Here is a 61,231-nt window from a genome sequence, read left to right on the forward strand (position 1 = left end):
ACTGCACTGTGGGAGCCCCTTTCTGGGCTGGCCAAGGCCAGAGCCGGCTCCCTCAGCTTGCAGGGAGGTGTGGAGGGAGAGGCGCGAGGGGGAACCGGGGCTGCGCGCGGCGCTTGTGGGCCAGTTGGAGTTCCGGGTGGGCATGGGCTTGGCGGGCCCCCCACTCCGTGCAGCCGGCCAGCCCTGCCGGCCCCGGACAATGAGGGGCTTAGCACCCAGGCCAGCGGCTGCAGAGGGTGTACTGGGTCCCCCAGCAGTGCCAGCCCACCAGCGCTGCGCTCGATTTCTCACCAGGCCTTAGCTGCCTTCCCATGGGGCAGGGATCGGGACCTGCAGCCAACCATGCCTGAGCCTCCCACCTGCCCCATGGGCTCCTGTGCGACCCAAGCCTCCCCGACGAGCGCCACCCCCTGCTCCACGGCGCCCAGTCCCATCGACCACCCAAGGGCTGAGGAGTGCGAGCACATGGCACGGGACTGTCAGGCAGCTCCACCTGCAGCCCTGGTGCGGGATCCACTGGGTGAAGCCAGCTGGGTTCCTGAGTCTGGTGGGGACTTGGAGAATCTTTATGTCTAGCTCAGGGATTGTAAATACACCAGTCGGCACTCTGTATCTAGCTCAAGGTTTGTAAACACACCAATCAGCACCCTGTGTCCAGCTCAGGGTTTGTAAGTGCACCAATCAACACTCTATATCTAGCTGCTCTGGCGGGGCCTTGGAGTACCTTTATGTCTAGCTCAGAGATTGTAAACACACCAATCAGCACCCTGTGTCTAGCTCAGGGTTTGTGAGTGCACCAATCGACACTCTGTATCTAGCTGCTCTGGTGGAGCCTTGGAGAACCTTTGTGTCGATACTTTGTATCTAACTGATCTGATGGGGATGTGGAGAACCTTTATGTCTAGCTCAGGGATTGTAAACGCACCAATCGGCACCCTGTCAAAACAGACCACTCGGCTCTACCAATCAGCAGGACGTGGGTGGGGCCAGATAAGAGAATAAAAGCAGGCTGCCCAAGCCAGCGGGGGCAACCCACTCTGGTCCCCTTCCACACTGTGGAAGCTTTGTTCTTTCACTCTTTGCAATAAATCTTGCTAATGCTTAATCTTTGGGTCCACACTGCTTTTATGAGCTGTAACACTCACCGCGAAGGTCTGCAGCTTCACTCCTGAAGCCAGTGAGACCACGAGCCCACTGGGAGGAATGAACAACTCCAGACGCGTCGCCTTAAGAACTGTAACACTCACCACGAAGGTCTGCGGCTTCACTCCTGAGCCAGCGAGACCACGAACCCACCAGAAGGAAGAAACTCCAAACACATCCGAACATCAGAAGGACAAACTCCAGACGCGCCACCTTAAGAGCTGTAACACTCACCGCGAGGGTCCACGACTTCATTCTTGAAGTCAGTGAGACCAAGAACCCACAAATTCCGGACACAGTGGGATTTATTTCTAAAATGCAGGGATGGTTCAACATAGAAAAAAAATGATCAATATAATACATCATATTAACAGAATAAAACAAAAAATGCATGATCATTTCAACTGGTGCAGAAAAAAGCAGTTGAGGAAATTCAACATATTTTCATGGTAGAAATATGCAACAAACTGAAAATAGAATAAGACTACTTCAACATAATAAAATTCAGTTAAGAAAAACCCACAGCAAACATCATAATCAATGGTGAAACACTGAAAGCTTTTCCTCTAAGATCAGGAACAAAATAAGGATGTTCAGTTTCAGCATTTCTGTTTGATATAGCACTGGAAAACCTAGCCAAAGCAATTAGGCCAGAAAAAAAAAATTATCCAATTGGGAAGGGAAGAAGTAAAATTTATCTCTGTTCACAGTTGATATCATATTACTATATGTAGATAATGCTAAGGATTCCACAAACAATTGTTAGAGCTAATATATAAGTTCAGCAAAGGAGCAGGATACAAATCAACATAAAAAAATTAACTACATTTTTTATATACTAACAATGAACTGAAAAAGAAACCATGAAAACAATCTCATTTACAACAAGACTAAAAAGAGTAAAACACTTACAAATTAACCAAAGAGCTGAAAGACCTAAACAATAAAATTACAAAATATTGCTAAAAGAAATTAAAGAAGCCATAAATAAATGGAAACACATTCCATGTCCACTGATTGGAAGACTTAATATTGTTGAGATTTTTATACCACACAAAGTGATCTTCAATGCAATCCCTATTAACTCCCAATAATATTTTTGGCAGAAATAGAATAATCTATCTTAAAATTCGTATGGCGTATCAAGGGACCTTGAACAGCTCTAACAATCTCCAAAAAGAAGAACAAAGCTGGACGACTCACCCTTCCTAATTTTAAAACTTACTGCAAAGATAGAGTAATAAAAACAGTGTGAAACAGGCACAAAGTAAAACATATAGACCAATAAAATAGAACAGAAGGTCCAGAAAAACCCTCACATATATGGTCAAATGATTTTTGACAGGGTGCCAAGGCCATTCAATGCAGAAAGGACAGTCTTTCAACAAATGGAGCTGGGAAATTGGATATCCATATGCAAGAGAAAAGCTGGACCCTTACCTGACACTAGCTACAAATTTAACTCAAAGTAGAAAGGTGGTTACCAGAGGCTGAAAGGGAGGGGAGGAAATAGAAAAAGGGGAGATGTTGATCAAAGGGTACAAACTTTCAGTTAGACTGGAGGAATAAGTTTTAATGATTCATAATTGTACTGCCTATAATGTGTTATATATTCCAAAGTTGCCAAAATAATATAATTTTAATGTCCTCACCACATAGATAAGTTGATAAGGTGACAAATATGTCAGTTAGATCCACTGAATCTTTCTACAACGTATAGATAAATCATCGCATTGTACCTAATTAATATACACAATAATTTGTCACTTAAAATAAATTAATTAAAAAAAAGTTAAAAAGAATCCTCAAAATAGATCAAAGACCTAAATGTAAGACCTAAACTATAACACACTTAGAAGAAAACATAGGGGGATAATGGCATGTCATTGGATTTGTCAATGATTTCTTAGATATTTTAGGTTGGTGCAAAAGTAATTGCAGTTTTTGCCATTAAAAGTAATGACAAAAACCTCAATTACTTTTTCACCAACCTAATAATACCAGAGGCACAAACACAAAAGAGAAAATTAGACTTCATAAAAATTCTTTAAAAATGTGCATCAAAAGGTATCAGTAGAGTAAAAAGGTAACACACAGAATGGAGAAAAAAATCTGCAAATCATACATCCAATATGAGATTAACAAATATATTGAGAATTCCTACAGCTCCAACAATGAAAACAACCCCATTCAAAAATGGGCAAAGGATTTGAATAGACATTTCTCCAAAGAGGATATACAAACAACTAACAGGTACATGAAAAGATGCTCGACATCACCAATCATTAAGGAAATGCAATTCAAAATTACCATGAGATACCACCACACACCCTTTAGGGTGGCGACTACCAAAAACAAACAAACTTCAGAAAATAAGAAGTGTTGGCAAAGATATATAGAAATTGGAAGCTTTGTGCCCTGTTGATGGGAATGTAAAATATTCCAGCCATGATAGAAAACAGTATAGTGGTTCCTCAAAAATTAAAAATAGAATTACCATCTGATCCAGCAATTCTACTTCTGGGTATATACTCAAAAGAACTGAAAGCAGCTGCAGCAATTAAAAAGAATAAGTTCATGTCCTTTGCAGGGACATGGATGAAGCTGGAAACCATCATTCTCAGCAAACTAACACAGGAACAGAAAACCAAACACCGCATGTTCTCAATCATAAGTGGAAGTTGAACAATGAGAACACATGGACACAGAGAGGGGAACATCAGACACCAGGGCCTGTTGGGGGGTGTAGGGCAAGGAGAGAGAGAGCATTAGGACAAATACCTAATGCATGCAGGGCTTACAACCTAGATGACTGGTTGATAGATGCAGCAAACTACCATGGCACATGTAAACCTATATAACAAACCTAGACATCCTGCACATGTATCCTATAACTTAAACTTAAAAAAAAAGAAAAGAAAAAAGAGGAAGAGTTGAAAGCAGTATCTTGAAGAGACATTTGTTATACCTATGTTCCTAGCAGTCTTATTCACAATAGTTAAAATGTGGAAGCAATCCAAGTGTCTGTCAATGGTATGAATGGATAACCAAACAGTGGTATATGCATACAATGAAATATTATTCAGCCTTAAAAAGCAAAGGAATTCTTACCCATGCTACAACACAGATGAAACTTGAGGACACTATGCTAAGTGAAATAAGCCAGTCACAAAAGACAAATACTGTATGATTCCACTTATATGAGCAACTTAGAATAGTCAAAATCATAGAGACAAAGTAGAAAAGTGGTTGTTAGGGAATGGGAATGTATCAATCCATTCTAACATTGCTGTAAAGAACTACTTGAGACTGGTTAATTTATAAAGAAAAGAGGTTTAATTAACTCACAGTTCTGCAGGCTGTACAGAAGGCATTGCTGGGGAGGCCTCAGGAAACTTATGATCATGGTAGAAGCTGAAGGGCAAGCAAGGCATGTCTTCACATGACCAGCAGGAGAGAGAGCAAACGGGGAAGTGCTACACACTTTTAAACAACCAGATCTCGTAAGAACTCACTCACTATCACAAGAACAGCAAGAGGGAAATCCACCTTCATGATCCAATCACCTCCCACCAGGTCCCTCCCCCAGTACTGGGGATTACAATTCCACATGAGATTTGAGTGGGTACACAGAGCCGAACCATATCAGGGAGAGAGGAGTATGGAAAGTTATTGCTAAATAAACAGAGAGTTTCAGTTTTATGTGATCAAAAGACTTATGGAGATAGATGATGGTGGTGGTTGCTCAACACAATGAATGCATTTAATACCACTGTACAGTGAGATTTCAAACTTTCTTCAGCTATGAGAAGATCTGGCAGCACTGGGACCTCCTGATAGCAAATGAAAAAACGCTCCCTTTAGATGGGGTCAGCACTCTCTGGATTAATATAATGCTTATGTCATTTGCGTTTCCACAGCAGTGGAAAATCAGTGCCCATTGTCTTCCATCCTCTTTCATTCAGCTCACTTCATTCATTTTCCTTCTCTGTCTTATCCCCATAACCACTTGATTTTTCAAGGTTCCTCTGCACTAAATTGTTTTTAACCACTGTTTAATCTTGTTTTGCTTTATTAAAATTTAATCACATCTTAAAACTTCCTCTTGTCTTCATTTTATTTATTTTTTATTTTTCTCTTGTCTTCACTTTAGGTGTCGAAATTCATCTACTTAGCTCACTGGTTGCTGAGGATCTTCAGGACTTTAAATGGCAACTTCATTTCAAAAGCTCTTAACTGTTTCATTAAAATAATCTATCATGTTAACACTCTTAATTATTCAAATACTTCTAATTCACTGTTCTCTCTCTAATCTTTTTTTTTTTTTTTGAAGAGAATCTGACTTCTGATTTATATTGCCTCCTTTATTCAGTTTAGCTTAAGTTAGAAAACCAAGATGGTAACAGCATCCCTGCCCAAGTTCCTAAACATTGGAGAGTTCATGATCTTTCAATTAAAACTAAGAGAAGTCTTCGGCAAGTTTGAGGGTCATGTTGGTGTTCCACATTATATAGTAAGTCAGCTCTAGGAAGCAAGAACTGATACCCCCATGTACCAGAAAATTGTCATGAACTTCTCCTTAAATGGGACCGAAGGAACTAACCTGGCACTCATGGAAAGCTAAACCTGGGAGACTAACTGTGCAGCTCAGCAAATTCTCTCTCTGATCCACACTGTAAATATGCAATCAAATCTCTTGACACTGTAAGCTAATGGAATTCAGCTAGTAGAAGGTCTTTGGAGGGCAATCAGGTGCTATTAAAAATATGCTAATGGCAGCTTATGATCTAGCAGCAGGACCCCAGGATTTGGGGTTGGCATGGTAACTGCTAGCAGAGAGTTCACACAGAATAGGAACAAGGGAAAGAATTAGAATGAGCTGCTTAAATGCAACTGTTAATGAAAAATGTGGAGCACAATCAGAAAGAATGTTTGGTGCCCTCAGTGGCAAAAACAAACAAACCAACAAAAACACATACATACAAAACACAAGACCAAAAAGTGAAGTGAATGCTTTCCATTTTGCTATGGCAATCAAAGGTCATAGGAGCCAGCCATTTGGCAAGAATTTAGAATTTAACCTGATGGTTTTATAGAGGACCTGTGACTTTGTTGAAATACGAGTGTTTCCTATGTGAATGACAGAAGTGTCATATGTGTATGTGTCTCCTCACCAAGGCTGAAAGAAAAGGTCTGACAGGGAACAGCTTTTAACAATCTACTCTATCAAAGGCAGTACAGATGGTTGTTTTTGCTTTTAGCTTAACTGAATGTCAAATGAAAAAAAAAAAAAAAGGGCTTCTTCACATACATATATCCAACACATAGAAAGAGGTTGAATTCGGGCTTGCACCCAAGTGCACATGCATTACTGGGCAAACATAATGCATGCTTAAGGGTGCGTGCACCCGTGTGCATTCCTGTATTTTAAGTGTGCCCTCCACTTTTTCCCTTCTCTGCCTGAAGCTGGAAATTTCATAGCAACTCAGCCTCTGCCAGTATGGGCTTGAGACCACAAAGAACGAGATTCTTTCCTGTTTTCCCATTGCAAAGCCTAAATGCCATTGTAAATGATTTTTCCTGGCGAGATGTATTAATACAAAAAGACAGGCTAAGTTCACTGTACCCATTAGCCTTGCTAACCCTTGTGGCTGAGGGCAATGATACAGAGTAAAATAATGTGGAGGGAGCTGCCGGAAACAGGCAGCAGTGGGATGACTCCAGGAAAACAAAGGTAATATATCTGCATCCAGCACAGAGGCTCTCACGTGCCAGAGATGGAAATGAAGCTGTGAAAACAGAAAGTAGGCATGCACATCTCTGGAGGCTAAGGAAAAAAGGAGACAGAGAGGCAGACAGACCATGAATTAAGTGAGCTTGGGAATGCAGAGAAGACAATGGTAAAACTAGTGAAAGCTCAAAGAACAATTTGTATGCAGAGGAGTAGGAGCACGGCAAAGAAGAAATTCAACTCCTTAAGGACGTGTGTTTCGATCCACACTGTCCTTAGCCTAGCCTGAAACTCCTGCTTGGGAAAAAGTTTTGTCGTTTGAAAAATGCCCTTTTAAAATGACTTAGGCATAATTTCCTTCTCTTAGTCACTTCCTTCCTTCGCTTTGATACAATAGTCGCTTAAAGAAAAACCAGGGGAGAAAAGGCGGTGGAAATGCGTATAATTGGAAACAATTGCTATTGTCCTAGACATGTTCAATCTAGCAGAGACTGACAGGTGCTCTGCTGCTCAGAGGATGCAGTTAGATATGCTGTCATAGAAATAACACCTGGTGAACTAAGGTTTTGTGGGAACAGCATGAAACATATATAATTTGGGACTCTATTTAAGAAAAACAATACAGAATTACAATACGAAATTGTGAGAACATTCTTAGGGAGTTGGAAAGAGCCTGGGGAGGTAAGGGCCCTATCAGTTAATATCCATTATTTATCACGTGTTACCATGACAACACCTGCAGGGAACGGGGAGCACCTTTCCAATAACGGACCTTTAGTCAAAGAAAAATACAGGTCCATTTGTTTTTTCAAGACACAGCCTGCACTTAAAACACCCACATTGTTGTCTGCTCATTAGACTAAATTCTGCATCCTGTACTGCTAATAGCAGTTCCTGAGGAAATGGGTGGGAATTCCAAGATAGTATCACTAAGAAACTAAGTGACTTTAAGGTACCAGGCATATTTATAAGGGATGCCTAAATGACTGTAGTATTTCACCTAAAATAATATCCAATCTCTTGGTCTTGCAGCAGATCTGATGTTGATGTGTATGGTGTGAAATGAAAGAAGACAAAAGGTTCACCTCGAATCTTTCTAGAGGCCAAAGACAGCAGCTCATTGCTTACTCGTTACGTACAAACTTAATGAGTACTGTTAGAAATAGTGGGAAGCTCCCACAGAATATGACTTACGAGAAAATAGAGCACTGCTGTTATTAGAGGAGTCTTTTGTTTGTGAAATCACAAGAACACCTGTGATTCAGCTCCCCAGGAACTTCAGTGGGCCAGTGTCCATTACTTTCATCATCAGGGATGTTTTCGTGTTGGGGCCTCTCTCTGAAGGTCCTGGTTTACCCCAAGGGAGCTAGTGAGTCAGAAGCACAGGATGTGAATGGATGAGCCAGGACTTTCTTCTACCAGGGCGCCCTCTTGTGGGGATGTTATTAATTATCTTGCAAGGAAAGGGACCTTATATACCCTGTCGCCTTCACAAGGCACAATTGTGAAGATTCACTTGTCCTATAAAGCCTCAGTCATCAGGCTTCAAATAGATATGCTCTCTCCTCTCTTCTCACTGTGGTTGAACTGGTCTACTTCTCTGTTTGCTTAGTTCCTTCTGTAGCTGTTTGCTTCTAAGCACAGGTAACCTAAAGTTCTCTGTCAGGCAAAATGAATGTCCTGAGCATACTGCTTGCACCCTACTTGGACATTATTCCAAATCTTCCTAAACGTGCAAGACCCAGGCTACCATGCAGTAGTAGCACGATCATAGCTCACTGTAATCTTGAACTCCTGGGCTCAAGCAGTCCTCCTGCCCTAGCCTCCCGAGTAGCCAGGACTGCAGGCACACACCACCATATCTAGCTAATTTTTTGTAGAGCCAAAGTCTTACTATGTAGCACAGGCTGGTCTCAAACCCCTGGCCTCAAGCAATCCTCCTGCCTCAGCCTCCCAAGGTGCCGAGATTACAAGTGTGAGCCACCATACCTGGCTTATGCTTCTTAATTTTCTCCAAATCTTAATCGCCCTTTAAGTCTCAACCTGAAAGTCTGGGTACAGTTGCTCTCATCCTCCAAGCAGGAAGTTGATAGATCTCTTTGATGTTTTCTCAGTCTTCCTTTTTTTTTTTTTTTTTTTTTGAGATGGAGTCTTGCTCTCGTCCCCCGGGCTGGAGTGCGATGGCGCTATCTCGGCTTACTGCAACCTCTGCCTCCCGGGTTCAAGCGATTCTTCTGCCTCAGCCCCCGAGTAGCTGGGATTACAGGCGCCTGCCACCACGCGTGGCTAGTTTTTGTATTTTTAGTAGAGACGGGGTTTCACCATGTTGGCCAGGCTGGTCTCGAACTCCTGTCATCAGGTGATCCACCCACCTCGGCCTCCCAAAGTACTGGGATTATAGGCGTGAGCCACTGCGCCTGGCCTCTGAGTCTTCTTTTTACTTATCAAAGTCTCCCAACAGACCAGGCTTACCAAGGAGAGAAATTATTTCTGTTTCTGACTATGTTGCTCCGGGTTATGATCCCAGTGCCAGCCTGTTATCTGTCACATAACAGGTGCTAAATAGGCATTGGATGACAAATGACCAGACTCCATTCACTCACATTGCACATGCTCTTCTTAACTGCTAATGCATACACATTTGGTGCAATTCCTTGGCAGTGCTGCACTGCTAACAACTTATTTAAAAAGTAAACGGCCGGGCGCGGTGGCTCACGCTTGTAATCCCAGCACTTTGGGAGGCCGAGGCGGGCGGATCACGAGGTCAGGAGATCGAGACCATGGTGAAACCCCGTCTCTACTAAAAATACAAAAAAATTAGCCGGGCGTGGTGGCGGGCGCCTGTAGTCCCAGCTACTCGGAGAGGCTGAGGCAGGAGAATGGCGTGAACCCGGGAGGCGGAGTTTGCAGTGAGCCGAGATTGCGCCACTGCACTCCAGCCTGGGCGACAGAGCAAGACTCCGTCTCAAAAAAAAAAAAAGTAAACAACTACCCACACTCCCTGTGTATCAAACACAGAACTCCCTGGAGCGGAAAAGGAATCGACAAAGAAGATAAAGAGAAGTAGGGTCATAACCAGGAAAGAATGGTGTCTACAATTCCAAAGGAGGAGAGAAATGATCAGACAAAGTTTCACCTGCCGAGAGGGCAAAATTCTTAAGGGATTTACCCCTTATGTGGCCATTGTTAGAAACACTATCATGAGCAATTTCAGTTAAGTGCTGAAAATGACTGGCTCTGTGGTCAGAGACATAAACAGTACAATTTTTAATCACTCTTCAAGGTTTCCATGAAGAGTAAGGAAAGAGTATTAGAGGCTGCTACTTTGTGTACACTACAAGAATGGTCTCTAACCAGGTGTTAGATTTTATTAAGTTGCAATCTTCATGTGGCCCCAGTGACAGGCTCTGATTTGGATGGCCTTCCAGTTGGGACCAATGGAGCTTCACATCCCCCCAAATCACTGGGCCTCCTTTAAACATGTCTCATTTAGCCTCTTTGGTTTCTTATCAGGCTCAAGAAACAATCTAAGATTGCAAGCCAGTGCACTCTGGAGAAGGATAATTGCTGTGAATGACTAAAGAAGGCCTCTCAGCATTAGTGTTATCACGAGCTTGAAAACCTGCAAATCATATGATAATTATTCCTGAAGTTCCTTGGCAGCCCTTAAGTATAATTATCATGTAATCTGCAAGGCACAGAATGTTTTCAAAACAAGCATGCATGGAAAAGAAATGGAACGAGCCCCTCCTTTTTTATTAGCATATCCCTGCTCCCAGGTCAAAGGTGATCAAGGTATGGGCAGCAATATGCCGCATGAAGAGTGCCCTCCTTCTGGTAGGGAGGCACATCACCAGTGACTTGCCCTTGTCCTCCGATCATGACAGCCTTGTTTGCCTGCTGGCATTGAACAGCGATCTGTTCCATGGTGATCTGTGCCTTTGTGCTTTGTTTCCTTTCTGACACTGCAGGTGGGTACTGTATTTCCTGGGTGAGACATTCAAGTGAGTCCTAAGGATTTTAAGATTAACCCAGAGAAAATTAATTTTGTCAGGCATGGTAGATGGGAGGCTTTTTGGTTAGCTTAGATTGCCAAGTAGAAAGGAGAAAACTGGATGAGTCCATAAAGCTTGTTGATTCTGCTCCTTATCCAAGGTGAGGTTGTCCCCCATCCTCCTGGAGAACACTGGTGATTACCTGCCTCCTCTGGAGCAGCACTGCACTGGTGTGAAATGCAACTCGATTTAAGAAAAAAGCAGGCTGGGTAGGGTGGCTCACGCCTGTAATCCCACCACTTGGGGAGGCTGAGGCGGGTGGATCACCTGAGGTCAGGAGCTCGAGACCAGCCTGACCAGTATGGTGAAACCCCGTCTCTACTAAAAATACAAAAATTAACCGGGCATGGTGGTATGTGCTTGTAGTCCCAGCTACTCGGGAGGCTGAGACAGGAGAATCACTTGAACCCAGGAGGTGGAGGTTGCAGTGAGCCGAGATCACACCACTGCACTCCAGCCTGGATGACAGAGTAAGACTCCATCTCAAAAAAGAAAAAAAGCACAACAGTTTTACAGCTTAGGGTAGAAGACCAAGAAAATAAAATCATGTAGCTATTTGGGAGACATCAAATAAAAGGTGATTTTCAAATCTTAGCTGATCTCTAGCAGAGAAGTGCTTATTTAGCTGCAGTAGTGATGAGCAGCCTTTCCCATGTTGGATGATGGATGGAATCGTTGGATTGTGAAGGCCTACAGGATAAAAGCTGCACATTAGTCCTCTTGGTATCACAGGACACAGGTTCTGACACACAGAGGGCCCTACACGTGACTAAATGAATACGATCCCTTCTCTGTATAAAAGTCAAGTGTTTTTCGAGAAATCCTAACTTGTAGCAATTTGAGGTAGTAGACAAGACAGTGAAATGGGAATAGAGTCTGTATGGAGGCTATAGCCACTGTCCCCATGAATTATCAAATGTGCTCCTGCTCCCACCCTTATCCCTCACCACCCCTGCAACTAACTCTACCCCAGTTAGGGCAGGAAGGCCTTTTTCTTCAAATATCTATTCCTCTGACCAATTGACCAACCTCTGTCAGAACAGAGCAGGAAGACTCAGTATAAAACAGTGCTTAATCTCACACCTGACACAAAATAGCAAGTGAATTTTTTTTTTTTTTTTTTGAGACGGAGTCTGACTCTGTCACCCAGGCTGGAGTGCAGTGGCGTGATCTCAGCTCACTGCAAGCTCCACCTCCTGGGTTCACACCATTCTCCTGCCTCAGCCTCCCGCGTGTAGCTGGGACTACAGGCACCCACCACTATGCCTGGCTAATTTTTTGTTTTTTTTTTGTATTGTTAGTAGAGATGGGGTTTCACCATGTTAGCCAGGATGGTCTTGATCTCCTGACCTTGTGAACCGCCCACCTCGGCCTCCCAAAGTGCTGGGATTACAGGCGTGAGCCACTCCGTCCAGCCGCGAGTGAATTTTTAAAAAAATACAATTGTGTGTTTGGGTTTATTTCATAAATATATTTAAAGAAAATTAAGGAAATATAGAAAAGTAGAAAACATTGAGAAAGCTACCCAGCATCACTACTCTAGCCTACTTTGTTAACGTATTTATCGTATTTCCTTCTCATCTCTTTTCTAAGCAGTATTTGTTTTTGTTTTTCTGTTATTATGGGCATATGGTACATATAAATGCATCTTACTTTAACTTAAGTCATGATTGCTTCCCTGTAATATTATTGTATGCTTTTAATAAATATTTTCCATAGCCAAAGGATGATAAGAGCCGTAATTTATGTACCCATTGCTCTAGGGTGGCAACTCAAGATTATTTCAGTTTTCACTATTCACTAATAGTATTGCAAGAAATGTCCTTATGCATACAGCATTTTCTTTCTTTAGAATTATTTTCATAGAGAAAAATTTTATAACATAAGGTTAGGTGAAGAGTTCTTAGGAATGACACCAAGATGGATCTGTAAAGACAAAAAAATTGACAAATTGGACCTCATTACATTAAAAATCTTTGCTTAATATGCTGCCAAGAGAATGAAGAAATAAGCTACAGACTTGAAGAATATATTCGCAAATCATCTATCTGACAAAGGCTACGTGCCCAAAATATATGAAGAACTATCAAGACTCATTGATACGAAAACATATAACCCAATTAAAAAAGGAGCAAAGGACTTGAACAGGCATTTTACCAAAGAGGTTTTAAGGATGGCAAATAAATACATGAAAAGATGTTCAACATCATTGGCCATTAGATACATTCAAATACAATTAAACATTACTATACACCTTTTGAAATTGCTAAAATTAAAAATGCCAACAATACCAACGCTGGTAAGGAATTAGAACTCTCACACATTGCTGGTAGAAAGGAAAACTGGTAAAGCCACTGGAAAACAGTTTCATAGTTTTCTATAAAGCTAAACACACTCTTGCCACTGATAGCAACCCCACTCCGGGGCATTTATCCTACAATGGGGAAAACTAATATTACACACACACACGTGTAAGCCTGTACCCATGTGTTCATAGTAGCATTATCTGTGGCCGCCAACAACCTGAAATTACTCAGTGTCCTTCAATGAGCAAATGGATAAACGAACTATGGTTTGTTCACACAATGGAATACTACTAAGTAGTAAAAAGGAACACACTATACTAAACAACTTAGATAACTTTTAAAAGCATTCTGCTGGATCAGAAAAGCCAGTCTCAAAGGGTTACATACGTTTCATTTATTTGGCATTTTCAAAAGACAAAACTACAACAGTAGAAACCAGATCCGTGGTTGCCAGGGGCTATAGGTAGGGGGTGTTACTATGAAGGGATAGCTTGAGGGAGTTTCTTGGAAGATAGAAAAGTTCAGTATCCCAATGGTGGTGGTGGTTATATGAATCTATATGTATGTTAAATCTCATAGAATTCTACTTCAAAAAAGTGACTTTACTGTATGATCATTAAAACAAATTAAGTTCAATTTTAAAAATAAAGAACTTTTCTTAAGTTGAATAAATGAAGCAAACAGCAGTGATAGGATGAGAGTCCTATGGAGCTTCATTAGCTACTTAGCTCAACCTATGTGGAAACCAAGATGTGATGGGACTTGCCCAGGGTCATGGGCAAGCCTGAGATAAATGAGTAGGAAGAGTTACACCTTCCTGCTTCAGTGTTGTTTCCAGAAAATGCTTGAGTCTCTTCAGCTGAAAGATGTGGTATGGAAAGTTACAGAATTATTTGCTTCTCATGAATCCAGTCTAGAGAGGATATGGTGGGGACAGGGAAGCGGAGGGAAATTACATCATGGCACTTGGAAAATTAGCCCCATTCTGCAGAAAATCTTGTTTTAATCAGCCTGAGACTATGTATTCTCTTGACTAATGAGCAAACACAGTTAACTCTGCAGGGTTTCTGATCCCAGAGCTGTGTCAAAAGAAAAAGAAAAAGAAGTTCAGAAAGCTGCTCCTTGGTTGGCCCGTGAAAGCTTCCATACATAGAGAAAAGAGTAACAAATGATAACAAAGGTGTAAGACCTGAAAACCCCATAGAATTGTATAATCATTCCCCAAAACGAGGACAAAAGAAGCAATTCAATCTTTTACATCACTGAATTATCTATTATATGAAATATATGCCTTTAAATATAGATATTCTTGAGGCAAATTTATTTTTTTATCCATTGATAATGCTATTTCATGGTTGTTAAATGTTCTATTCAAGGCTGAAGAGAAGGTTTAATATATTTTTCTGTTTTGTTTAGGATGACAACCAATCATAAAACATATGCTGGAAAGTTTTAATTCAACTATCATGTATTTCATAAATGTTGGTTGTATTATTCATTATTCCATTTTTTAATCTAGTTTTTTTTTTTTTTTTTTGGAGACAGAGTCTCGCTCTGTCGCCCAGGCTGGAGTGCAGTGGTGTGATCTCGGCTCACTGAAAGCTCCGCCTCCTGGGTTCAGGCCATTCTCCTGCCTCAGCCTCCCGAGTAGCTGGGACTACAGGCGCCCGCCACCACACCCGGCTAATTTTTTGTATTTTTAGTAGAGATGGGGTTTCACTGTGTTAGCCAGGATGGTCTTGATCTCCTGACCTCGTGATCTGCCTGCCTTGGCCTCCCAGAGTGCTGGGATTACAGGCGTGAGCCACTGCGCCTGGTCTTTTTTCTCTAGTTTTTTAATAGTCTCATGGTCATTGAAAAAACCTCAGGGTAATAAAGCAGCTTAGATATGTTAATAAATAAGACAATTATAATTCTAAATAAATCAACCCAGAAATAAATTTGTAAATACATTACCAGCTTCTTGGATATTGCAATAATGGATCACATATATTGTAAAAATTGAAATTTTAATAATAAAAATATATATCTAGCTTGGATTTGTGTCAAAAAATCAATTCTAACATACTAACAATCTAAACATTTCTTAATAAGCTTTGATATACCTTGAAATATTGAAAATACATTATATGTTTTTCACTTAGGGAGGGAGGAAGGAAGGAAGGAAGGAGGGAACGAGGGAGGGAACTCGTTGGACATAAAACTCCTCCAGCTAGTTTCAAGAATTTGGGTTGAGGTTTCAAGACGTCAAATTAGGGGAAAGGGAGAATAAAATAAAGCAGAAGGAAAGAATTCTCACTATTTAGAGTATGTGGTTGTTGAGGAAAGGGGTGGGAAAGCTGTTTTAAATTCTGAACTAGAATTCTAGGAGTATCTCCTTAGAACTAGTGTTAGTTATGGTGAGCTTAGGTCAGTTCAGGTTTATCTAACTTCAGGTTCATTGTTGGCCTATGAGGCCTGGAGGGGATGGCCTACAAACCCCAATACCACATGAGTGGTCTATAGTGAAATGTCTCTTGTGCCCAACTTCTTAGTTACAAACAATCCAACTGTTCTTAAGCTGATGACTTGTCTGCCTTCAAAGGGCAGAACTTGTTTGTTTGGAATACGTAGAAACACAGTGAATAACTTCATTTAATGGCCCTATCTATGGATGTCCTCTGCGTTCCTGCTCATCAGGCTATCTCTTCACAATCTTTTCCTATTTCTAAAAGTTAGAGTTTAGTTAGGATGGGGAAAAGTGGTGGCTTATGAGTTTATGTTGAAAACCAAGAAAGGGACCATCCAAGTGAGTAGTTGTTCAGAAGGAAGATGTTCCATTTTATAGCCCCTTTCTGGCCATTTTGTGACACCAGAAAAATCCTGGAATTTTCATTATGTCCTTTTGGAGTAAAAAGGTCTGTTTGGTAAAGTCTTCCACAGTCAAAAATAAAGGAGTTCGTATGGCATACCTCTCAAGGATGTTTGCATTTTAAGAGAAAGCAATCCAAAATCTAAAAGAAAAAAAAATCACTGAATGAGAAATTCTGTGTGACTTGTATACATGTGATGTGTATATCATTCTATATAATACGTATACATATGTATTTTTACATTTACGTGAGAGACATTTCAGAGTGGAACAGCCTTCCTGGAGCCCATTAAATGGTACCACTAAGATCTTTCATAGGGCTGTCTTAAGGCTCAATAATGGCCAGAATTTCCTCTTGGATTTTGGGTCCTGCTCCATTAATGTATTTCCTGGAGGGTTTGGGATGTCTCCTGGCTATCTAGCTCCTCTCATTCCATAACAACAATAATGTTAATGACTTTCATGGGTGAGACCATGTTTTATTAATCTCTGTGTTCCTGGCATCTGAAACATGACATGGTACTGAGGAGATGCATCACACAAGATGCAGAGTGAATAAATGAATGAAAGCTCACCAAAACTGCACTGTAAGACCCATAGCAATGAGGATCTATATGTTTTGGTAGGCAGAAGTCTTACATTTACCACTACTCCTCTTTAATAAGTGTTTAAGATTAATTACAGTGGGTAAAAACCACATGCATATGTACAGTCCACTAAAGAAATAGGAAAAAATGGGAGAAGTCATTCAAGGAAAGCTTAATAAGGATGGCACTGCATTCATTCATTCAATCATGCTTTGATATATATGCTTTGCAAAATTATCAGTGCATAACTGCAGTTCTTCTTATACTCGGCCATGGAGAACATTGAGGTAGGATCCAAAGCAGAGTGGATGGGCATTTTTCTCGAGTTTAGAAATCTAGTTGATATATGTAATGGCTGCCAAGTCAAGAGCCTGAGATGCCATAATCAACAGGTACTGTATGTAGCAACATAAAAGAGCATGACAGTGTTCTATGTCTATCAATAACTTCCAAGTTTGTTCTTAGGGCTTCAAGGAGTACTTTCCCTCTGCCCTTCTAATGTGATTTGGCTTTTCATTTCCTTTAAGTTTCAGAAAGGTCTGAAAATGATTTCGATTCCAGAGCAATGGCATGATATTAAGAAGCTTAAACAGGAAAACAAGAGAAAGAGACAGACAGGCAGAGAGAGACTTTTTTTGGCTGGTACACGATACGCTTTTGCAGAACTGTGCCAAACCCATCACTCATTGCCCTCACTAATCTGCTTAAAAGAGAAGTAGAATCATAACAGTTTTGTCCATTTTGCTCTTTAACATGTATAAATGGAGCCAGAGAAAATCTCTAAGAGGAGGGATAGGAATTATTTTGTTTGCTTGCTACCTTGTGGTTATGCCTATATTACCTCAACATTTGATTTGCAGAAGTAACAGGAAAATGTGATAATGTCTCAATTGCAAAATCAACTCAGAGAAGTATTTCAGGAGAAGTAGTTAGCTTTATTGAAGGAAAAGATGTTTTCCTACAAAGTTGGGGTTTGGTGTTGGAGGAAAACAATTGCAATTGAGTTGTACATATCTCAAATCTGACTGTAGTCTGACTTGTGTGTAGGGTCTACTTGTGTGAATGTCAAGTGGTAACTAGCAATAACTGTTCAATGAATGATTGCATGGTGCTTTTGACCCATAAAAACATGGACCATGCCTACAAATACTTAAGCATTTAATTAAGCATGAAGTTGATACTTCAGCTCAATAAAAAGAAGAATTTTCTCAAATTAATTTCATTCAAAAATGGAAGAGGAAAATTATTTTTTAAAAGAATGAATGATCTTGTAGAATATTTACTCTCCAATTCTGTGTGCAAGCAGAGTCAGAAAAATTATTGATAAGGAATCTAGTAGAGGGCATAAATGTACAACATCTAAGATTACTTACAACTCATTCAACTTACAGCGTATTTCTATTGTTTTGTGGTAAATATGTTGCTTAATATTAAAGATTGTTTAAAGCATTAATCTCCTTTTTTCCTTTTCTAAACATCTTTTATTTTAGGTTCCGGGGTACATGTGCAGGTTTCATATATAGGTCGACTCGTGTAACAGGGTTTTTTTGTACAGATTATTTCATCACCCAGGTACAAAGCCTGGTACCCAATAGTTATTTTTTCCTGCTTCTCTGCCTCCTCCCACCCTACACCCTCAGGTAGGTCCCAGTATCTACTGTTCTCCTCTTTGTGCCCATGTGTTCTCATCATTTAGCTTCTACTTAAAAGTGAGAACATGCGGTATTTGGTTTTCTGTTTCTGTGTTCATTTGCTAAGGATAATGATCTCTAGCTCCATCCATGTCCTTGCAAAGGACATGACCTTGTTCTTTTTTATGGCTGCATAGTGCTCCATGGTGTATATGTGCCTCATTTTTTAAATCCAGTCTACCATTGATGGGCATTTAGATTGATTCCATGTTTTTGGTGTTGTGAATAGTGCTTCAGTGAAGATACATGTGCATGTGTCTTTATGACAGAGTGATTTACATTCCTTTGGACATATACCCATTAATGGGATTGCTGGATCAAATGGTAGTTCTGTTTGTAGCTCTTTGAGGAATCACCACACTGCTTTCCACAATAGCTGAAGTAATTTACACTCCCAACAGCAGTGTATAAGCATTCCCTTTTCTCTACAACCTCACCAGCTTCTGTTTTTATTTTTTGACTTTTTAATAATAGCCATTCTGACTGGTATGAGATGGTATCTCATTGTGGTTTTGAACTGCATTTTTCTTACCATCAGTGATGTTGCACTTTTATTCATATGCAAAGCATTAATCTCTTATCCACGTCGTTCTTTCTTCAATTTCTTCCTTTCTTCAATGAAAAGCATTGATAAAAATATTGGTGACCACTGATGTAATTGTGCTATACGAATATATCTTCTATCACTTCAAGCTAGGATATATATTTATATATCTACTACATATATCCATGTATTCCTATATATAAAATTATTTTAAAAGATTCTCAGACCTCAGTTCTATAATTGATTTATTTACATATCACTTAATTTTCTTTATCTATTATGAACATTAAGTGCCAAGCAGTAACACCTGGTCAATAAGATCAGCAAAACACCCTAATTGACTTCTTCTATTCTACTTACTACTGAAAGGGATTTTTTTATTTGATGACTCTGTCTACAACTTGGCAAAGGACCTATATGCCATTGAAACTAATGACAATAGGCTGCTATAAGCCTCAAGTAGGAGTTCATATTTGTAATTTTTTTCCAAATTAACCTTTCTCTTAATGAAATAATGATACGATAAATGTATGTATAGAAATGTATAATTTGTAAAGCAACTCCACATACTTATTTGATATGGTACTTTTCATGCCTTTTTATAGCCCCACAACAATCCTGCTATTATTACCATTTTACGGATAAGCACATTTAGGCTCAGAATAGTCAAATGACTTTTCCAAAGTTACCCAAATAGTAAGTGATTGAGTTGAGACTGAAAACCCAGTTTTCTGATTCCGGATGCCACATTCTTTCCCCAGTTTATTAATAATTGATAAATGTTCTTAGCAATTTCTTCAAAATGATAATTGAGTTAATGAGGTTCTTTAATTGCTATTTGCTTACTCTTCATCGTAAAATATAGGAATGTGATAAACGTAAATACTATAGAAATAGGCCCTGTAGAAACAGATGGTTGGCATTAAAGAATTTGCTTAAAGTCCCTTTAGAAGTTACAATAATGATATAAAACTTTTTAATAAACACAATTAGAAAGCATTTACATGTTTACAGGATCTGCTACTATGGAATGAGATTACAAATTAAACTGTGCTATAATTTCATATAGTAATATATCATGAATGTATCTACATGACTAAAACAGTTGTTCTGTTTTTAATATTGCTAATTAATTAACGTTTCCTATCTTTGTTTGCATTTTTCACATAGCAGAATATCTTTTTCTCAAATGAATTCTTTTGCTAATTATCTTTTTAAAAATATCTGATTTCAGCGTCTACTTTTAGACTATAAGCGTTTTGAGTACTGACACTATATCTAGATTATATTTCTTCCTTGTTACTAACACACATTTAGAAACAGGAGTGCTTCAATAAATGTGTATCAAATTGAATCAAACGTTGAAACAGATGAGTTTCTACAAGATCCCACTTTATGATCTTTGATAATTTCCCTCAGCTATTTAAGTTTCTCAACAAAATGAGAACCGTTATTTTCAACATGGATGACCACCCCTTCTTTCCTGAAATCATCTCATCTCTTGCCTGGAAAACACTGCTCTCCTGGTTTCCGGCTCCCCATCTTGATTTGCCACTGTCTTGGCCCTTAGTGTTGGTGCTTCCCAGGATCCATTTTTCTACCTGTTTCTATTTCCTTTCCAGATTACCCCTGGGTATCTTTTTCTCCATTCCCATCCACCGCAACTTTTACAGAGACTCCTATCCTTTCTCTTCAACGAACTGACCTCCCAATCCATTCTCCATGTTACAGCCTGAGTTCTCATTATAAAGTGAAAAGTGTGACCATGTCCCTCTTGACTTAAATTATACTTCATTGGCTCACCCTTCACCTTAAGATAAAATCCAACTTCTCAGCAGAGCCTCGATGCATTCCATGATCCGACCCTTTTCCCTCCGCTAGCTTCTTCCCTTGCCCCTGTTCTCTAGTGCAAGCCATATTAGCCTGCTTTTATTTTTCCATACACACGATCTTTCCTTATGCATTTAGACCATTGCAGGTATCTCATACTTTCAGGGCAGAAATGAAAGAAGGAGGTGGAGAAGACATACCCCATTCTAGCAGATTAGAAGAAACCGGACATTCAGAGACAGTATGTTAGTGGCAGTTTCCAAGAGGAGAGGAAAGTAGGCTGGGTCCTAGAAACCTGTTGTTAATAAGAAAATAAGAATGTAATCTGGAGGGTGGAATACCCTTGTGGGTTTCTTGAAAAGGAAAGACAAGGAAAATTTGTGGAGAAGAAAGAAGAAATGTTGTTACCCACAGTCAACTTGAGAGCTAAGAGAACCACAAAACCTTCTTGATCTGATTCTCATATTTCTCCGGTAGGTGATATTTCACCTATTTTCTCTGACCTTTCCTCCCCTGATTATTCACAAAATGAATAATGGCTAGTATTTACTGAGAATGTAATATGCACCAACTGTTTTTCTTAAGTGCTTTATAGAATGTCTTATTTAATTATCACATCAGCCTTAAGAGACAGGTGGTTTTATTCCCTTCTTACAGATGAGGACACTGATGAACATGAAAGTCAACTGACCTGAAATAACTTTCCAAGCTAGCACAGCTAAGAAGAAGAGTAATTTGCTCATGTATCTGTCTAGAATCAGGCTTAAAGAAAATTGACATCTCTTAGACAGCCTAGCTCTCTCATCTGTCGCTAAGGGCTTCGTTTTCAGGGAAGACTTTTTATCATAAAACAGTTCTTTTGTGACTGATACTAAATATATTACATTTTGTCGCTTTTAATGATTTCCATGTGCATGCATACCATGAAATTTCTCCTAGTGACCAACAAGGATAACTGTTGGTCCACAGTTGCTAAAATTAATCTCAGGAATAGAATAAAGCACTTGGCAGATATAAAATATCAACTACACTATACTCCATGTTTTGTGTGTGCTTGTGAGCCAACTGAAATTCAAAGTAATAGGCTGTGTCTAGTCAACAATACAATAGGAAAAGGATGTTGGCATGGTATTTTCAGACATCTGGATGGCCAAATAAGATTACTGCTAAGAGCTAACTAAAATTGACTGGTAGATGTAATCAAAACAGATACAATTCAGAATGACTCAGACCAAAAGAATATTTCCTCCGGTTAGAGTCATTTTAAGAGGAATTTGAAATCAATGCAAACCATGTCTTCGAGGTTTTCCTTCACCATGTGAAAACAAAGGCTCTGCCTGTATAGAAATAATGGTAGAACTATATAAAGGGCGGTTGGTTTTTCAGCTGATGAGCAATTGGGAGCCATTTTATTACTCAAACTACTTTTCCAGGAGCTACCATCAAAGCACTCATGAAGGTTCTTCTTTTTTCTTACCATCCATGAGTGTTAATAAAAGAGAAAGTGGAAAACTTACCATCACAATGGTGAGAATTTGGCCAAAAATTACCCAGTCTTTGAACTGAGCTTAAACTAAGTAGTAGTATATAACATTAGAATTCTGGTCACTTAAATTAAGGACATCTGTAAACTATTCAAATTAACAAAACAAAGCAAACAGACAGGAAAACAAGTTATATGTGGTAGATGGATGGGGGAAAAGTAATAAAACTGGCCAGTTTGGTAGAAAGATCGAATCAGTGAGAGTAGTCAAAATAGCCTGTGTAAGTTACTAAGGTTTAGTTTACTTTAACAAATATTTATTCTGCATTTTCAACCATGCAATCATCATTGAACTAAGTGATGAAAAAAGACATTGTCTCTTCCTTAAATGTCTTAAATATATAAATTGATACTTGCAGTTTAGTTCCATACATTGGAGTTGAATGTATGAACAAGAATCAGAGTTTCTGTAGATGTCAGAACACAATATTGGGTATAGGAGAAGTAAAGAGAATCAGAAAGTGGGTCACATTTTCTATGACTAAAGATGGAATTTACAAGATGGCTTTAATGTTCCCTTCAGCTTGACTAAACTTTAGACATGTTTCTTTCTGATTTTAGGCCCTTGACCTCTCCTTCTTAGAACATTTACTTTAGAATATTTGTAAATTATTTATCTGCCTCCTTTGAGATATAAATCTTTTAAAAAGCCCCTTGCCAATTGTACAACTCAGAACTGTCCTTCTCAAGGACCTTGGAGCCATTCCACTGAAACGTAATCATCAAGGAAACCATGCCCTATCTTCCAGTCTCTGTGGGAGAATAAGAGCCTAACTTCCACGGAGACAATTAGTAAGCTCAGGTGAACTAATCACCAAGAAAACCATTTGCAAACTTAAATAACTCAATTTGCTGGATATATCCCATCGATAAATCTCCTTCAAACATCCTCCAGTATTTTTCCACTAGCTCATCTCAGCTCTTAAAATACCTCCTGAGTTCAGACTTCGTTCTGGTCTCACTCCCTATTGCAGCAGCTGTGAAGAAAGCCTTCCTTGCCTGTTTCACTTTGTATGGTACGATTTTGCTTTGACAATAGAAAGTCAACAAATAGATAAACAGAGGGCACCTTTCCAAGCAGAAAGCACAGCATTGGTGAAGACCTAGAAATATCATATTTTACTACGTATTTGTGGAGATCTAGATCTAGACATATTTGCTACATCTGTGAGGCTACCATCCTGTCTGCCTACGCCAGCCTTGTGTGCATTTGTATCTGAAGACTTTTCACCTCTACCTCATTGGCAGTACCAGGATTCAGATCCTGCTCCTGAGAATCCCATCCATTGTCTTCCACTCTCTCCCTCCCAGTCTGGAAGAATCTTATTTAAGAAATACATTCTCATTCTTATTGTACTGCATTTCCCTCTGTTCCCTCCATACAATCTGTGAGGCAAGTAGCTCTGAGTACAAATCACCCTGCTACAGTCCTTCCCTGGGGTTAGAAAGTAGAGCTGGTTAACTGTCTTAATAGGGAATAAGAATAATGAAAAATTTAGGCAGAAAACATAAATTTTGTGGAAGATATTAACTTATCAGACCAAGTCCAGCCTTGTCTCCAAAGCAGTTCTTAATGCCTCAGATTTAGTTAGAGGTCTCATATCTGTGATCCCAAGGCCCCACTCCACCCAGCATAATGGGATCTCTGTTCTGGGGTACTCCTGACACTGAGTCTAAAGGTGCAGAATTTTCTTCAGTTTGTTTCTTCTTTAGATCTGTGATGAGAACTCTTCAATGTCCACTCACTCCTTCCCATTTTCTTGAAGAAAAAACATCCTAAGGGGTCTTGTAGTAGTATAGCTCTGCCATTCTATAGAGAGAAATCAGGCCCAGAGAACTGTAGGAAAAAACCTAAATGCATGAAGCTTGTCAATTATACAGTCTGGATTAGATGGATTAGAATCCATAACTTTTTTCTTGAGACAAGATCTTGCTCTGTCACCTAGGTTAGAGTACAGTGGCACGATCATAGCTCCCTGTAGCTTCCAGGTCCTGGGCTCAAAAGATCCTCCCACCTCAAGCATGTGCCACCATGACTGGCTAAGAACCCATAACTCCTTATTTCTTTAGTGCTTGACCTCTCTAAACTATACCCTGAGTATCCATGGGCAACTTGCATGATCATTTGAGGTTTCAGATTTTTTACCTGTAAAATGTGATAATGGTAGCCACTTCACAGGACTGTTGTGAAGAGAAACAAAGTGGGTGAGTACTTGGTGCAGTCTGACAGTTTGTGTTCTACAAAAGCTAGATCTCTCGCCAGTTTTCTTTTTGCCTTTGTCTGTCATAGCATTCACCACACTGCACTGACATCTTTTATTTATGTCTCTTTCTCAATTCATTGCAAGCTCCTTTGGGAAAAGAAGTGGTATTTATTCGACAATCTATTCCTAATATTTCATCCAGTAGAGTTGCCTAGTAAATATTCTTTAAATAAATGAAATGTTAAAGTGCTTAAAAAGAGGTGTGAACATAGCCACCGACTTTAAGGGCACCAAAACGTTTAAAAATAACCCTCTCTTAGGAAAGGAGGAACGGAGAACTATTGTTTAATAACTGGCACACAGAGTTTCTATTTGGGATGATGAAAAAGTCCTGAAAATGGATAGTGGTGATGGTTGCACAACTTTGTACTAAACACCACTAAGTTGTACACTTAAAAATGGTTAAAACGGCGAATTTTACATTTTACATAGTTTACCGCATTTTTTAAAAAGCCTCTGAGAAGTTTCATTTATAGAGAACACTTTGTAGTATTATAGGAAGAAGAATAGAGTTCACGTTTAGACCCGTCGGAGACTTGGTCTCAATCTGGAAGTTACTTTCTCTTCTCTCGTCTAACAAAAGGGAGATGGAATGTGATTCTCTCTCCATCTCTGCAGCTGTGCCAGGCAGAGGCAGCAGCAAGAGCTACAAAGACATTCTTCCTGCACATGCGAAGAGAGTTATTGCTGAGCAAGAAATGACTGGTGACAGCCATCTCCAGGAGAATGTATCAGAAAACTTTAAATACAGTCACCAACCCTGTAATTCAAACCCAAACGTTTAGGACCTGCAGATACAGAGACTTAAAATATTTTGTATTTGTAAATTAGAGCACTGACCCCATAGGCACTTAGGCCTTCTCTTAAACTTGCACAGGCTGCTGGATGAGTCTCTGACAACCTCCCCAGCAACCAGCCTTTCTTCTGCCTTCATCTTCCTGCTTCAGCCTGTGTCCCAATCGTGTTAGTCTATAGCATTCACTGTCCACACCAACAGAACAGTTAGCCAGAGGGAGGCTGGAGTTACCTATTGTTAGGTAGCACTGGGGTGGAAAGACCAATATTCGCCATATCCAGAGTGCACATGTTAGGTAAGCAGTAGCCCTTACACAACACTACCTTTGCCAGGTTTCTTGTTGTCTGGGTGTGCAGGCAGGCTATGGAGGTCCTCAGAAACACTGCCTACCTCTTCTGACAAGCCCCTTGGGCTCTAAGAGGAAGAGCTGTGACTCCTAGTTCCCTTTCTCTCCTGTCTTTCTAATTTGCTGAAGGAGAAAATATGACTTAAGCAATATTGAACATTTGTTTAAAATACAAAAATTTCTTGGTGATTAAAAAATTACAGCTAGTGTTGGCCGGGCACAATGGCTTACGCCTGTAATCCCAACACTTTGGAAGGCCGAGGTGGACACATCACCTGAGGTCAGGAGTTCAAGACCAGCCTGGCCAACATGGTGAAACCCTGTTTCTACTAAAAATACAAAAATTAGCCAGGTGTGGTGGCACGTGCCTGTAATCCCAGCTACTCGGGAGGCTGAGGCAGGAGAATTGCTTGGACCCGGCAGGCGGAGGTTGCAGTGAGCCTCGCACCATTGCACTCCAGCCTGGGCAACAGAGTAAGACTCCAGCTCCATTAAAAAAAAAAAAAAATATATATATATATATATATTTATATATAGCTAGTGTTTTATAGCCACCTAGTGGCTGAAATTGGGCTTTGCAACTGGAAATTCAATTTTCACTCAAAATTAATTTTGCTATTTAAATACTTTATTTGCCATCTAAATACTTCTTTAAGAGAGATGACGTATGGGAGCTTAGATTAACTAAGGAGATGAAACATGAGGAAGCCAAATTTCAGAATGCTTCCTAAAGAGCCTTTAAACTTCTGGGTTCTCCAAATGTATACAACTGAGTCTTGGTTCTTAAGGTATGATGATAATGATAACAATAGGTATATTAGCATAGCTAACATCATTTGAGTGCCTAGTATGTACCAGGCAATATTCTGAATGCTTTTTGGTAGTATTTATTTAATCTCTGCAACAACTCTATGATGTAAATTCTCTTATGCTCAATTCTTAAAAGAGAAATCTAAGACAGAAGTGAAACACTTTGTCCCAAGACCAACAGCTATTAACTAGTAAGGTCAACATATTTTTTTTCGGCCGGGCACGGTGGCTCACGCCTGTAATCCCAGTACTTTGGGAGGCTGAAGCGGGCGGATCACAAGTTCAGGAGATCGAGACTATCCTGGCTAACACGGTGAAATCCCGTCTCTACTAAAAATACAAAAAAATAGCCGGGCGTGGTGGCGGGGGCCTGTAGACCCAGCTACTCAGGAGGCTGAGGCAGGAGAATGGCGTGAACCCTGGAGGCGGAGCTTGCAGTGAGCCGAGATCACGCCACTGCACTCCAGCCTGGGCAACAGAGCGAGACTCCATCTCAAAAATAAAAAAGATTTTTTTCCCCTTTTTGATTAACTTTTATTTTAGGTTCGGGGGTACATGTGCAAGTTTGTTATATAGGTGAAATCGGATCACAGGGGTTTGTTGTACAGATTATTTCATCAGCCAGGTACTATGCCTGGTACCCAATACTTATTTTTTCTGTTCCTCTCCCTCCTCCCAATCTTCACCCTCAAGCAGGCTCCAGTGTCTTTTGTTCCTTTCTTTTTGTATCCATGGGTTTGTATCATTTAGCTTATAAGCGAGAACGTGTGGTATTTGGTTTTCTGTTCCTGCATTAGTTTGCTAAGGATAATGGTCTCCAGCTCCACCCATGTTCCCGCAAAGACATGATCTTCTTCTTTTCTATAAAGCCAAGATTTAAGATCCAACAATCCAGTTCTAGAACCTTAAGCCTGTTTAGCATAGGGTAAATATGTACATCAAGTATACTTAGGGTAGTGGAATCAAATAGGCTCTCCTGCAATCTTAAACTTGCTTATATTTTAACTCATATATGGTTAGGTTTCAAACACGTGGGAGAGAAGAACCCTAGGAATTTAGAGATGGAACTTGATAAAGGCATTTCTCAGAAAAATTTCAGACAGCAGGAACTTGACTTCAAAGGTTGGTGTGACGTGGGCAGGCACAGAGGGGGAAGCACAGCCCAAGTACGAGCGGACGGCAGGATGGGTGGAGGCAGCCATGCAGTGGAGTGAGGAGAGGAAGTGTGGGTGAGTCAGCAGAAGGATGTGATGAGGCAGAGAACGGGGGCACTCGCGTGGGGACAGAGGAAAGCCAGGAAGGTCAGATTGGGCCATATTGTTCATGTAGGATCTTCATGTCAGATGAAGTTAGATCTTTAGCTCAACAGTTATATGGAACTATTGAGAGTTTAAAAATATTTACTGCCTTTATAATTTTTCAAAGCAAGTTGTGCCCAAAGTGAAATATTTGGAAACCAAGCAAGACACAAAGCTAAAAGACTATCTGTAATTCTCTTTTTGTTAATATGTGTATATATGTATCCTTTTGAAGAAATATAGATCCCATTAAAAAATAGAATAATAATTTACCTACTGTTTAAGACCCATACTATACTCTTCTCTTAATATGTCATGAAAATCTTGATATGTTGACATGTGCATTTTTATAGCAAAATTTAATGCCTGCATCCTATACAAAACAATTTATATAATCTCATATTTTTTAATTGCCTTTGTGTCTTTGTTGAAAATCAGTTAATTATGTAAGTGTAGGTCTATTGCAGGGCTCTTTATTTCATTGACCTATTTGTCTATCTTGATTGAATATCATAATTTTGATCAATGTAACTTTATACCAAGATCTGAAGTCAGGTAGTAAAAGTTAGATAACTTTGTTCTTCTTTTTAAAAGTTTTGGCTATTCTATTCCCTTTGCATTTCCACAAGAATTTTAGAGTTAGCTGTCAACATCTACAGATGAGCCTGCTGAGATTTTAATTGGGATTTCATTGTATCTGTAGATCAAATAGGGAGAATTGATATTTTAGTCATGTTTGTCCAAACACATGCCATTTAACTCTATTTATTTAGACTTTAATTTCTCTCATTATGTTTGCTAGTTTGCAATGTACAGGCCATGTTCATTTTTTTCATATTTATCCCTAAGATGCATATTTAATGGCATGTTTTTATGCCATTATAAACGGCATTATGTTAATTTTAATTATCTATGTACGTATGTACCTAGTATATAGAAACAGACTTGATTTTTTATATTGATCTTGCATCTCCCAACTTTGTTAAACGCACTTATTAGATGCAATACATATATATAAATTCCATAGGGTTTTCTATGTAGATGATCATTTCATCTGTGGATAAAGAAAATTTTATTTTCTTATGTCCAATCTGGATATCTCTTATTCCTTTTTCTTGACTGGCTGGACTAGCTAAAGCCTCCAGGACAATGTTGAATAGAAGGGGCAAGAGTAGACATCCTTGCCTGTTTCCTCATATTAGGGGAAAACGTTTCATCTTTCATCATTAATAAGACACTAACAGTACAGTTTTTGTAGATGCCCTTGATCAGGTTGGGGTTGTTCCTTTTATTTCTATTTTGCTGACTGTTTTTATTGGGATTAGATTTTGGACATTTGTCAAACGCTTTTTCTTCATTCTATTGAAATGATCTCTTTTTTTTTTCCAGTCTGTTAACATGGTGAATTACATTGATTGTTTTTTGAATGTTAAATTAACCTTGCATCCCTGAGATAAACCCGACTTGGTCATGATGTATTATCCTTTTAATAAATTGTTTGTTATCTGTTATAATTGGGTAAGAATTGTCTCTCTGTTCGTGAGGAATAATGTTCTGCAGTTTTCTTATAATATCTTTTTCTGGCTTTAATGTAGTAATGTTGCCCTTGTGGAATGAGTTGGGAAGACTTCAATTTTCTGGAAGAGTTCGGGTTGAAATGCTATTATTTCTTCCTTAAATGTTTCGTAGAATTCACCAGTGAAGACATCTGAAAATTGAATTTTTGTGGAAAGTTTTAAAGCTCTAAATTTAATTTCATTCATTGATATAATGCTCTTCAGGTTATCTATTTCTTCATGAATGAGCTTAGTAGAATAGTTTGTATCTTTTAAGAACTTGAAATTCTTTTTTCTTAAGGTGGAAGCTGATGTCATTGCCTTGAGACTTCTTCTTAATTTAGATATTTAGAGCAAAAATTTCCTTACGATTACTGCCTTAGTTATAGACAATAGATTTTCATATGTCGTCTTTATTTTCATTCAGTTTTTAAAAATCTTAAATTTTCATTTATTTCTTTTTTGACTCATGGGTTATTTAGCAGTGTGTAATTTTCTTTCTAAATATTTGAGTTTTGTCCAGATTATTTTACTGATTTCTAATTTAATTCTATTGTGGTCAGATAATATACTTTGAATGTCTTTTGCCAGGCTTCTTGATTGGAAATTGAATTTTAATCACATATTTTTGGACTTGTAGTTACTAATTTTTATGCTATTAAAAACAATTCTTAGACGAAGGTGAACTTGGGTTCTTTTTACCCTTTCTTTATTATTTTCTTAAAGTCTCAGAAACAAAAGTTTTGAATCAAAGAGTATATACTTCCTTTACTAGAATTTATACATACTGTTACATGCCTTGTTTCATGTTTATATTCAATAATTTGCAAATATTTTCTTCAGATCAATTTTTTTCTATAACATATTCTTAATGACTGTATATAATTTTACTTTATTGGTACTCCAAATTATATTAACAATCCTCTATTGTTGGACATCTAAGCTTTTTCTAACTTGAGGCAAGTTTCCATAATGCTTTTAATAAACTACATTGTAGATCATTAGTCTGTGGGAGAGGATTGGCCTCATGAAAACAATGATTTAGGAAAATTAGTCAGGAACTATTATAGAAGATAGATTTGGGCTGAGGACTGGAAGTAGCGAAATCTGTTCCATACCATTAGGGTTATAATATAGTGCTTAAAAATGAGGCTGTGGTAGCAGCAGATGAATGGAGATGCCAGAATGGATGGAAGACATAGTAAAATGAAAGAATCTATCACAGTTAGCCACTGATTTGGGAAGAATTAAAATCAATTTCTTCTATCTTTAAAGTAGTAGCACTTCTAGATAAAATTGAATCTTCACATTTGCCTTTAAAATACGTATTTTCTCAGTATTCGTGCTTATTTGTCAAGCAGTAATGTTTTCTAATTACTCAAAAGAGGTTTCATCATAGATGATAAAAGGAAGCCAAGGAAAATGTTTTCTAAAGCAATTAAATATAAGGAAGAGCAAGATTTATATAATTCACATTACTTTTCAAGGAATTCTGTTAGTCTCAAAATGTTTTGTCCTTTTGAATTATTAGGTTGGTGCAAACATCATTGTGGTTTTTGCATTGTTGGAATTTGCCGTTTGATATTGCAATGCATTCTTAAATGTGATTATGTTATATATCATTTTAATGGACATTTCTCGCTTTATTTTTTTGCTAGTGACTTATTACTTGCTGTTTATGTTTATTTTAGACTATGGAAATGATGTTAGACAAAAAGCAAATTCAAGCGATTTTCTTATTTGAGTTCAAAATGGGTTGTAAAGCAGTGGAGACAACTCACAACATCAACAACGCATTTGGTCTGGGAACTGCTAACGAATGTACAGTGCAGTGGTGGTTCAAGAAGTTTTGCCAAGGAGATAAGAGCCTTGAAGATGAGGATCGTAGTGGCTGGCCATTGGAAAGTGACAACGACCATTTGAGAGTAATCACTGAAGCTGATCCTCTTACAAATACAAGAGAAGCTGCCCAAGAACTCGGTGTCAATCATTCTATAGTGTTCAGCATTTGAAGACATTGGAAAGGTGAAAAAGCTCAATAAGTGGGTGCCTCATGAGCTGACTGAAAATACAAAAATCGTCCTTTTGAAGTGTCATCTTCTGTTGTTCTATGCAACAAACTCTCGATCAGACTGATGTGCAACGAAAAGTGGATTTTATATGACAACTGGCAACGACCAGCTCAGTGGCTGGCCTGAGAAGAAGCTCCAAAGCACTTCCCAAAGCCAAACTTGCACCAAAAAAATGGTCATGGCCACTGTTTGGTGGTCTGTTGCTGATCTGATCCACTATAGCTTTCCGAATCTCACTGCAACCATTACATCTGAGAAGCATGCTCAGCAAATCAATGAGATGCACTGAAAACTGCAATGCCTGCAGCTAGCACTGGTCAACAGAAAGGGCCCAATTCTTCTCCACGACGCCTGACTGCACGTCACACAACCAATGGATCAGAAGTTGAATGAATTGGGCTATGAAGTTTTGCCTCATCCGCCACATTCATCTGACCTCTGGCCAACCAACTACTACTTCCTCAAGCATCTCAACAACTTTTTGCAGGGAAAACACTACCACAACCAGCAGGATGCAGAAAATGCTTTCTAAGAGTTCACTGAATCCTGAAGCACAGATTTCTATACTACAGGAATGAAAAAACGTTCCTTCTCATTGGCAAAAATGTGTTGATTGTAATGGTTCCTATTCTGATTAATAAAGATGTGTTTAAGCCTTGTTATAATGATTTAAAATTCAATTACTTTTGCATCAAACTAAGACAGGAACTTTGAGATCTCTCATCTTATTACACTTTTCCTTATTATTCTCTTACAATGTTTAAAATCAAAACATATTTGGTCACTTGACCTAGAGAAAGAGAATTCATCATGTCTTCTTGCAAATAACTCCCTCAGAGGACACAGCCCATACCGTGTCTCCTGCAGTGCCACACAGTGCCTGGAGCATGTTAGGAGCTTGTTGGGTGTGTTCAGTGAGTGGAGCAGATCTACATCTAGGCCTTCCAGTCCTATCTTTCATTACCCATTTATTTCTCTTTGGAGTTCTCTTACCTGCAACTCTCACCTTACAATTTTTCAATGCTAAGACCTATGAAATGTTCATTATTATAGGCATTTGCATAATTTATCTCTTATTTTAGCAGCTTATTCAGCTCTTTGTTCATATTTCTAAAAGTAAAATCTGCTGTCTCATTTTAAAGTCTCTTCTGAGCACCTACCTGAAAGTGTTTGCCTTGGCCAGGTCATCACAGTCACAGCAAGAGAAAGAATAGATGCCTGGCTTCATTGTTCTTGGGAGGGTCCATCGAATGGCCATGTCCAACTCACTAGACTTAGCACCAAATTTCCTCACAAACCCAAGGAAAAATAGGAGGCACATTGTCAGTTTCTTGATTGCTCATACAATGTCAAAAACCCAATACTATCACTAATCTAAATAAGAGGATTATTTATAAATAAGAAGTTTATTTAGAGTAGTGATAATAGGCCCAGTTTCCATTTTCCTTGGGGTCTTCAGGATTTTTTCTAGGAGACCAGCTACATAACTACCTCAGCTACAAACTCAGTTCCATAGAAGCTGTCTGAGACTGTTTGTGCTGCTATGAAAGCATATCTGAGACTGAGTAATTTATAAAAAACAGAAATTTATTTTCTCACAGTTCTGGAGGATAGAAAGTCCAAGATCAAGGAGCTGCAGGTTCAGCTGTCTTTCAAGAGCTTCTCACTGCTTACAAGTTGGCACTATGATGCTGCATCCTCTGGGGGGGTTGAATGTTGTGCCCTCACATGGTAGAAGGGACAGAAGAGCAGAAAAAAAAAGCCCTTTGTCAAATCCTTTTTATATGGGCACGCAATCCCACACATGAGGGGAGGAGCCCTTGTGACCTAATTACATCTCTAAGCCCTCAACTTTTAATAGCATCAATTAGTAACACCTTTATTTTGGAAAAACTCATTCAAACCATAGCAGAATTCAAGAAGCATTGATTTTAAATTTATTAATTGATGGATTCTTTCTCACTCCTTAAGTCCCATCTGCAACTTTTATCATCTTAAGCTGTTTAAATCCCTTTTATGCCATGTGTGTGTAATAATATTGGCAATGACTACCCCTCCAAATCCTACCTAAAGCTTTTAAGATACTAAAAACTTCTCTACTTCTGCCTTGGTACTCATTAGCTAATTCCCTGAAATGAAGACATTGAAGGCATTTATACTATATGTTGCAAATTTCTGCTTTGTGTTATGTTTTCAGTAAAAAGAAACTCTCTTGATAAAGTATAGCTTTTTTTTCTGACAGAATAAATAGCATTCTATTTTCGATCTTTTTATTAAACATTTACTGGTTTAGTGACCGTGGGAAAGTTATTTAAACTCTCTAAACAGTACTGCATTGAAGCTGAAGCCAGCTTGTGAGAGCCAATTGCTAAGTATTCAAGAGACTTGCCTAAAGGTTGTATGACCTTTGAGGGTTTGAAAGTAGTGTTGGTGGGAGTATTCACCAGAGTTGGGGGCAAGTGCTACAAATAAGGGCACTTTTTTTCCCAGAGAGCTGCTTTACCAGCTTACTACCATCTCTAAGCCTTATTCCCTCCTCCACAAAATGAGAATAATAATTTCAACCTGTATTAGATACGTCACATTGCAGAAAACACAGTCTTTCTGCTAGTTTAAGTAAAAAGGCAATTTTCTAGAGGGTCTTAAATATCCTATAGAATTTCAGAGAAGACTGATGAAATAGGCTATAGATACAGCTCTCTAAAATAAATGTGAGAGTCACAACATAAAACTGGGCCACCATGGACATACTGCCTCTTATATGTTCAGGAAGCCACCTGCCCATTTTGGAAGCTACTGCTATGGTTGCCAGTTCTAGACGTACTTTGCCTCTACCATGACCAGGAAAGCCTCCTTGATCAAGAAGCTACCACAAAACAGAGATCTCCACACTGCCTCAGTCTATGTCTCACCTTCAAATATTTCAAAAGAGCATCTGATTGGTAGAAACTAAATCACAACAACAACTGTAACTGCATGGGAGGCTCAGAAATACAGTCTTTATTTGGAGTGGCCTTGTGTACAGATAAAATTCAGGAATTCTATGGGTACAGATTAGACAAAAGGGCGAGAACAGTTATTAAAAGATATCTAGCAGCCTCTGCCATAGATAGCCCTTTCCCATCTCCAATACCTTTGAGTGCCTTTTTTCTCCAGAAAACAATTCATACCCCATCCAAGAGATATGACCTCAAAGTCCCATTCAAAGACTGAATTCAGCTCAAAAGAAAGAATCTCTGAGTGACAAAAAGTCCTCACCATGAGGTCCAGGCCTCAAGCAATCCTCTCACCTCAGCCTCCCAAAGCACTGGGATTACCAATGAGGGCCACCATGCCTGGCTGAGACAGGGTCTTTATAGAGGAAATAAAGTTAAAATGAAGTCATTCAGGTGAGCCCTAATCCATATGACTGGCAGTGTCCTTATAAAAAAGGGAAACTTGGGGCAGGGTGCAGTGGCTCACGCCTATAATCCCAACACTTTGGGAGGCCAAGGTGGGCGGATAACGAGGTCAGGAGATTGGGACCATCCTGGCCAACATGGTGAAGCCCTGTGTCTACTAAAAATACAAAATTAGTCGGGCAGGGTGGAGGGCGCCTGTAATTCCAGCTACTTGGGAGGCTGAGGCAGGAGAATCACTTGAACCCGAGAGGTGGAGGTTGCAGTGAGCCGAGATTGCACCACTGCACTCCAGCCTGGCGACAGAGCGAGATTCCGTCACACACACACACACACACACACACACACACACACACACACACACACACACAAGGAAACTTGGATACAGGAATGGCACACAGGGAGAATGTCATGTGAAGATGAAAGCAGATATCGGGGTAATGTGACCGACAAGTTAAGGAATGCCAAAGGTTGCCAGCAAACCACCAGAAGCTTGGGAGAGGCATGAAACAGCCTCTCTTATAACCATCAGAAGGAGCTAGCCTTGCAAACACCTTGATCTTAGACTTCTAACCTCTAGAATTTTGAGATAATAAATTTCTCCTGTTTAAGGCACCCAGTTTTTGGTATTTTGCTATGGCAACCCTAGCAAGCTAATATAGGCTTGTATTCATAATGCCCTAAAATCAGGAACTTCAATGGTAGGGTAACATGCTTTATTTGACCTACGTTCATTGTGTACCCAAAATGCCTTGGAGAGGTGCTTGTAAACAGTTGGAGTCACAGTGCTCCTTCAGAGCACCCTCATTATTGCTTCAGGGTGGAAGTGCAGAAATTGACTTTTTCTTTTTTTTTTTTTTTTTTTGAGACGGAGTCTTGCTCTGTCGCCCAGGCTGGAGTGCAGTGGCGCAGTCTCGGCTCACTGCAAGCTCTGCCTCCCAGGTTCACGCCATTCTCCTGCCTCAGCCTCTCCGAGTAGCTGGGACTACAGGCGCCCGCCACTACGCCCGGCTAATTTTTTTGTATTTTTAGTAGAGACGGGGTTTCACCGTGGTCTCGATCTGCTGACCTCGTGATCCGCCCGCCTCGGCCTCCCAAAGTGCTGGGATTACAAGCGTGAGCCACCGCGCCCGGCCCAGAAATTGACTTTTTCAACACTGTGTAGAGGCACCAAATTATTAGACTCACAAATCTTTTAGATTCTTGACCACAGGTTGAAATTCCCTGCCTCAGGTTTAAACTCTCTGTCCTTTCCTTAGCAGAGATCTATATTCTCTTTATCCTCCTTGCAGCCTGGCTAGATCTAGATATAGTTCAACTCTCTCTTGTAAAACGTTGCTGAAAGTAGCAGAAGCAACCAATTGATATCAATTGAATTTTTCCAGTGATCTAGCCTATAGCTACAGACTTGATAAGCATGTAATCTCCTTTCCAAGTTAGCTCAGGCAGCAATTTGTTCAATACTTTGCCACTGAATAACTAGGGTCTCCAGTTTTCCAGACTGCTATGCTTGTTCTTACCATCTACTGCCTGGACTGCTAAGACAATGAAATGTGCATTAATGTATTTTAGGGCAGCACACTGCTTCTAAATTCTGAGTTTTGTGTTGTTCAGAGTTCATTTGTAGAGAACATAATCCAGTCTAGCTAGTTTAATCAGAAAAGGATTTAGTACAGGTTTTGTTATGGCTTAGAGAATTGGCTGGAGGGCTAAAGAAACACTCCAAGAATGCTCTGAGAACAATACAACCGAGTTGGGCCACCAATGCAGGTGTTCTTACAGACACTGGAAAACTGCCATGATCACAACGCAATTGTGAGTCAGGGCAGGGGACGGGGACAGAGAAACCCCAAATAGAACTGCAGAAGCAATAGAAGCATGACTTCTACCTTGCACATCCCTCATGTGCGCATCTGATTAGCAGAATCTAAGTCAATCCAGAGCTGTAGCTGTAGAGTATCTGGGCAATGTCTATCGTTCTGGACGATAATGTCCAGAATCAAGGGTTCTACTTCTGTGAGAGAAAGGGGAAAGGAGATGTTGAAAACAAGTGGTCAGATTGTGAATGTAAATATTTGAAGATTGTTTTGGTACAGAGTGAGCCCTTAACAATTGACAGACTTATGGAAGTATAAGACAAGTGTCCTCCTTAGGAGAAAAGAATCAGAAATATAAGATCAGATATGTAAAAGAAATCTATGTCACAATCAGAAATACAAGATCAGATACAAAGATACTCAATCACTTTGAGCTTTGTTCATTTCAGTGGAATACAATGTCCTCTGAGCTAGAATATTTGCAAATGTAACCTTATGTTTAACAAAGTTCATTCTCTGGAGCAATTGACTTTCCAGGGAGTGAAACTCACTGAACCAACTGGGTCATCTGGTCACTGGTGAATTTACTCCCTTACCAGAGCAGCTGTGATGTACTCATTTGCCAAACCTGGGTCTTGAGCTTAGCCCTGGAGTAGGAGAGCAGTCAGAGTATCAAAATCACTGAGAATTGTAGTTGCAAAAGTAGTGGTTCCTGAAAGCAAACTGGGGTACAATGAAAAGAATAAGGGGGATAGGATCTTGGACTTCTGAAAACAACTGTTGTCCTCTACAGATTCCTGTACTTCCTCCCCAGCACACCAGCAGCATCCTCACTCTCTGGCCTGGCTGCTGGAAATGTAATAAAGCTGCTTAAGAACAAGAGGGCTGGGCGCAGTGGCTCACACCTGTAATCCCAGCACTTTGGGAGGCTGAGGCGAGCAGATCACCTGAGGTCAGGAGTTCGAAACCAGCCTGGTCAATGTGGTGAGACCCTGTCTCAAACTGCGCACTTTTACAGAACCTAAGAGCAAATATAAATTGGGATGACATCTTTCCAAGTTCTCAGGCCCAAATCCTTTCTCAGTTTGCTAGGGGAAATCCCAGCCAGGTAAATTTCACGTTGGCCCTAACATAATGCTATTTGAGAAAATCCGTTTTTCTCTGCTCTCACACCACAGCGATTAACACAGAAGACTTCTGTGACCACATGTGAGGATTTTTCCCACACACCAAGCAGTAGACACCAGCTGGTGTCCTTTAATTCAATTTGGACACTATCTACCTGGAAATAACTTCAGATCCCACAGGGTGAGGGCTCAGTCACCAAAACTGTCCTCTTCTTCCCCCTGTGTCCCCCTGGACACAGTTTCAAGTTCCAGCCTCAGGAACTTTTGACCTACTGGCTTCAAGTTGGGTTTCCCACAACCCCATCTTTAGGGTTGATTAATTTACTAGAGTAGCTCACAGAATTCAGATAAACACTTACGTTTACCTGTTTAGTATGAAGAATATTAGAAAGGATACAGGTGAAGAGATGCATAGGGAGAGGTATGAAGGAAGGGGCACAGAGGTCCCATGCCATCCCTAGGTGCACCACCCTCCAGGAACCTCCATGTGTTTAGCTATTTTGGAAGCTCTCTAAACCCTGTCCTTTTGGGGTTTCATGAAGCCTTTATTACATAGGCATGATTGACAACCATGTAGAAATGTGAGTGGACAAAAAGGGTATGATGTCACACTGAGTGGGGAAAACTAGCAAGACCCGTCTGTTCAGATTCTTCTTGAACCTGAAGAAGGACCCTCTCTAGAATGAGGGTCTTTGGACCCACAATCAGTTTGTAGTCTCCCCTTGAAAAGGTAAAAGTAGCCAGGAGATCAGAGACAGAGAGATTGTTTCCTGGGGCCTGTTCCTGAGGCCTAAAGCACCCCAACATTATAACAAAAGACTGTAACAAAGGCTAAGGGAATTACGAGGCAGGAACTGTGGATATATATATATATATATATATATATATATATGTAAAGTCATAATATCACATAGGGCTAATAAGAATTTTTAGTCCCTTCTATAATTTTCTTCAAGATATTATTTTTGAGTTTGGACAGTAAATTGCCCCTCTTTGCTTGTTGATGGGTGGGATTTCACCTCTGGGTCTCTGGTTTCCAGATACCTTTGGTACTCAAGGAGAAGAAGGCAGGATATGGATTCTGGCTGAATCCAAATTTCCTTTCCAGTACCAAAATCCAGTCACTGAAATGTATTAGCTTTGCTTAGGTGTGTCTTTTGTCCTCAAGCAAAACTCTTACTGATGTGTCATGTATCTCTGTTCTATTTGGCTTCTCAAAAGCATATTCACTAGTCTGACATTAAAGTTAAGTGCTATTTCAAAAAAATAAAGATTCTTCACTTTTCATTCTAGCCCTGTGTCCAGTTATAAATCATGTATTTAGTCTTCAGCCTCTGAAGTCTGGAGACATATTTCCTCTACAGCTGATGCCATCCTCCTTTTTCTTAGGGACAGTGATGGACTCTTTTTTTTTTTTCCTTTTGATAATTTTACAAAGCTTCAGTGGTTAACATACTTCAAGCCCTTCCTGGTTCAGATATATAGGTGTTCACTTCAATTGTTTCCCTTTTCCAAGGATCAAAACCTTGTGTTGCCAGTTTCTCAATGTCTGAAACCATTTTTTTCATAAATTTAGTTGAGGAGGTAGGAGAACAAGTCTGACACCAGTTACCACCTCATGGCAAGATACATTACTAAGATTTTCAAGTGTCTTATTTGGATATCAGAGTAATGCAAAATACTCAATTTATGAAAAAAATAGATTTTTAAAACTTATGGTCTAAAAGCAGTTTTAATAGAAACAGAATGACTAGTTTCTTTGGGAGTTGAAAATTATCATGTGAAATCCTCTGATTCTTTTGTTAGTCATAGTTTTTCCCTAATATTCTCATAGTTTTTATTTTTACAAGTTTATCAGACTTCTTAACTCAAAATTCTTCTTGTATCAATTTTGGTGATTTGTGTTTCCTTAGAAGTAGTATCCATTTCACCTGGATTTAATTTGTTAATTCACAAAGACTTACTATTTAAATTTACTCTTTAATTATGATTTCTTCCCCTTTCCTCTGCCATTTCCTCTTCTCTATTAGACTGTTTATTTACCTATTTTATTACAGTCAAACCAATCCCCAACGGGTGAAAAAAAATCATGTGATGTATTTTTTTAAATTTAAAGTTCCAGGATACATGTGCAGGATGTTCAGGTTTGTTGCATAGGTAAACATGCGCCATGGTGCTTTGCTGCACTTATCAGCCCACATGTGATGTAGTTTTAAAATTAATTCTACTGTTTCTTTGCTTTCCATTTTTCCCAATTTTTTGTTTGTATATTTCTTAATTCATTCTTTGTGATGTTTTTCTCTAACTTCTTGTTTGATTCTTTTTCTTGGCTGGTCTTTTTCTTTTTAATTGAGGTATAATTTACAATGAAGTGCACACAATTTAAATGTACAGTTCAATGAATTTGTACAGTCTTAGTTCTTGGTGGCTAAGTTCTGGCTTCAATCATTTTGAGGCTTAGCTGTAAGTCAAGGCTTTGTGCTCTATAATAGTGCTTCTCAAGTTTTTTTTGAGACAGGTTCTCTCTCTGTCACCCAAGTAGCTGGGACTGCAGGCATACACCAGCCATGCCTGGCTAACTTTTGCATTTTTATTAGAGAGGGGGTTTCACCATGTTGCCCAGACTGGTCTGGGCACTTCAAGTGATCTACCTGCCTTGGCCTCCCAAACTGCTGGGATTATAGGCATGAGTCACCATGCCTGGCCTCAATATTTAATGTGCATAAAACCACCCAGGTGTCATTTAAAAATGTAGATTCTGATTCAGTATGGCCTGAGATTCTGCAATTCTGATAAGCACCCAGATGATACCAATGCTGCTGGTCTGTGGCCCCGACTTTCAGTATCAAATTTTTATAAGATATTTCTATATCATTTTAACACATTTTTTTTAGCTTAATTCAGGTTGAGTTTCTTCTATGAGCAAATAAATAGCTCTCAGTTAAGATGCAGTATACCCACAGTCCTTGGTACAGGTAGCAAACAACTAATAAATATTTGTCGAATTAAATTAAGGCTATGAATTTTCCTGAATTGAAATTTGTTCTGTTCTCTGGCTTTGATATATAGTGTTTTGATTTTTATTGTTAATATTAATACTTTAAAATGTTTTTATTAATATTCTTCAGCATGTAATGTTTGATTTTTCTCTTACACCAATGTGTTTGGGGACAGATTTTTAGAAATTTTCAAGTAGTTGGGGATATTTGTGAGTGTGTTTTTGTTTTGCTTACTTCTAGATTTATTGCCCAGGTTAGAAATTGTGGATATATTTCTGTGTTTTGCAATTTTTGATGTTTCTCTTCTTGAAATTTCTTTCTTTAGACGTGTTACTATATTCAGTCAGATTATAGTCAGGACTTTGCAGGGCAGTTGTTTTGTCTCTTTAGAGTAAGTTTCCATTTAGCTGATCAAATTCATTATATGCCTCTTTTATATTTGAATTCTAGATGGAGACCTTATTTTCCCATTTTCAAACTATTTGTAGGGGACATCTATCTGTTGCCTTACATACTACAGTTCTCTCACGTGTATAATGAAAATGGTAATAGTACATGCCTATTATTAGGAATTGCTGTAAAATGTAAAATGCTTAGCACTGTGTTTGGACCATACCAAACCCTCAAAAATAGCTCCAGATGATATATTTATGTATGTATTTCTGAATCTGCAGCTTTGCTGTTAGTAGCATTCCACTTTGATAGAGATAGAGTGGCTTTCAATTACCCAAACTTCATTCTAACCAAGAAAAATGGCAACAGATGAAGAACAAAAGCAAAAGAAACAAAAACCTCCCAGAAACTGGATGGAAGGTAAGAAATCCCATGGGGGCATAAGTGTGATGTAATGACTCCCGCCGTCCAAAAAAAAAAAGAAAAGCCAAGTTAATTTTGTTTTAAACATGTTTTACAGCATCCTGCAAGAGAATATACAGACTGTAGAGCAAAGTATCCAGAACTGAATCCTAATAATGAGAGATACAACTTTTCTACTTTTTTGAAAAAGCTGTGTAAACCCTCACAGTAGGAATTAGGCCTTTCATTTCTGGTACCAGTGGTCTTCACAGGTGCCTTGACAAAGAGCTACCAAGCACCATCTGAATTTTATGGAGACTAAGAGCCCAGTTTCAGAGTCCAGCAGACCTCAGCCAAATTCCAGTTTCTCCACTCAGTAATTAAGAAACCTGCCTTAAGATTTATGTCTGGGGCTCCTTGCCTGTAAAACACACCTACCTTAGGGGGCTGTTAAAAGGATTCAACGAGATGTTAAGTATGTACAACTTGATTACAAAGCACTTTTCCCCAACCATTTCAAATTATTTATCTACGTATTCATCCATCCATCCATCCAAAGAACCTCAATAATTGGCCAATAATTCCTAAGTGGAAGAAGCTTTACAACACACGAAGAACTCTTCTATTATGTCACATGAAATTATAAAACAAATTATTTTACATATAAACGATGAAGGTAAAAAAAAAATCAGCCAATAATAACTAGCAAGTAGTATTTGGTAATTCTTTTGGTGAGGCCGACTTAAAAATTTATGGAATATTATTTATTTTCGTTGCAAGTCTATCAGAAATCACTAATGGTGTAGCACTGCATTCTTCCCTGCTTTTGGTTCTCAAACTACGTATCTTAGTAAATGCAATTTGCAGACAAACCAAGCCTCGCTAATCAATGGATCATAGCTACTCTGGCAAAGGAAGAAATTCACTGTTTGCCAAGCATCCCATCAGATGGGTGACTTCACAGCCACTGGAAGAAATGTTTCTCATCTTCGAGTAGATGGAAACTCCAACACTATGCAGTTGCTAAATCCACTTGTCACACCTCCTCCTTTTCTCTACTTCTAAAGTTGCCCTCTAAACTCTTTAGCTGAGGGTGGAAACACACACACACACACCCCCACACACACAGACACATTTGGCTAAAGGTCAATTCACATAGCGGCAGTGACTTTCGTTTATATGCATTTTCCTTCCCAGCTCTCTCAGTTCTGAGTCAGGCTAAGCAGGAGGCAGAGAGCTCGTCCTCCTCTGCATGGGCGCTTTTTCTTATTTGACTTTTAGACCTGGGAGGAGTAGCGTAGTTGCGTGATACTAGGATATCCACAGGCGGGACGAATTTGGACCAGCCTTATCCCTCACAGTGATCCTTCACTTTGCCTTCTGTTTCCATTTCTCCCAGTCGGTTTACTGACTGACAAAATTCTTTCACAACTAAGTGATCACAGGACAACCCAAGCAATCCAAACCTGCAGGCAACCCCAGACATCCAGGGAACCCTGGCGCGCCTCGGGCCAACCCACACCCACGCGGAATCATTCCATTTATCGGCGACCAATCAGCCCTCCACACGCTCCCGCGCCAGCCAATCCGAGCAAGCGCACGTTGTTCCGGCCACCTCCTCTCAGCCCCCCCCGGAGCCCCCGGGATCGGGCCAGGGGGCGGGGCTGGGGGGGGGGGCTCGGCCCGCCTTGCCCTGAGGCGCTGGGTGCCTTCCAGTTGGCTGCGACCAGCGGTGACTTACAAGTTGGCTGCTGTCGCCTGCGCCTCGGCGGGCCGGGAGGCTGAGCAGTACTGCTGAGAGCGGTGTGAGGTGCTCGGTAGCGCGCCGTAGCTGCTTCCACGTCCTTGCTTCACCTCAGGTAAAGGTAGGGAGAGCCACGGAGCCGCGGCAGGATTGGGGTGGCCCGTGGGGAGGGCGACTGGGGCGTCCTGCCAGGTGCGTCTTCTGGACCTGCTCCAGACCGTGGATCTAGGGGGCTAGCGGTGGACGTTGGGGATGGCGGGCCCCGGCGTCCGGGCGGGAGTGGACCCCACAGATGAAAGAGAAAACTGAGCCCCAGGGAGAGGAATGGGCGAGCTGGAAGGATCCCAGGGCTTGCTACTCGCCCCTGCACGCCGCTCACCTATTTAAGTACTTGGAATCCATTAGACCTCAGTGTCCTCAGCTGTTAAATGGGAGAGGGGCGGTGGTAATCCCGCTTGATTTGGGGCAGTCCTGTTCGTTGGAGGGCACTGCGCTTCCTGGTTCTTAGGAGGTGCACAGACAGCACGGGGGCTGCCGCGTCCCACCAGGCTTCGCGGAGGTGATGCCAATGACAAGAGACAAAGTTTTCCCAGGGCTTACTGCCTTTCAAGGTCCCTGCTAAATGTATTAACTCATATAATTTCTCACCAAATTAGTGTCATTGTTTTCCCTAATTTACATTTGAGAAAGATTACCTTAGATTTTTAGGTTCAGCAGTCAGGACAAAACTTGACAAATTTTTGGTGGGCCAGGTTTTTTATATGAAGTCTTTTCCAGCCTGTGATCAGCTTCCACAGTTTTACAAGAGAGAGCTTTAGGCTCTGAAGTCAGACGCCCTTGTTTGGAATCCTGGCTCCATCACTTATGAGCTGTGTGATCTTGGAGAAGTGACTCAACCTTCCTGTTGCTATTTTCCCTTTCTGTAAAACAGGGAAAATGTATAGACAATAAGCTACTATTCTCACTTATGGAAGACCTCAAGATATCTAAAGTATGCCCATTTACACCAATCCTAGAGCTTCTGAATAACTAAAATTCCTTTACCATAATGAAACACAATTTCTCAAGGAGGACTATTACTGTTGTGAGGATTAAATAAAATAATGCAATGTAAAGCAGCCAGAAGGACTGACCATGTAGTAAGTGATCAATAAATGTTAGCTATTGTTATTTTTTTAAATCAAGTACAGAGTATTAGGTTTTTTTTAAATCAAGTGTTAGAGCATTAGGGGTTTGAACAGTAAGTTGGCTCATTATTCATATTGTAGAAATATACTTCCTTGTTGCGTTTCTTTAAATACTGAGCTCCTGCCGGAGCCAGTCTCAAAAAATGAGAAGCTGCTGTACTTGTCTGAGTTAGAAAACTTAACAGTTCAACATTGATTGGAAATCAAGCATATGCTGAAATTTTTATGTTAGTTAGAAAATACAATTTAATTTACAAAGCTTTGGTTTGTACGACATTGGGGAAAGTCCATGGTATGTTAAACTGAAGCTGTTGACGGAAGTGAAAACCATATTAATCAAGTAATGCAGGGTTAGACCATTCTGATACCTGCATTTCTTTAACAAGTGAATTCTGACCTAGTCATACTACAAAAGTTCAAACAGATTTTTATGGCACTCACTTTATATTATAGGTTAAATGTTTTATTATGTTCCATATTTAAAATAGAACCTATGCCATCTCACTGTGACAGATAATTGAGAATAATTGGAGTTGGATTGGTCAAGACTATGGTGCTGATAGATGGCCTCAAGAAAAGTTTTAACTTGAGACAGCTGCCCTCCCTATGATGGCAGCCACTATCACCACTAGTGATAGCTTCAAAAACATGGGCATAGAAAACGTGAACAAAAAGATTAGTTTAAAGGAAAAACACGGAGGTGGACATTACTCAGCATTTGGCCATGGGACTGACAAGAGTATAACATCTTTTATATGAACCTATTACATTCTGATAAGGTGAAGTGGTGCCTGTTCTCTCTGACATGTAAATGTTAGAGTTGGATAATTTCCTGATAAAAGGTTGAGATAAGGGAATAAAAGATTGAATTAGTAAAAGGAAGTTCAGAATGGGTTCAGAATGGTATTTAAAACATTTTCCTGACATTCTCCACAGTGGGAGATTGCAGGAGGGCAAATTAGGTGTTTTCCTCTCAATTAACGTCAGTACCCTGTTATATTAGGAGAGAGAGCCAAGACCTTGATAACCCATCTCCCCCAACCCTCTTGGTTCTAGAATATATTAATATTTTGAGAGATGCTCAATTATGCCTGTTTACACAGAGGTAGCAGTTTTGATGGCAACCATTATTTCATTATGGAGTTAATCTTGATGAAAATAATCCATGCAAGACAACTATTTGGTTAAATACGTTGCTGGACATATTTAATCAGAGAGAGCTTTCTGATTTTGTACTTCTTTCTCTTCCTTTCCTACCTCCCACTGCACCACTCTTAAAAAGGCTATTAATAGAATTTCTTAATGTTTTAGTTTTTGTTGAATAGAATTTTTTAATGTTTTAGTTTTTGTTGTTGTTATTTCTGTGAAAGCTTAAGGGTGGAATAAGTCAACTTTGAGAGTAAAATCTGGATTCCATCTGTTTCTGTAGTTCTAGGACCTGGTATATAATAGATGCTTGATAAATATTTAATAGTAGTCCTCTTTGAGAAACCGTGTTTCATCATGGTAAAGGAAGTTTTAGTTATTCAGAAGCTCTAGGATTGGTGTAAATGGGCATACTTTAGATATCTTTAGGTCTTCCATAAGTGAGAATGGTAGCTTATTGTCTATACATTTTTCCATTTTTTATTTACTGTGTTCCTACTGAGTGCTAGACATAAGGAGAATTAATATTGAACAAGTCAGATTTCCTGTCCCCCAAAGATTTTACAGTTAAATGGCAGAAGATAACAAGTGAATAATTTCAGTACAGAGTTGCTGTCAGAAAATATTGGAGGGGGAACTAACCCAGGTTCAGGGGAGTCCAGGAAAGATAAGTGGAAATTAGGTAATGAAAATATGCCACATTATAAAAGGGCCTGTAAGCTACAGTAAGGAGCTTGAACTTTATACTGATCAGTATGAATGAATGATTACTAAGTCAAGTACCTTAAAGTTGCAGATTCTCATCTCTTCTAGGTAGCTAGCTTTCTAGGTAACTTTCTGTGCGCTGGATTTGCCCAGTGATAATGTTTGCTTATGATAATAATAACTTTCCGTTTCACCTTTGATTTCTATCAAAAAGTTTTGAATAAATACTCTTATCTGCCAACCACAGGAACCTAGCGGGTGACCTTTGGGTTTAAAGAATATATTTAATCCTAGTGATCTCTGTAATAGATAAATTAAATCTCTTTTACAAGCCTTCTGCAAGAACTTCTGCTTGTTTGTGGCATACTCTTGAATAAAGTCATTGTGCTGGCTATCAAGTTGACAGCCTCTTGAATGGAAATTGGGTATATTCTTGACTGAGAGGCTTTTTGAATGAGCTCATGAACTTTTCATCCATGGATTGGATCTATACTTATTATATATTTTGCATCACTTATATAGATCCTAAAAGGTATATTGAATTTTCTTTGTATACTTTCCCATGTTTCTACATAATTTTAGTATTTATAAATTTTAATGGCTTATATGCTCTAATTAGTGGTATTTAAATATTGGCTACAACCTTAATTTATTTCTGTCACTTTAATTTTTAGATCAGTTAGTTCTGATCCCTGGCTAGACAACAGAATAATTAGTGAGACTATTTTAAAGGACCTAGATTTCTGAGGCCCATTCCAGAACAGAGCCACTGAATTAGACTATTTGGCGCTGGGCCCTAAAATCTAACACCTAAAAACAGCAACAACTAGTACAAAGCATAAAAAGGTGATTCTGATGTATGCATCCATAGTTGACAACTGCAGCCTTATTCCCACAGAGGGTGAGGCTTGACATTTCATTTAGATGTTTTCTTGACCTCCTTTCCAGCAATTTGATGGTTCTGTAATGGGCAACTTTACCCCTAAAACTCTTTTCTTCTTTAGCGTTTTGCTGAAGATGGAAGGAAAGAGATAGAATAGTGAAAAGTAGGAATTATGCTAAGAAATTGGTGCCCTGGCACCAAAAGAAGACAAAGACCAAGTAATTCTTGTTTTAAGGCAATAACATATCAACAAAATAAGGGCCTACTATGTGCCAGGCAGTGTTCTAGGTGGTGGAGATATAGTGGTGAATAAGACAAGGACCTCTATGCTATTAGTTAGGAATGAGGTGGTCAAAGAGTAGAATCATACACCTATAAATAAGTTATTATATTGTCAGATAATGATAAGCACTATGAAGAAAATAAAGATGTAATAGTAACTTAAGAAGGCTTTATGAAGGATAGGAGGTTTAAACTGAAATTGGCATTAAATTGTTATTAGTGATGCTAAGATTTGGGATCTAGCCGTATCAAAGACCCCAAGTCAGCGATAAGCTAGCCTGTTTGAGGGACAGAAAGAAAACCAGTGGGACTAGAACACTGTAGACAATGAGATATGGTGGTGTTAAAAGGAACCTATTCCTATTAAGGGCAATCCCAAGCCTTTTGACTTGAGAACTTGGGCTCAATTGCCATTTTAATAGTAAATTGTTAAAATGAGGAATACTGTGGCAAATTGAGGGAAGCCAGGGGAGGCGAGAGATTCCCTTTAGGCTTGAAGCTTTAAGTAGGCTTCTGGATCTGGGATTTTTGAGCTCATTGAAACAAAGAGGACTGGAGGTAAATGTTTGAGAGTTAACAGCATGTGTGTGTATATATATATATATATATGAGAGAGATAGAATCCCTTCCCCCTTCCTCCTGTCCTCTCTTCTCCTTTTTTGTATGAGTGATTTTAATTGTAAAAAATATGTAATTCTCACCTCTGGCTATGGGTTATTCATCTTGGGAGCAATTAGAAAAAAACTATGCCCAGGTCCTACTCTCAGAGATTATGATTAGTTGATTTGGGGTGAGGGTAGCTATCTTTTATAGCTCTGGTAGGTTATTATATTGTGAAACCAGATTTGAGACCCACTGGCCTGTTGCCTCAAACTGTGGTATTTGCTGATGCTAATCTTGGTCTCCATAACAGAGAGAAGTAATGGAAGGCCTGTCTGATGTTGCTTCTTTTGCAACTAAACTTAAAAACACTCTCATCCAGTACCATAGCATTGAAGAAGATAAGTGGCGAGTTGCTAAGAAAACGGTAAATTAGTTCAATTACTTATATTTGGGGTATATCTTCTATCTAATGAATTGGTTGATGACCTTTAAAATTAAATGGAACAATATGGACAAAGACCATACTTTGGATGGATATGCAAGATAAATAATTGAGCTAATAAAGTTGATAGTCTAATGTCACACAGAGGAAGAAATGCGTCAGTGGTAATCCTATACTGCTTTCATTAGCTCTTTGGATATTAGACAAGAGAATAGGCTCATGGCAACTACAACCTAAAGAATGGCCTCTTAAGTCAGCCAATAAAATGTATCATTATTAATTTAAGAAAGTGTAGTACTTGAGAGATCGGAATCGTTTCAGGTATATCAAAAAGCCTATGAAGGTAGCTAGTTAGTATTCCTTTTTACTAATGTGACTTGCCTGAACTATTACATGGGTGACTTGAGTGTTGCTAGAACTAATTCTAGAACCCAGGATACTTCTAGTTAAGTGCTCTAGCTATTCTGATATTCAGAATTACTTGGGAAATGATGAGGAAAAAATGTAGGGACAAATTCATGGTAACACTATCATAATAAATGTGAATTGTTTAATTTTTTAAAAGTTATGAACAATGTCAGAATGAAATAGGTTCCTAGTGTTAGAGTCTGAATGCATCAGTAATGGTAAATAGATAAGACTGGACTAAGATAGTGCCGTCATTGAATCTTACAGTGTTTGGATATCATTAAATATACTGAAAATATTCTTTGGAGGTCTATAATTTAAGTACAATGTGAAGAACTTTAGGATACAGAAGAAATTCAAATACAAATCCTTTTATGGTATAGATGACTTTTATGTATTCTGAAAATGTACTGGTTTTATTTTAATGCAAAGACAAATTCTCTAGACTTATAAAATTATCAGTTTTGTGTCTAGGGTTCCACCTATGTAATTATTACCATATAATGTTTTTATTTTTCTAGAAAGATGTAACTGTTTGGAGAAAACCCTCAGAAGAATTTAATGGATATCTGTAAGTACCTTTTTATAGATTTACGTAGCTCTTAAGACATTTCAAAACTTAACTTATATGCATTGTCACTAAGTAGTCATTGCTAGTAAGATTTAGCTTTTTAAGAGTTTTTTAACTTTTTTCTTTTTTTTGAGACAGAATCTCACTCTGTCATCCAGGCTGGAGTGCGGTGGCACAATCTCGGCTCACTGCAACCTCTGCCTCCCGGGTTCAAGCGATTCTTCTGCCTCAGTCTCCCGAGTAGCTCGGATTACAGGCACCTGCCACTGTGCCTGGCTAATTTTTTTTGTAGTTTTTAGTAGAGATGGGGTTTCACCATCTTGGCTAGGCTGGTCTTGAACTCCTGACATCCCGCCTTGGTCTCCCAAATTGCTGGGATTGCAGGCATGAGCCACCACACCTGGCGATTTTTTTCTAACTTTCCGGAAAGCAAATTGGGCTTATGAATTCAGAGCCTTAAAAATGTCCCTGTCCTTTGTAGACTGAGTTGGTGGTGAGGAGGTCATAAATAATGATATAAAATGACTGCTAAAATCTGAATTTCTTAGCATTGTATACATGACCCTTCTAATATTCTACATTTACTCAGTGCTGTAGAACATTTTTTCTTAGGAACTTATCTTGAAGAATTTATCAGAAAGATAACAGTGATTTAAGTACTTGCTCTTTTATCACAGCATTATTTACAATATTAAAAATTATAAACCTGAATAAGCAATAATAGGAGACAATTCAGTAAAAAACATCTGTGATAGAATATGATATAGCCTTTAAAAACCACATTTTTGAAGATTATTTAATAACATAAGAAAATAATATATTGTTTTTTAAAGCTTGTAGAGACAACTGCCTTGCATACTTGGAGTAGAATGTTCACATCCTTAAGACTCAGCCATTTTTCAAAATAAAACTGCTGGACCCTGTTAGTATATACAGAATGCTCTGAAGTGTAATGCCAAGGATAACATTTCCAGAAAGATGAATTTTACAGTATTTATGATGAGGACAGGGAAATTGGAGTTGGATTAAGCATTGTAAGAAAGTATGGAAGTTAATTCTTTAAATTAGTAATTCCCAGTGAGGGTTGAAAGTATCAGGATTACCAAGGGAGCTTTATGTTTGGAGATCTGAAAAGACTTCATAGAGAACTAATGTTTGAGCTAACACTTAAGGGAAGAATAAATATTTCTTAAGGAATGAAAGAGTTCATGTTCTAGGCAGAAGGAATTGCATATCTACTGCATAAACACATATGAGAAACACTGGTGTTTTTTTTCAGATTCTTAAAGGGATATGTGATCAAAAGAGGTAGGACCTGATGTGTTGAGTTGGACACAAAGTGCTCTAACTGAGGCCGTAGCACAGAAGTCAAAAAGGGCAAATGCATGTGAAAGATTTAATAATAGCGATGGTGGTGGCAATGATAACCAACATTTATTGAGAGCCAAATATTGTTCTAAGTACTTTACATTTAGGAAATCCTCCTGATAAAAACGTAGAGACTGATTAGTTCTGACTATGGAAATGGGGTTAAGAGAAGAAGAAGAGCCATAGTTGAATCTAAGATTTTCTAATTTGACTAGATTAATTTGTATTACCTCCATCTACCCCAAGTTAAAGAATACAAGATGGGAGAGCAGATTTATGGTGGGGGAGATAATATAAGTTTGGCTTGAGTTATAAAATGATTAAATAGCTTCAAATGCTTTGGAAAAAAAAAAGGTACTGGTAGAGCTGAAGCTAATTTCTTATTTCATCTCCTTTCTTTCATCTCCAGAAGTAACTGCTGTCCTGAAGTTATGTGTATTGTTCCTGTTTCATACTTTGACCACATATTTATATATCCATAAACAATGAAAAGCATTATTTGGTGTGTTTTTTATATTCATGTATATGTGTTTGTATGTACATATTTTATTTAGTAATTTGCCTTTTTTTATTAAATATTATGTTCTCAGGATTTAGCCATGTTGTTATATATAAATCCATTATTTTCCCTCTATGTGAATATACCACAATGTTTTTATCTATGTTTGTAGATTCACCTATTGATAGATTTTTAGGCTGTTGTCAATTTTTCTCTATAAAGTACAATGCTATAGTAAGCCTCTTGGTATATATCTCTTTGTGCACACGTGTGATTTTCTTTGGGTCTTAGGGATGTATATCTTCCAACCTTACTAGACATTACCAACTTGCTCTCTAAAGTAGCAGTTTAAGGATTCTCATCCCCCTCCATTGACTACTTACTAGTTTTTAATCTCTGTCAGTCTGAGGGGTATTAATCAGATTGTTCTTGTTAGTATTTACTTGATTACTAGTGAAGTTGAAATCTTTTGTGTATTTCTTGACATTTCAGGTTAGTCTTACCATGTCCTTTGCCCATCTTTTCTTAGGATTTTCTTTTTCTCATTGGTTTATAGGAGTTATTCATATATCCTGTATAATAATTCTCTGTTTATATATATATGTGTTACATACCTTCTCCCAGTGTGTGGCTAGTTTTAAAAAATGACTGATTTTTTCTTGTGCGGTATGCATGTTTTTAATTTTAATTGATGTTTTGTATTTTTTGTGTTTTTCTGTGTTTTACATATTCAAGAAATCCCCCTGTACTCCGAGGTCACAAAAATGGTATCTTGTATATTTTTCTTAAAATTTTAAAGTTTTTCATTTTATGTGTTTTTTTGTTTGTTTGTTTGTTTGTTTGTGACGGAGTCTCACTGTGTCGCCAGGCTGGAGTGCAGTGGCGCAATCTCGGCTCACTGCAGCCTCTGACTACTTGGTTCAAGCTATTCCCCTGCCTCAGCCTCCTGAGTAGCTGGGACTTCAGGCATGCGCCACCACGCCCGGCTAATTTTTGTATTTTTAGTAGAGACAGGGTTTCACCATGTTGGCCAGGATGGTCTCAATCTCCTGACATCGTGGTCTGCCCACCTTGGCCTCCCAATGTGCTGGGATTACAGGCATGAGCCACCGCGCCCAGCCCATTTTACATGTTTTATACAGATATTTAACTTATCTGGAATTAATTATTATGAGTGGTGGAAATAGGAATCTAAGTTTTGTTTTCTCCATGAGGATAACTATTGAATCTAGGCACACCATTTATGGAATTGTACATTTTTCCCCACTGATAAGTGATGCCGCCTTTAAAATATGTCAAGTTCTGACATATTTATGAGTCAGTTCCTTGGTGTTCTGTTCTATTGGCCTATTTCTCTGTTCCTAATAAAAAGTTTTTAAAAGTCAGGGTAAAAATATTCATGTACTAGTATGTCAGAGGATAACTGAGGAAAGAATATAAAAATAAACGGAAACCTTATGGCATTCTATAAACTGTTTTTGGCTATGCTATAACATGAAGGGACTTTATTATCTTCATTATGACACATAGTATAGGCCTCAGTTCTCTTATTAGATTTGAGGACAAAGGGTACATGCTGATAACAATAACTGGTAGAATGTAATTTATCAGAAAAGTTACTGGGTTTTATTCCCTTTAGAAAAAAAAAAAAAACTCTTCATTAATTTTTTTCTGTTTTTTGAGACGGAATTTCACTCTTGTTGCCCAGGCTGGAGTACAATGGCACGATCTCGGCTCACCTCAACCTCCGCCTCCTGGGTTCAAGTGATTCTCCTGCCTCAGCCTCCCGAGTAGCTGGGATTACTGGCAGGAGCCACCATGCCTGGCTAATTTTGTATTTTTAGTAGAGACTGGGTTTCTCCATGTTGGTCAGGCTGGTCTGAAACTCCCGACCTCAGGTGATCTGCCCGCCTTGGCCTCTCAAAGTGCTGGGATTACAGGCATGAGCCACCATGCGTGGCCCACCCTTCGTTAATTTTTATTCTTTTTTTTTTGTTTTTTTTTTGGGATGGAATTTCACTCCGTCGCCTAGGCTGGAGTGCAGTGGCATGATCTTGGCTCACTGCAACCTCCACCTCCGGGGTTCAAGTGATTCTCCTGCCTCAGCCTCCCAACTAGCTGGGACTACAGGCGCATACCACCATGCCTGGCTAATTTTTGTAATTTTAGTAAAGACAGGTTTTTGCCACATTGGCCAGGCTGGTCTCGAACTCCTGACGTCAAGTGATCCACTCACCTCAGCCTCCCAGAATGCTGGGATTACAGACATGAGCCACCCTACCCGGCCTAATTTTTATCCTTACTTTCAAAGTTAGCTATGCACTATAAGGGTATGCTGAAATTTTTTATTGTAACAGCAATTGACTTAAACTTTCTTTCTCCAGGTACAAAGCCCAAGGTGTTATAGATGACCTTGTCAATAGTGTAATAGACCATATACGCCCAGGGCCTTGTCGTTTGGATTGGGACAGTTTGATGACTTCTTTGGATATTCTGGAGAACTTTGAGGAGGTATCTATTTAGAAACATTACTTTAGACTGTGTGTATGTGCATGAGGGTGGGCATGAGTGAGCCGGAGCATGTGAGCGTGAGCATTTGTACATACTTATATTCATTGCTTTGAGAATAGCAGTCACGACAAAGATACCACAGGGGAGTCCCATGCTGCCTCTTAAAAAGTTTGTGTTTCCTCATACTAATTAATGAGTGTTAGACTGAGTTTGTTTTCGACAGTAGCTATACCCTTGCTGCTTAAAATTATATTCAGCATCCTTCATTGTAAAACTTTAGTTAAGATTCTGAAATCTAAAATTCTGAAAACACCACCGTCATATTTAGGTTTCTAGGTGAATGTGTGCAGCTTTACCATTAATACTAAGCCAACATCAATGACCAAAGATAAAAATGCCACCTTAGATATTCTAAAATTATATAGCCAAAATGACCTGCCCTGTTTCTATTTTTATTAATTCATTGCTTAATGTTTGAATTTTTTAATTAAAATGTTTGATGTTAAAGTATTTGTGGATTGGATCTTAAACACCGAAACAGTCTACATCCCTAATTCCATTTGGAATGTTACGTAGAATAAGACAACTGCATTTAATTAGAAATTTGGATACTGGATAACTTGTACCTCTGTATTTTGATTATATATCTTCTTCATGGCCTTCCAATAGCAGTGAGATTTAGAATACAGATCTAGACCTGTCAGAATCACTGTAAGAATTATTATAATTATGAAACATTTTAAATAAATATTAGTTTCTTTCCAGAGATAAGTTTATGATATATGAAGCTGTGTATGTTTCCTATAGTAGTAACACTTGTCTTACCTCTTTTTTTCAGAATTGCTGTGTGATGCGTTACACTACTGCTGGTCAGCTTTGGAATATAATTTCCCCAAGAGAATTTGTTGATTTCTCCTATACTGTGGGCTATAAAGAAGGGCTTTTATCTTGTGGTAATAATCTCAACATGTTATGCTTTTTTTCAGTATGGTTTAAATATTTGTGTGTTCTCGGCTGGATGTTTCTTTCCTTGTGAGATATATTTTCAACTCTGACTCTGTAATCACTAACATTTTTTGCAAATGCTAAACTCTAGGGAGTAAAATAACAATATCAAAAGGGTTTTGAAACCTTTCTGATAAGTTTTAGTTCCCAGTTACACAGTATCCTCTAGGTCAGAGGTAGCAAATGTGGATCACATGACTGCCTCTAAGAAAGGTTTCTAGTAAACGGATTTTCTTCTAAGCCACTCTCAGAAAACAGTTTCTTGGTCATACACATAGAAATACTAGATTTGGTATGTCTTAGAATATTCTTCCTTCCTTGAGCTGTGTTGTATTTTTCTTTTCAAGATTAAAAATACTGCCATTGGAAGGTTCCTGTTTTCTAAAACGTACCTATAGGTAAATTAGTATTGTTTTGTATATAGTATATACTTAAGTTAGCAGTTGTAAGTAAACATCTACTTCTTTATTCTTAACTAGCCGGTACCAAAGTATAATATGGTAGTCGCTGTGGGGAATAGTTACGGTACCATGGATTCGATTATTGGCATCTCGAGGCCTGGGTACTACAACCAAGATTTGTAGCTTCCAAGGAGTACTAAGATGATATGATGTCATGTATTCTGAAGGGATTAAAAGTTTCCCCATTACCTATCTGCCAACCTTTTGTCAGAATCCTCCTTGGTAAGTCTCCTTTTCACTCTGCCATGGTCACTTTGGGATTTAATTTTCATCTGTATGGATAAGAAGAAATATTTAAATAAGAATTCTGGTAATATTTTAAAATGAGAGTTTTATGTCAGTTATTGCTATTAATAGTGCTATTTTAAAAATTGCCTTATAGGAATAAGTCTTGACTGGGATGAAAAGAGACCAGAATTTGTTCGAGGATATAACCATCCCTGTGGTTGGTTTTGTGTTCCACTTAAGGACAACCCAAACCAGAGTCTTTTGACAGGATATATTCAGACAGATCTACGTGGGATGATTCCTCAGTCTGCGGTAGATACAGCCATGGCAAGCACTTTAACCAACTTCTATGGTGATTTACGAAAAGCTTTATGATAGGCAAAATACATTCAAACTTGTAGTACTGTGGATCAACTCTTTCTCTCAGCTACATGGCCTGTAAAAATCATTGATTCCACTCTTCTGCATAGCCGGTAGAAAAATCTGAAATGTTTTTGGTTCACTAGTACAATGTTTGGTTTTATTCCTAAAGTAAATAGCTATCTAAGAGAGGGCATTTTCATTTTTTTTTTTTTTTTAATTTTGAGACAGGCTCTCACTCTGTTGCCCATGCTGGAGGGCAGTGATATGATCACAGCTCACTGCAGCTTTGATCTGACCACTCAAGGGGTTACTCTACCTCAGCCTCCTGAATAGCTGGGAATACAGGTGCACGCCACTCTGCATGGCTGATTTTTGTTTAATTTTTTGTAGGGATGTGGTCACACTATGTTGCCCGGGTTGGTCTTGAACTCCTGGCCTCAAGCCATTCCCCACCTCAGCCTCCCAAAGTGTTGGGATTATAAGCGTGAGCGAACCATGCCTGGCCCCAATTTAAAATGTGGAATTCAGTTGGTGTCCAAGACTTACCTTGAGACTCTTAAAAGCATCCGTCTGTAACTAGAACAAATACAGTCTTAGATTTATCCAAGTGCCTAGATATCATTTTATAATGATTAGAATTGAGTATTGTGGGTCCCCTAATTCTGTGGGTGCCTTAAGTGAGAATTTCTAAATGATTTTCACATTCTAAATGACTTTGGGTTTTGAACTCTCCATCTATTTTACTTCTAAAATGAGAACTTGAGGCAATTCAGGTGTCCAGGCAAATCTTTGTATTTATTTATTTTTTTGTGTACATGCCCACATCTCGAAATCCATTTCAGTGTTTAATGTTAGTTGTTTATGTGTTAGTATTCTTGTGTCTACTGTTTTGTTGTTGTTAATATGGGTAAAGTGAGCCCTGAAATACATGCTAAACAAGACATGAAATGCACAAAGGTATATAGTGTTTCAAGTGCATGATAGTTTGATCTGTGTTTTACTTTATTGTGTTTTCTTGAGTGTAAAGAAAGAATAAATCATAGTTCTTCATACCCATTTTGACAAAGTGGAACAATGAAGCTGTTTTTTGCTTTTGTTTTTATTTATTTTTTGCCACTGGTGATGATAGATTTCAAAAAACAAAAGGTGGCAGCAGCACAATGTTCATGGTGAATTATCTTATAGTATCTAGATTGATCAAGATCTGACAGAAGGAATGCACAAAGGATTCTATATTCTTAATGATTTATTAATTACCAGTATCCTTTTCTAAATTGAATGTACTTTTGAATTACTAGGTTTCTCCTTTTTTTTATTTGTTCTGCAATAGTGAAAGAAAACTGAGTAGTTTAGTTTCAGTTTCCCATGGAAATTGGTAAATGTTAGTTTTGACTTAATCTATTTTTTCATTTGTTTTTATTAGTGTAGAGTAGGAAGTCTCATATTCTACTATTCTATCTAGGATGGTGAAATTCCAAAGGTGCCTAACTTGAGTAAGGGATTTGTGACAAGATAGTATATATTACTATAAGGGCTATTATTTCCTGAACTGGATGTCCCTAAAAGCAAATAAACTGCCCACTATCTCTACTCTAGTGCCCTCTTTGTCCTTATCAACATATACCTCCAATAAGTAATTACATAATTCACTGTTAAACATGGACCCACTCTAGATAAAATTACCCTCATGGAAACATTTTCATTGTGAGAATGATGGATTTAAAAATTATGTTTGAATCACCTAAAATGTATGTGCAGCTTCTAGATGGCCCCTTAGATCTGCTGGGCTCTAGCTGTGTACTTTAAAAAAAACAAAAACAGCTTTATTGATATATAATTTACATATTATATAATTTACCCACTTTTAAGTACGTAATTCAGTGATTTTTTTTTAATACATATGTAGAACTGTGCAGCCATCAACACAATCTGGATTTAGAACGTTTCCATCATTCCAAAAGACTCCTTTTGTCTTTTTTGCAGACTCATACCTAACACAAATCTAAAGTTTATCACTGTTGCCAGGATAATTACAGCAGGTTTTGTTTGGTTTCATTTTTAAGAGTGGAGATGTTCATGATTCTAAGCTCAGGAATCTTGTGATCATGTATTAAATATGGTATCTCATACTATAATGATATAAAAGCTTAATGATGTGGGTTGAGGTGGATATTAACATAAATAATTGAGTCCGCTGCTTCTATAGCAATGCTATAGGATAGAACAATAATGTAAGTGATATATGTAATTAAAAAATTCTAGAAGCCACATTAAAAAATAAAAATAAACAGCTGAAGTTAATTTTAATATTTTATTTAACTCAGTACATCCCAAATGTTATCATTTTAACATGTAATTGATGTAAAGATTTATTCTGATAGTTTGTATTGTTTCTTGTACTAATTTTTTGAAATCCGGTATGCATTTTACAAATTTGGGCAAGCCACATTTTAAGTGCTCATTAACCACATGAGGCCAGTGGATACTGTGTTGAATAGCACGGTCCTATAGCATATTTATTAATTTGTCTTGTAGTAAGATGAAATAGACAATAATATGGAATAATATCTTAAATGGAAATTTTTGCTAGTCTCTAGAGCCTTCATTGCTTGATAAACAGGACATCTAAACTTTAGATATAAATCAGTTGTCAATGAGATAAAATTATTGCCAGAAAATATTTTCCTTCAAAGATAAGTAACTTTTGATATGGCAGTTGGTGAAATGAAAGAATATAATCTGCCTTCTTGTTAAATGGTTGACTATTTTCTGTAGCTTATAGGTAGTATGTATTAGAAACTTGTGTATGTGGGAAATATTTGGCATAATACTGTTTTCAGTACATAGTAGCTATTTTTTAAGGAAATTAGTTTCATACAAGAAAAAGATTATTATAAAAGTGATACTTTTGCATGAAATATTAGTTTGTGTTGATAACTCTTAGTTAACCCTTAAAGTTTAAAACAGTACTCAGAAAAAAATGAGAATCTAGTATTCTGTAGTTAACTAATCTATAATATAAATTGCTAAAGTAGTAGGGAGCTTGTAAATGTTAAAAATCTCTTTATTTCAGTGTTCATTCAGGTTGGATATATTTGAAATTGTAGATTTCTATCTGTAAAATATCTCCTAGTTAATAGAATTTTTTTCCTTCCCCTCCCTTCTCCCTTCTCCTCCTTTTCTAACCGAAGGGCATTTTATCAACAATCATGTTGAATTCAATTAATATCTCAAGCTAAAAAACTGTGTAATTGAGGTTGTATCTGGAGAAGATGGGAAAACATTGTATAATTGAAGCCCTTAATTGTCTATTGAGCTTTTCGGTCTGAGTAATTGCCTTTCATACAGATAAAAGCTTTACCTCTTTTCTCAAGAGTGTACCACCATCCTTAGAATCAGGTGTTTAAATCCAGTTTCTTTTAATTAAATGGGACTGTAGTGATCCCCACCCTACAGAGAAATCAGCAGAACCAGAGAAGCTAAGGGACTTGATCAGGTTTCCCTTAGAACCTGTGTTATATAATTGCCTGCCTGCTGTATCTTCCATGTCTTTCTTATTCAACTTCTAGAAGTAGAAAAGTTTGGGACTTGAGTGTAGAAGAAACATCAGAATAATTTCAAAAAACAGGAAGTTGGAACTATAATTTTTAAATTATTGTATTGTTTTTACAGATTTTACATGTATAGTTAAATATTAAAATTCGTCTCTTGCAGTTCAATTAAAGCTATCGTATAGATTTTAAGAAGTTTATATAATTCTTTTGTGAACCAATATGTAAAATTAGAACATTTATTAAACTAATAATATGTATTAGTATCAATAAAATATGTATTTATTTTTAAAGTGGTATGAAACAGAATAAAAATTTGCAGACACTCTTAAAATTGGTCATTGATATTATCTTTGTAATTTAACATTAAGTACTATCTAGTTTCATATGCCTGAATTTAAAGTATGTAATTTAACTTCCTGAATTCTTACAAAAGAAAAATATAAACCTGGAAAATCAAGTTAACAACACCCATGCTGATCTCTCCTGCCAGTGTCTCATATAATATTAGCTATTATATGATACTGCTGGATCTTTATTTGCTATTATATATTCAGAACAAATAATTAATATATTCTGCCTTTGTAAATTATGGACAGGATTTATTGTACACATGTTGAAATAATTGTGATACCTTGATTAGGAATTATGATATTTTGCTTGGAATTGAAAAAAACTAAAAGTGATTACAAAGACACCAGCAATCTGTGTTTGTTATAAGAAGGCAGTTAGGGATGCTGTTGGAAGTATGTAATAGAAAATGTGACTGTGAAGCAGGGAGTTACTTTCCTCATTTAATAAAACATCTGGTACTATGGTTTGAATATTTGTGTTCCCCTAAAACTCAGATGTTGTTAAAATCCTAATCTCTAAGATAATGGTTTCAAAAGCTTTGAGAGTTGATTAGGTAACCCTACTGAATGTGATTAGTACCTTTATAGAAGAGGCCCAAGTGAGATGCTTTGTTCCTTCTGCCATATGAGGACACAGCAAGAAGGCATCCCCTGTGAGGAAGCAGGCACTCATAGACAACAAACCTGCAGGACTGTTCTTGGACTTGTGCCAGAAATGTCAGAAATAAATAGTGATAAGCCACCCCGTTTATGATATTTTATTACAGCAGCCTGAATGGTAGTGAGAGCACTGGACTAGGAGCTGGGCAACCCTGGTCTATTCCTTCTTCAGCCACTGTGACCTTAGGTAAGCCATTACCTCTCTTGGGCATAATAGCTCTCTTTAATAAAGTGAGCTTATTGGATTAAATGATTACTAATATCCGAGGGTGGAGCCAAGATGGCCGAATAGGAACAGCTCCAGTCTACAGCTCCCAGCCTGAGCGACACAGAAGACGGGTGATTTCTGCATTTCTGTTTGAGGTACCGGTTTCATCTCACTAGGGAGTGCCAAACAGTGGGTGCAGGACAGTCGGTGCAGCGCACTGTGCGCGAGCCGAAGCAGGGCGAGGCATTGCCTCACTCGGGAAGTGCAAGGGGTCAGGGAGTTCCCTTTCCTAGTCAAAGAAAGGGGTAACAGACGGCACCTGGTATATAGGGTCAGTCCCACCCTAATACTGTGCTTTTCCAAAGGGCTTGGAAAACGGCACACTAGGAGATTGTGTCCCGCACCTGGATCAGAGGGTCCTATGCCCATGGAGTCTCGCTGATTACTAGCACAGCAGTCTGAGCGCAAGCTGCAAGGTGGCAGCCAGGTTGGGG

At 38.6% G+C, this 61,231-nt stretch overlaps 1 protein-coding gene across 2 annotated transcripts; it reads left to right on the forward strand.

Annotated features, from left to right (window-relative positions):
- The first annotated feature begins 43,248 nt into the window (after positions 1–43,248).
- On the forward strand, positions 43,249–60,327 carry STARD4 (StAR related lipid transfer domain containing 4). Of its 2 annotated transcripts, XM_032156684.2 has the most exons (6): positions 43,249–43,418; positions 48,420–48,533; positions 49,481–49,530; positions 53,782–53,908; positions 54,747–54,861; positions 55,757–60,327. In XM_032156684.2, exons 2-6 carry the CDS (start codon positions 48,429–48,431, stop codon positions 55,975–55,977), a joined length of 618 nt encoding a protein of 205 aa, XP_032012575.1. In that variant the 5' UTR covers positions 43,249–43,418; positions 48,420–48,428; the 3' UTR covers positions 55,978–60,327. The 2 variants fall into 2 exon arrangements, with proteins under 2 accessions (XP_032012575.1, XP_032012576.1); XM_032156685.2 differs by lacking the exon at positions 48,420–48,533.
- Positions 60,328–61,231: the final 904 nt, after the last annotated feature.

Source organism: Hylobates moloch, unplaced genomic scaffold (genome assembly GCF_009828535.3).
Source record: "Hylobates moloch isolate HMO894 unplaced genomic scaffold, HMol_V3 SCAFFOLD_6, whole genome shotgun sequence".
NCBI classification, from domain to species: domain Eukaryota; kingdom Metazoa; phylum Chordata; class Mammalia; order Primates; family Hylobatidae; genus Hylobates; species Hylobates moloch.

What these genes read in the sequence shown, in the direction of transcription:
- STARD4 (XM_032156684.2), top strand. Translation starts at nt 48,429, where the DNA reads ATGGAAGGCCTGTCTGATGTTGCTTCTTTTGCAACTAAACTTAAAAAC. An exon ending in GAAGAATTTAATGGATATCT is followed by an intron (nt 49,531 to 53,781) that starts GTAAGTACCTTT and finishes TTCTTTCTCCAG; the next exon opens with GTACAAAGCCCAAGGTGTTA. An exon ending in AGAAGGGCTTTTATCTTGTG is followed by an intron (nt 54,862 to 55,756) that starts GTAATAATCTCA and finishes ATTGCCTTATAG; the next exon opens with GAATAAGTCTTGACTGGGAT.